Source organism: Dermacentor andersoni, chromosome 9, assembly GCF_023375885.2.
Source record: "Dermacentor andersoni chromosome 9, qqDerAnde1_hic_scaffold, whole genome shotgun sequence".
NCBI classification, from domain to species: Eukaryota; Metazoa; Arthropoda; class Arachnida; order Ixodida; family Ixodidae; genus Dermacentor; species Dermacentor andersoni.
Window position 1 is genome coordinate 21,663,539 of NC_092822.1, and position 72,089 is coordinate 21,735,627.

A 72,089-nucleotide genomic window follows, 5' to 3' on the forward strand; every position below is an offset into this window, starting at 1 on the left:
CTATTTATAGCGAAAAGAAATAAACTAAAATAAAGATGAAATCAGCGCAATCGTATCAATGCCCCGTGGGCCGCTACGCCGTGTCCACACGTGTACAACGCCCTGTTCGTGGAAGTCATGCGAATTGAGAGCTGCAATTCTGCAATCTACAAAATCCTTCGAATCGTAACCATGTATCTGGCTCCTGTAGATTCTTCCAACCTTCCTCCGTCCCCATCGATCATCGGCTCAGAAGGCAGTGACGAGCGGCTTTGACTCAAGTACTGTCCGTGCATCTCTCTCTCTCTCTCTCTCTCTCTCTCTCTCTCTCTCTCCCCCTTCTCCTTTCGCCCAGCGTAGGGTAGCCAACCAGACTTTTGACTGGTTAACTTCCTTGCCTTCCTTGTATCCCGCTCTCTCTCTCTCTTCCACAAACACATTTTGTTTTATGGCTGCAAGCCTGACCGTGTAACCATGCAAACGTGAACGAGGGACAAGAGATAAAATAATCATCGGTCCTACGGCCGTAAATTGTTTAACACTGTGGCACGGGGGGGGGGGGGGGGGGGGGAGCAGTGAGGTCTGCTGTCAACATGGCGCAGGCCGGGCCCGCTGCGCACGGCGCTCTGAACGTGGTGAAGTCGGTCGTAAACACGGCAGCCATAAAGCAAGCGGCTGGCGCCTTCCGCGCGTTCCACTGTACTGCACGCTTTTAAATGGGTACTCCCGCGAAAGTACGCGAGGCGTGCATGTCACGATCGCCTATCGCCGCGATGCGACACCCGATATGTCTCGCGAAGCACTGTCTCCTCCTCCTCCTCCTCCTCCCCACCACCACTGGCCGCGCGTCGAAATTCGCGCGCTTCTCATCAGTATTCAGTGCCTTGCGGCAACAAGTCGAAGAGAAATGCTGCCGATGCGTGAAATTGACCATGTTTTCTGCGCTTCCTGTTTTACGCCCCGGGGGAGGGGGGTCTCGTGTCTGTAAATAAACGCGTTTCGCGGCCTGTCGTTGCCGCCGCGATGCCTCATGCATCCCGAAACGCGTAGAGCCGGCGCTATCTGCAAAACCTAAACGAGGTTGTTGGGAAGGGCGGTCGGTAGGGGGCACTTCATTTCTTGCTCGTTTCGGCATGTGTAGATCGATTCGTCGGTCCCTTCGAAACGGCGTTATGGCGGCGGCTAACGGGACACTTAACGAGAAATAACTAGGGAAACGCGAATATTCGAAATATCGAATACCGTTTGAGTATTATTTGCTATTCGATTCGATCCGTGAATGCGCTATTAGAAATTGTCGAATATTCGTTCCTCTTTCGAATATAAGGGATGACGACACTTATGGGAGACTCGAGGGAGAGAGACCGATGTAAATGAGGACAGTTCCCATGGCAGCAGAACCATGGTTGTCGCGCTGACGCACGGATACTTGAGTGATTGCGCGGGGCAAGTAAATTCCGTTTCCACTCGTTCGATCGTGCCTTGCTCCTGGACAGCCTGTATGAGAATTTTTTGCTGCGATTGAGGCGAAGGAATTTATTGTATGACCCGTCGCACCATATTCGCATCCTGTTTAAAACAGCGTGCCGTCTGTGTGTCTGTGTGTGTGTGGGGGGGGGGGGGTGCGATATCTCACTCCGTTAAAGAAATCAACCCTCTACACGCATCTGACGACGTGCTGTTTGATTTTTTCCGTTATAGTGGCATTGTCATCGCGCGCTAAATAACGCAAAAGAACATTTGTTGTCTTTGATTAACATGTACCCAACCTGACAGGATGTGCAGTTATTAGCAGTATTAACATTGCGTACGTGTCAAATAACGTGAATGAGTTCTCCTCTTAAATATAACGGGTGCTCGCAAACTATATGTATTTCACTGTGATTAGATATGGGAAATATATTCGATATTCGGAGGTCATTTTTCGCGAATATTCCCATTCGATTCGATTTCGAAGTTCCACACTTATAATACCCAAAGAATTAATAAATCGGCTTATACGGGCCAAAATATTTTTCCCACACTCTGATTTCACTTGTTTGCCGGGAGCGAAAAAATGGAGGTTATTACTAGGTAAAACGAGTGCGCGCAGTCTTCCTTGAATGTTGCGCCATTCTCGTCGCCAATACGTCATTGTGACGGCACGGATACTTGCGTTTTCTTTTTGTTTTTGCTTCCTTTTTTGTGTTTGGCACTTTAATAGCACAAAAGAGTTATCGAAACATGCTAGTTTGATACTTCGGTTAATTTATAATGTAATGAAGGGAGCCTTACCTTTCTATATATATGTTGATGCAAAAAAAGTAAAGACGGTTGACCACACTGCCATATGAAATTCCCGCGCGATGTCGCGGTGACGTCATCACATTTTGAAAGCCTCTGCTTGGTCCGTAATTAATTGTTTATTGATAAATGAAGGCCGCCACCGCGAACCTACTTGCACGGTAGGAATTTAAAAAAACATACATAACACGCTGTAGGCGTCCCAGTAAATGTGCACACGATAGTCATTTAACTGCTACGAGCGAATATTTGCGCGCGTAATCAACTGCATGAAGCCCAATGTATCGTTCTTGTAAGTTTGTACCTGAAAATTCGGACTTATACACGATGAAACTTAACGCGAATGCCTCAGTAACGTACTTGCCTCAGAATGGTACTCATACACTGGAGCGACATTTTAGTTCTGGATACTACCGCTAATTGATTATGAAGTGAATAATTACTCATTGAGTTTTTGCTCAAATTTGAGTCAAGACCAAATGGTGTTTATAATATTTCTTAGTTCTTTTTTTTTTGTGATTGTACTCCTCGTGGCCAGAAATAATGATGAACGAATTCTATGACGTAATACTTCTGCGAAAACCCGCAAGGTGGAGAGAAGTAATTAATAAGGGGAAGTGAGACGTCCACCCAAGCGTAACCAAGTGCTACAAAGGAAACCTTTTGGGTTTCCTTTGTAGCACTTGGCGACGCTTGGGTGGACGTCTCATTTCCTCTTATTAACAAATTCTGTAATTTTCCTTCATATGCCGTAGTGTCTGGCGCGTCAGGGTTAAGCAAATTTTTGCGCCATCTATGTTGTTTACTACATTCAATGCCACCACGATCCCAGATTTCGTTTTCCACCGTGTTTCCGTTTCTTGATCACGGGACGACGACAGGCACGGCGTACACTTGTTCGTGCGCTACCTCTCTGCAGCCTTACTTATTTTACTTCGACGGTAATTAGAAGCTCGAATCTGTCCTGCAGTGAATGAGTTCCTGATACGGTGCGATCATTCTTGATACGATAATCGCTGATACTATACGCTTCCGCTTACGTAATTAATTAATTAATTCATTCATTCATTCAAATAACTTCAGTGCCCTGCGATTTGGTGGGGTGGGCCTGGACCCCGCCTAGGTTTCGGCCAAGGGTTGTTGACCCTTGGCGGCTTCCTCGGCTCGCTGGACGGCCCAGAGTTGGTGCTGCAGGTCCGAGCTGAGCAGCGCAGGCTCCCAGCGCGCGCGAATGCTGTCGCTTGTTTGAGGTTGCATCACCGTGTTCACGCGTGCCGCTGAGAATGAGCACTTTCGATCTCGAACTACCACAGCTTGCGATATTCGTACGCCTATCCTAACGAATCACGTCACGTTTGCATACGAGATGCGATGCCCTTGAAACTTGATTCGATGCGATTGTGCCGCACTCGTGTAAACGCAACTGGTCGAAACTGAGTTTTCGATGTCCGTCCTTTCCATTACGCTGTTGTCGTCAGGTCACCCTCGCATCCCCAGCCTCGCTAAAAAGCGATGACAAAGAAAATTGTGCAGATACCGTCGACGATGATTGTTAGTGTAGACGGACGGACGAAACGAAACGAAACGAAACGATTCGATTCGATTCGATTCCGATCGCCAACCAACCACGAAAACGGGCCCAAGGAGGCAAGGAGCGCTGTTCGCTTTAAAACTTTATCTATATACATTTCTCACTGAGAGAGAGAGAGAGAGAGAGAGAGAGAGAGAGAGAGAGAGAGGAGGAGGAAATGCAGGGAGGTTAGCCAGTGTAAGTACAGACTTGCTGCCCTGTGCTGGGGAAAGGGCTGATGGGAATAAAAGGCGAAAGAAGAAGAAAAAAATGGAGACAAATTCGCACAAAGCGTATTGCGCGAGTATTTGGGAGGCCACGGAAGACGAGACTGGCTGTATACGGAGACGACGTTGTGCTCGTCGCGATATGGAGAAGACTTACTCAAAAAGGAGAAGCTTCTTGTGAGCGTTTCCGCTGCGAAGGCCTGTATATATTCCTCCGTGTGTTCTTTTTTTGTTGTAATGAGGAGCAAACACTAGACGACTTGTCATGCCGCCGTTTCACTTTATTGAGAAAATAACTTTTTTGAAATTAATTCCATTACGCAAAATTGGCCTGGAGCTGACAATTCCCGTTATCCTTTCCTTTGGATCGTCGACTCTCGGGTATGCAATCACAGGGTGGCTTGCGCCACCGTCCACGACTTTATTAGTGATTCCATGACGGTTGCTCAAATAAATCTGCTTCCCCTATCATTATTATATTTAGCACATTTTGAATTCAGGCTCCGTCATTCATTCCTTTTTTTTTCAATTGCGACACTGGATTGATCCTTTATCGCGAATTTCCAAATAGAATTTAATTTCTCTGTTCCTTAACTTGATGCACCTGAGTCTTGGCCAATTTGGTTTTAAGACACGCGTTAATTAAGAGAGAGAAAAGAACGGGCCCGTTGCTTGGCACAGTGAGTTTGAAGTCGTAGGAATCGCTGAAGCATACCTTTCCGTTTTCCTTTCTTCATTTAATTTTAATTTTTCACTTGAGGAAAGCGAGAAGCCCCCGCTTCGTTAATACGATTTTATTTTCAGTTTATGTGTTTATGTCCTTGGCTGTCGTAGAAAGAACTTCTCACGCTTGTGCGCAGTATGACGGCAAGAGGGTGATAGACGATGGGGAAATACCGAAAGCGTCTGTGCAGCAATTTTCGTGCGCAGGAATTGATCGTGTCATTTGAGCGACAGCGACCCTATAGGTACTGGTGTCATGCTACTGGTGTCATGCTGACAGCAGTCCTCGCCGCTTTGCCCTTGAACTTTGGCTCAAGTGAGCAATATTGAAGGTAATGCGGATGACAGTAAGGAAATTCTAGATTTTGCGTATACGCACAGTTAGGGGACGCAAGCCACCGGGCTTACAAAAAAGAACGCGAAAAGTTACGGGAAAGATCCCCAAAGCTCTACAAAAGAACGCAAAGCCGGGCGTGGCGTTTTGCGTGCGCAGAGGTCCGCTTCGAGTACCCATCCTCGTTTGCGTGCGCAAAATCTAAACCTCCCTAACTGCGCTCTGACGTGCGTCCTGCGGGACCTTTATTAAGGTTTGACTCATCCAGTCCCTAATACCTTTTGTCGATTTTCCCAGTGAATTTTAAGAGGACGTCGCGGTGGCACGCGTCTCCCTAAACCCACCATTATTGAAGCGTTTCGTTCTAACCCCCCCCCCCCCCCCCCCCGCCTTTTATACATCTTGAGGGCTAAGTGAGTTGATCGTGTTACACACAAACTAAGCTTATCACCACATAAAGTTTGTTGCTGGCGGGTGAGTTGGTTGGATACTATAGGAGTTCCCGCTTTTTTTTTTCTTCTTTCTGCTCCCTTCGTTTTAAGTATTTCGTTCCTTGTCGCGTTAACATGTATTCCTTGTTATCGTGTATAATTGTCCTTCAGCCCTCTAAGGATTATTACTACCGGCGTCCTCCGCGCGCAGCTGCTGTGTGCGGAAACTCGTCGTGAAATATATAGGGCATCGTGATATGGCTCGGCCTTGCAATGTCCGCTCTTGCAATGTCACGGGGATATATGCGAGTACGTGTCACCGCACACCGTGCAAGCCACTGTCTCCCTGGAATGCAAGAAAGAAGACGTGGGACTTCTCTCGGTGCAGACCCCCCTTAGGATTCGTATACCACTGCACACTTGCGAGTGGCGGCTATTCCCGAATGCTTTCCGTAGATAGGTAATCGGAGGTGCTGCTTTGTTCTGCCGCCGCGAAGGTTACCCGTTCTGATAGTCGACTAGGCTTATCAGCTGTTGACGGCTTGCCGCTAGCTTCTTGCGTTGTTGTGGCCTTTCAGGCAGTGGGCCGGTTATTGCTGTGTGTTCTAAACACCACTAACGGTGTCCCGTGTAATGGACGATACGGCACGCAGCTGACGTTAGGCGTACAGATTGCGTTGAACTGCTGACCTTGCATGCGTCGTGCAGACTTTCTTCCTTCCTTTTTTTTTCTTTACACCTGGCGCATCACTAACGAAGTGTACTACATGCCGACCGTGGTCTTCGAAGCTGTCACAGTTTACAACGCTCTGCGCCTGATTCCTTCGTTTTAGGAGTCGCAACACTGTTTTTTGACCGTTGCGAACCCGCGAAGGACGTGCCACAATTTTGGCAAGTACTGTTTTTCACCGTACGCCTATTTTTCTGAACAGCGCGGTAATGGACATGTAGACAGCGCCTCAAACAAGAACTCCGCTTACTTGACCCACATCATACTTTCTTCACTTGCCAAAGTGTTAATTAGGCCCATGAACATCAAAAGTAATGCGTCACAAAGCAACGAAAGGGGAAAATTGGCATCCGCCTGAATGCAGAGCGAAGTATACAAAGGAAACCTAGACCAGCACGAATTTTTCCTCAACTACGAGGCTTTCTTTCTGGGAAACCCGCACGGGTTTCCTTTGTAGCCACGTGAACGCTACTCCACCTTGCGGGAATCCTCAGAATTGGTTTCCCATCAGATAGTAATGAAATGCAGTCCGACGCGCTGTTTTGAAGACGCTGGCGCATGCGACGAATATTGACTGGACAGCACACCGAGTGTAATTGTGAGTGTCTCATTCGTGCCTGTGAAACAAACTTGCGTGAACCTCAGACATCCACGGACATTGTGTCAACGGAAACGTTACATTTAGGAAACGTTTAGGAAACGTTTTAAGGTAACGTTACAAAAAATAAATCGTTTTAGGATAACGTTACGGAAACGTTCCGTCAACAGACCTTTACATTTAGTTTCGATACATGTTCTTCAGTTTTATTTAAGTATTACATTAAGTAAGAATTTATACATTCTTCTATCTTACATTATTAACCAAGTGAAGAGGGCTAGTGCATCGTCAGAAAGTGGCGACAACTCGATCGCCTATTTCCATTTCAATAATAAGAAGCAATATTAAAGTAATTTCAAGTATTGGTGCCTTACGTTAATTCTACTCGTGTTTTTTCCTTGAAGTGTGACTTTGTGGCATTTTATTGCTTCAGTTTTTCCTCTTCCATGTTTTGATCTTTCTAGTGCCTAATGTTGAAGAGCCCTGCATTGGGACGTATCTTTTGTACCAGGCATCAGAAGGCTGCTTATTCTTTTTTCGTGCCTTTGATTTTCTATACCCCCTCACACAATGTCCCCATAGGGCCTGTAAGGTATTTCAAATAAAATAGATAGATAGATAGATAGATGGATGGATAGATAGATGGATGGATAGATAGATGGATGGATAGATAGATGGATAGATGGATAGATGGATAGATGGATGGATGGATAGATAGATGGATAGATGGATATATAGATGGATAGATAGATAGATAGATAGATAGATAGATAGATAGATAGATAGATAGATAGATAGATAGATAGATAGATAGATAGATAGATAGATAGATAGATAGATAGATAGATAGATAGATAGATAGATAGATAGATAGATAATGAAAATACCAATAATAACAATAAAGTAAGAGACGTGGTCGTGTCACGCAGGGTGTTTTGCAGTTGGGCACTCCATGGGAACGCGAAAGCGACACCTGTAAAGTCGCTGCTGCAGCAGGGCCGCATCGAGGTGCGGTTCTCACGCCGCCATAGGTGTGAAGCGATATGTACTCCGCGGCCTTTCAGTCTTTACGTCGAGGCGCTGCTGTGAAATACGTGCTCCTGGCAGCCGCCGTCGATTCCAGTCACGTTTGCCGGGGCGCCGCTCTATGCGGGCACGTAATGTCGAGCGCAACCAGCCCTCCTTCCCTTCGATGACTCCCGCTTTCCCACGGGAAGTCTGCTCGTGGGTGCTGCGGTTGCTGCCGCCACCGCTGCTGTGGTGGTGGTGGTGGTGGTCGTCGTCGTTGTCATCGTCATCTGAACAAAATAACAAGAACAACGACAGCGTTCATTTGAAGGATTCTTTAATCACCGTTCTGGTGTCTCCTCCCTTCTCACCTTCTTCGCTGTCTCCAAATGATCCAAGCAACAATCTCTTAAGGTACAGTCGCGGTCTTCACTTTTGCTCCAGACATATATCGCTGACACTTGACAGTGACAAGGCGTCATAACCGCCGAGGCATTGCCGTCAGTTTCATTACAATGACCTCGCGCAAATTGCCCCCGCGGTGTGATATAGCGACCGAGATATTCGCCCTGCACGACGACTTGGGGTCGGATATCTATATTCGGCACGTCCTCTCGACACACCTGTTCGCTCTCTCGTTCGTCAGTATAATCTCTTTTCCCAAAAATTTCATCAACAGAAAGGGGGATGTCGTTGCCTGGCGAAGTCGACAGCTGGTGTTGTGGATCCCTGACCCCCCCCCCCCTCCTCCTCCCGCCACTTTGATTAACTTCGACTAATTACTAGGATTATATCCTGTGCGTTTCCCTTTCTATATATCCCGCCGCCTTCGCAGCGCCATAGCTCCGAGCGAGCTAGCTACAACGCAAACACCTTCAGTGCGGCGGACGAAGCCAAGATTGATGGTAAACAGACGCGAGAAACCCGCGATAATATGAGCCCGGCGGCAGCTAAACTGGTTGAACCTCACGTGATCAGCATAAGTATAAGCTATGGCGCACACCTACAGCTTAAGCAACGGCCGGGCTTCGATCTTCGCAGCTCCCTTAATCGTAATACGACTGATTCAATAGTTGCCTGCAGCGTCGCCGAGCCCGCAGTCGCTATGCAAATACAGGGTATACGCGCACACCCGCGGACGTAAATCAAATGAAAATATACCGGTGCATGCATACGCCACTCAAAGCGCGCAGTCTGGTTGTTGACTTAGCGGGCGGCAGCGCTATAGCGCCTCGGGCGTGTCTGCTTCTCCCGTCTCCAACCGTGACAGCTGAACAAATACCGAGGACTGCCGTTTTCCGAGAACTCTTAATCTCTCTGTGTAAGCCGTTATTTCTGCGCCGAGAAAGGGGGCGAGCAAAGCTGCACGAGCTGTACGTGCTGAACTGGGACAGCCGCAGCGTCCCACTCCGTGAGAACTCTTAATCTCTCTGTGTAAGCCGTTATTTCTGCGCCGAGAAAGGGGGCGAGCAAAGCTGCACGAGCTGTACGTGCTGAACTGGGACAGCCGCAGCGTCCCACTCCGTGACTGTACAGGGCGCGGTCCAAACCACGACCTACTGAACTGGTCCAAACATCCCGCTTTCACGAATGCGGGATGCGGCGCGGGAACTACGGATAGCTGACGTCAGAGATGGCAGAGCGAGAGAGAGAGAGCTCTTTAGTGAAAATGCGGAGTGTTTAGCCAGCGTATTTTCGTCTCTGCTATTCTGCAGGGAATGGGACGAAAAAGAACTGCCCTAGGAGGTGGACAGAAGAAAAGGGAAAGAAAAAAATAATGCAGGTCGTGTGATTTTATCAGCAGTAGCGTAAGTTTCCGACGCGATGAAGGCAGACGGTAAATGCAAAAGAAAATGAAATCACAGTCTTGATGAGACGACGTGCGTCAGTCATAGTGTAGGCAGCAAACCAATTGATTCAGTATATATATATATATATATATATATATATATATATATATATATATATATATATATATAAACAAGAAGACGGCAAGAGTGAGCGCCTGTTTCAGTGGACTGTGTTATGCACAGTTTCCTACAAAGATTACTAGAGATAACTTTGGGGCTGCGATCGTTTCGCTACCAGGAGAATGATGGGTAGCCTTGCATAGATTTGTCTGATCTTCGTTCTTGTGGCGCCATCTTTTACGCTTGCGCCTTTCTAAATTTACAAGCGTTGATAGTTCTCTGAACACCGCAAATCACTGCATACGCCCAATCATTGCGAATTAGTGCGTTCGCAGCGCAACGTACATTTCTTTAAAGACTATTAAATTGTAAAGTCATAAAGCCCGTCGAAGCCAGGCTGCCAGAAGGACAAACTTTAGGCAAATGCGTGTACCGCATAGCGTTCCCATGCCCATAGTACCACCACGCTTGCAGCTTCCGAATAGTGCCAGTGTTTCCTTTATGGCTTTTTAAAGCTAAGCTTTCTTTGCCTCTTCCCCCTACTTTCGCGCGCTGCTGCTGTGATGGCCTTATTACCGCGTGTGCATGCCGCTGGCTTTCTTGCAACACCACCGCATGGCGCTCGCCTGGTCTTTACTGGTAATACTAAAGGGGAAGAGAAATGCAGCCATAATGAAGCACAGAGCGCTATATACGGGGATAGAATAGGTACGAGGTGCTCCGGGGTATGTGGAAAGGTGCAATGGCATGGCATGGCAAGAACTTTATTTTAGTCCAGAGAAACTAGGGTCCGAGGGCACAAGCCCCTAGGCTAAGTCGGTGGCTCCGCCCACGTAGGCACCGGTAGGCCAAAGGCTTTCCCGATGTCGTGAGCTCTCCGGACGGCCAGGAGTTGATCTTGGAGGACTTCGCTGGATATGCGCCGACTCCAGTCCTCCTCACTGTTGAGATCCGAAGCCCTTTGGTTGGGGCACAGCCAGAACATATGATCAAATAGACACGAAGTGTGTCCACAACTTTTACATTCCGCGGGAAAATCCCGGTCAATTTTGTTAAGCACAAAAGGTGTGGGATAAGATTTAGTTTGAATCATTCTTAATGTGACTGCCTGAGCTCGGTTGAGCTTCTGATGGGGGGGAGGAAAAAACCTCCTGCCTTCCCTATAGTGTGAGGTGATCTCGTGAAAAGTAGTAAGTGGGTCTTTGTAGGAGCCGCAGTCATCCTGGAGCAGTTCCTGATCTGATGCGCGGCATGTGAGATCTCGCACAGCAGAGTGAGCTTGCTCGTTAGGGTTGCAGCCACTGGGGCTGACCGAGTGGCCCTGATGAGCCGGAAACCAGACTAGGTGTGAGCTATCCAGTTGGTCGTAATTATGAGTATTAATACTGTGTATAAGTAGCTTGTGTGCTTCCACTGAGATGAAGCCGGCTGAGTAATTCCTAATAGCTGTACGGGAATCAGAGAAAATCGTGGAGCCTCTCCTCATTGTAATTGCAAGTGCTATGCTTGCTTCTTCGGCGGCATGAATGGAGGTCGTTCTTAGTGACGCCGCGTTTATTAATTTACCGCTCTCATCGACCACGGCAATAGCGTAGCGGTTGCCCGATCCATAACTAGTTGCATCGACAAAAAGAGCTGTGCTGTGTTGTTGGTGCAGTTTACCCAGAATGCATTTGGCCCTGGCGTCCCTTCTGCCCTTGTTGTACACAGGATGAATATTTCTAGGTATGGGGTCTACAACTAATTGTGTCTCCACCTCCTTGGGTATTTTGAACTTAGAGACGTCTCCTCCTCGAGGCAGTATTCCGACTTCATCTAGAATTTTACACCCTGGCTTAGTGTTGGAGAGTCTTGCAATTTGTGACATCGAATGTGCCTCAATGAGCTCATCTATAGTGTTATGAAGTCCTAACTTGTTGAGGAGTTCGGTACTCGTTCCGTGCGGGAGTCCCAGAGCCCTTTTGAGTCCGGAGCGTATAAGTGCGTTTAGCTTAGCCTTCTCTCCCTTCCCCCAGTACAGGTATGATGCAATGTACGTCACATGACTGATGAAAAATGCATGATATGCTCTGATGAGATTGTCCTCCTTGAGGCCTGCATTTCGGTTTGAGACCCTGCCCAGGAGCTTTAAGGTACTGTTGGCCTGACCTGTGAGACGGTTTAGGGCCGTAGCGTTACAGCTCCTTGCGTCAATGAGAAGACCCAGAATTTTTATTTGCTCTACTCTGGGTATGACCCGTCCTGTGTTGTCTGTGATTTTTATTGGCAATGGTTGCAGGATTTACTTTTGGAAATGCGGTTGTTTGCTTTAAATCAGGGGTACAATCAGGGCTCGATGGGAACCAAAGTGGGACGTCTCGCATTGGGCGCTCACGGGAAGACTACAAATGAAGCTGTGCAGGGTGATATAGGCTGGACTAGTTTTGAAGTCAGGAAAGTTTGCAGTAAAATTGAGTATGAAGAACGGCTGAGGAATATGGAGGAAAGTAAATGGGCTGGGAGAGTGTTCAGGTATCTGTACAGGCAAAACATTGATTCACAGTGGAGGCAAAGAACTAGGAAGCTTACCAGCAAGTATGCGGCCTGTGGGGTGGGCAACACAGCAACAAAGAAGGTCAAGCGGAAAGTCAGAGAGGCTGAAATAATGTCATGAGTGGCGGCAATGGAAAAGAAACCTGCCATGAGTAACTACTTAAGAGGAAAAAACGAAATCAGGAAAGAAACAATTTACGATAACTCAAGGTTAAGCTCATTACTTTTCGAAGCGAGATCGGGATGCCTTAGAAGACGCACCTATAAAGCGAGATATAAGAAGGAAGAAGAAGCATGTGCTTGCTGCGGTAAATCTAGGGAAACTATGGAGCATGCTTTATTAGAATGTGAAGGCGTCCGCCCAGCGGTCGATTTAGGCACCACTGGCCTCCTCGAAGACCTTGGGTTCAGCGAGAGCAGTAGAAAAAGTAAACATGTCCGCAATAGACATTAGTAAGAGGCGATTGGAAGATTAGTGGAAGAAAAGTAGGGAAACGACAAAAAAACTGAGACGTACAAAGGCAAAGTTCGTATAATAGGGGGTCAGAAAATTTGGTTGTGGGAGTTCATAGTGTCTTTTTCTTTCTTTTTTTCTTTTCTAACCTAGGTAGGACATTAGTCAGTATAATAACAAGAGCTTGGTGGCGAAACCCACCGCCTAGTTCCAAAGGGGACGCTCATAACATCCATCCATCCATTCATCCATGCTCGCGCGCGCCGCTGGGTTTCTTGCAACACCACCAGATGCCGCTCGCCGCCGCGGCAGCGTTTCACAGCTTGTGCGAATGGCACGTGCTGTGCTTGCTTTGCAACGTGACAAAAAGTAGCAGTTTCGCCAGAAAGGCAAAAACGTCGAATGCGATAGCAAACTAGCAGAGAGCCACACGAAGTAAAGATAGCACTTTTGTCGGCCGTATCAAGTTGCAAGCATTCACTTGCTCACTAAAGCATGGTGTCAGCGTGCACAGTATGCTGACATATAAGCACATCATATAAACATCATCATTTAAACACATCGCACTCGATGACCGCGAACGCTCGCTTTCGATACGCTGGCGTGAGCAAGCGTGGCAGCCGCAGCGAGCGAAGCGGCATTCGTGCCGTCTATCGCTTCAACGCAAGCAGAGCGCCGTAAACACAAATCACGCACAAAGCTATGAGCCGTCCACGCACCTAGACTCTGCCCCCCCTCCGCCCCCCCCCCCCCACACACATCGTTCTCAACATATGGCTTGTGCAGTCGCCACATGCGAAGTTGCAGCCGGAGTGGAAGCACGAGGTCGCGGGGTCGAATTCCGGCCATGGCGGCCGCATTGCGATGGGGGCGAAATGCAAAAGCACCTGTGTACTCAGAGTTAGGTTCACGTTAAAGAACACCAGGTGGTCAAATGCAGAAAGACGTTGGAGTTCCAGTTTCTTTTTTGCCTCAATGCTCAGAACGACGTTTTGTTAAGTGGAACGAAAGTGCATTAGGGGGGGGGGGGGGGGGGGTGCACCGGAAATTTGACGACGCATATCGCGTAAATGGTGTAATCCATAATACAGTTATTTTCTATTGGATGTACCTTGCAGCCTCACCCGCTAGATTATATTAGTTAAAAAACTTAATTAGTGAATTTTGTTAAGTATTAGATAGTGCAGTTAAAGTTTTGTCCACGTAAACAATGTCCGCCTCGTCGAGTAGAGCAGATCAAGGACTAGAATTGTTCTATCTGCCATAGCCAATTCTTACAAAAATTTGAGTGTTCGCTGAAACACCCTATATGGGGCAGGAACTTCGAGGTTAACAATGAACCTCGAGAACAATTTAACAACTATACAAGGAGTGAAAGAACGAAACAAATGTTTGGCCTAATTTTAAGAAACAGGAAAATATCGGTGTGGATCATAGAGCAAACGGGGATAGCCAATATTCTAGTTTGCATTAATAGAAACAAAATGAAGCTGGGCAGGCCATGTAATGCGTAGTACAGATAACCGGTGAACCATTAGAGTAGCAGAATGGGTGCCAAGGGGGACGTGCAGACGAGGAAGGCACAAAATTAGGTGGGGTAGTGAAATTGGCAAATTTTCAGGCGCAAGTTGGAATCAGCTAGCGCAAAACAGGGATAATTGGAGATCACCGGGAGAGGCCTTCGTCCTGCAGGGGACATAAAGATAGGCTGATGATGATGATTACTAAGTTAATGATGATGGTAGCCTCCTTACTATAATTAGCTTTGCACATTACTGTGCGAGAAAAGAGCCTTTTTTGGTGGTGTACGTTGTAGGTGCCCTGACCTATTTTTGAAGTTGCATAATCTCGTCACGTGCTTTCCTAACGTAAAAAAAATCACATTTATCAAGTATGAAGGTTGGAAAACAAAAATGTTGAAGAGCTATTATAAGAGTTCGAGAATTATGATTGCATATTATAATTATTTGAGGAATTATTAGGATTTGATACTATTAAGTTCGTCACGCAATGTCGGACCTGGCGTACGTCATCGAGCCTATATAATGACACAGCAAAATTTGCTGACTTTGTTTAGTCAGAAGAAAGTATGTATGACGGTGTAAGTAATCGAAATGAAGCGTAGTGTTGCGATTGTTTCTTCAGCCTGAATGCGCTCGCGTTTGCCAGCCGCAGCAAGCGAAGGAACGGGGCGAGACGGTGTAGTGTGACGTCATGACCCCTCCGGTCTCCATTGCACCTAAACTGAAGCTGGTTAATATATAAGCAAGTACCATAGTAAATTTAGGGCGCTCAGTCTGGCGCTGGCCAGCATTTTTTCTAAGGTTTAGAGCATTCCGACCTTCACTTATACCGTAACAAAGGAAAGTAAGTCGAAACTCAAATATCAGTGCTCCTTTGAAGATTTTCAGTAGTATTCTGACGCTGATCGGACTAAAAAATCGCCTCTTATTATCGAAGAGGAGGCGTGACTACATAACCAGGCTATCATGCTATGAGCGGTTTCACTCGCGCGATAACAGCAGCGAGAGAGCGACCCCAAGGAAATTCTGGTAACGGGCCTCATCAGTATGGTGCGGTGGAAAAAAAAAATGTGTTTTTAGGTTCTTCCACTGTGCAGAAAGTCTACATTTAAGTTTTGAGATAAAAGACATGCGCATTGCGCCATAATAATAACACGTAAACTTTCTCGCTTAACTTGCGGTAATGTTAACTTGTAAAATTGTCATTATGTGCAGAGGAACAGTGTTGAAAATATGCGCGCTTGGGTTTTAATGCACTGCTCCTACTCGATATCATGTCGGCATAGCGGACAATGCATCTCTTGCTCGCTACGTTTAGTGGTCTACGTCGGTGAGCAAAACCGGAAGTAGTTCAGGGCATATATGTTCGTAAACAGTGAAAGGAATGCTGCGTAGAAGCTTGCGTTGTCGTGGCGGACTCAAACCGCCCCTAATTCGCATAATGTGCGAGGCACGGGATAGACAAGGTAAATGGGGATACCTGACAGGCACGTGGGCGTAGAAATATAGAGACCACGTCAAGAAGGCCCTATACAGTCTCGTCCTCCCGAGAAAATAAAGGATTGTTGACGTTGGTGGGCGGGATAAAAATAGGTCGCTCGAGCACGGCCCATGCGATCGGGAGAAGCGGGTGACGTCGACACCCAACGAAGAAAGCAAACATTTTTATGTCGCGTGTCTCGGCGCGCATCTCAATCAAGCTAAGTAGTTCTGCTATATATATATATATATATAGGACTCGTCAATATATGGCCCGTCAAGCTACATGTTATTGTGCTTTGCCTGGTCTACGAGTTGAGTTGAGTGGTTGTAGGCTACTGGTGGGATTAGCCTTGCAGTTGCTGCCGGCAGTTGCTGCACCGTAGCGACACTTAAAATAAATGAATCACATAAATCACACACAGACCTCACAATTACAAATAGTCACTCCTAAGGTCACCATGTGGAGGCGAAATCCGTGTCCTGCAGCTAATTTAAAAGAAGGCGAGAAACCTCCTTCCTACACAACTGGTTCCCGCGCGGGAAAAACAATGTCCTGAAGAGAACTGTGAGGAACTCCTTTCTTCTTGAGGGACCCGAATAAACACTCCTTTATGCGTTATACAGAGTACAGCACGTAAGGTAATGTTCTATGTCACCGCACACACCACATGTTGACCATAATGGAGACAACACCAGGCCAGTCTACGAGGCGTCCGTCCAGCTATGCGTAGTACATTCATTATTTTGGGGACAACACGCCGATATACATCCCCCGGAGCAGAAAACGGAGATTATTACGTGCGAGTTAAGGCGGTCGAGCGTGCGTAAAAAACAAGTCAGGGTTTACAAGTATACAGCACACAAGATATAGCTGTCGGCCTCGTGTCATCGTTTCTGGGTTAACTACAATTGATTTTTCTATAACTGTTTACGAGCGGCTCTTTGCTCGTTTGCCGAATCGGCAAAGAAACGCTAGTCCGTTTTTTGTGCCCTGCTTTCCGTGGCGCTCGCAGTGTGCTTTTTTTTTTTTGAGACACATAGAGTAGCAGTATACGATCGAATTCGTATGTGCTTTGCGAGTATCACATGCCTCGTGACCTTTGCAGGCGTGATCGGACACGGCTATACGCCGCGTATATGGCTAGTTATCGCCAATACAAAATAGTGGCCTTTTTCTAGTATTAAACAGATAAGATCGATCGTCATTGTACCCAGCTTGCAACGCACGGGAAGACGCAGCCCACTTAACCTGCTCTTGCAGCTCACTTGCATTACAAATAAAGGCCCAAATGTCCGCACCGAATATACTGGGTGACCATTTTGAAGTTTCATGGAATTACAGAAAAAATCGCCTGTTGCAGATCACACAATTCTTGTCCTTGAGCTGGATACTTCGGAGAGACGGGCATAAGTTGCAGGAGAAATCCAAACACATATTCGACTAATTAACGAAAATCCACTGATTAAGTTTTTAGATAATTACCTTATTGTACATATTGCAATTTACACATTCTAGCCGGCCAGTTTGCAAGGCGTATCCACTTGCAATGACTTTCCAGAAGGACGCCAGTTTCGAGATGCGTGCCATCAAACTTGCCCTAAAAATGCGCTGTTCCACTTACTTTTTAAACAAAACGCTCTGTTATGCATCGAAGCACAACAGCGACTGGAACGCCCATGTATTTCGTTCCACAGTTTGGGGAATAATCTCTCGAAACTGGCCTCATCCTGGAAATTCTTTTGAAGTGAGCCTTGCAAGCTGACCTGCTATACAGTTCGTAAATTGCAATATGTGCCATAAAGTAATTAATTAGCAAGGTAATTAGTGGATTCTCGTTAATTAGCTGAATGTGCGTTTCACTTTCTCGTACGAGTAATGTCCGCCTCCTCGAATCATCCAGCTCACGGACAAGAATTATGTTAGCTGCAACAGGCGATTCATTAAAAAAAGTCCACAAAACTTATAAATCTTCACCCTCTATACCGAAGGCTGCGATGCCTTGATTCACGACGCATAGTTGGCCCGTGCACGGAATAGCGCTGCGCGTGCTTCTGGCGCAACGAAGGCACTTTTAACGTTCCTCAAAAACACGGGTCTCAGATGAGGTATACACTTTCATCGCGTGGCTTGACGTGGTGTGTTCCGTGCACGCTGCCTCTGTGACGTGCACTGTGCGTATCATTTTATTTCTCATCCTACCCAAGTGGAGTATAGCATGCTGTAGCCCAGTCGCAATGCAAATCACCAGTCACTCTAAGAAAAAAAAAGGACTAAAATGGGTAGGGAGGTTAGTCCTTTTGGGGACTAACTGAGTTGCCACAACCGTTACTCCTTTTGGGGACTAACTGACATGGGATGAACTGTTACTCTCCATGCGCTTACTCCTTCGAGGGCTAACAGTTGCCCTTTTCCGACGCTCCTCAAGGAAGTAACAGTAATTCTTTCCAATGAAGATTAGTCCTTTTGGGGACTAACTGAGTTGCCACAACCATTACTCCTTTTGGGGACTAACTGACATAGGATGAACTGTTACTCCCCATGCGCTTACTCCTTCGAGGACTAACAGTTGCCCTTTTCCGATGCTCCTCAAGGGTGTAACGGTAATTCTTTCCGATGCTCCGCAAAGATGGAATTAATGAAATTGGGCATTTATACCCTAATAAAAAAGTTACTGAGCTGAAAAAAAAAGAAACGTGCCACTCTAACCACTTCACCACGGCGGTCGGTTGACAGGACTACATATTGAGACAAGGTTAAGCACCGGAACGCAAGTGCGGCAATATAAAAGTGACTCGGTATTTTGTGCATGCTGTGCAGTGACAGTCTAACGTTGAGTGTACTTGCAACCATAAGCGACTGCGAAAAGAAATAAGCCCGAGTATTCTTAGGGTGATTAGCCACTGCGCGATGTATACGTGTCGCGTGCTCAAACGGGGCACCCAAGACGACAGAGAAGGCGAATTTCACTGTCGCTTAGCGTGTCCCGTTTGAGCTACACATCGCTTCAGTTAAGTTCGTAACCTCCTTAGAACGGAAGGAAGTTAGGTACTATTGACCAAGAAAATCTAGCCGTCTATCCATGACTTGCGTGTCTAATGTGTATCGCTCACTTATGGTGCGCGCACGAAGGGCATGGCTCTTCACATTCCAGCTTTTAAGTATCACGCAATTTTCTCACGAAGAGGCAATGTGCTACTTTGCATGTAGTTCAATAGACAGTGCACGAACTTCGAATTATTCGCGATTGATAGACAACACCGTTTTCGCCGCATCGCTCCATGACACGGACGAAAACAGCGAAGTGCATGGGGAGTAACTGTTGTCGTTCGTCCTCCCGTTGCTCTCTATCAGACAGGGGACTAAACACTTACTCTCCGAAATTTGCACACGGCACGCACATTCATGCAGTTAGTCCTTTGAGGGACGAAAGCGCCCTTTTTAGGACTATAACGGCCCAGTTGCTCCCGTTTTCCCCGGGATTTTTCTTAGAGTGTGTTTATTAAAGAGATACCCCCCTCCCCCCTCTCAATCTCTCTCATCTTCTGAAAAAGCTGATAAGCGTCGTCCGAGCACGAGGTTATCCTAGTAACGCTATAGTCAAACAACAGACACCCTATTGGGGTCTGTTTGTTGGCTGTGCTTATTGTGACGAAGGCTCGCCGACAACCCGATCATATATATACGTACGGCCGCTTCCGGGTTCTCGTGCAGGTTTGTGTTGCAGGATCACGCGGTCATCGTTCACCGCTTCCGAAGCCGTACAAATTACTATAGCATACTTCGAAAACCTCGAGCCGGTGGAATGTGACGCGAGAAGCCAAAATTGCGGATTACTGAAAGAAAGAAAAGAAGAAAAAAATAACGCGCAATGACGTTGTCGTTTCCAAGCGAGAATTCGGGACTACGACGCAGGTGGCGTGAAGCCTGCAAAAAAAGAAAAGAAAAACAGGGTTAAGTGCCAGAGAGCAACAAAAATATAGTGTCCCTGTCTCCGTTCCTTTGATCGCTGCGGCTGTGACACATGAGCACAGTCCGACGAAACGCACGCAGCACTTCTCGTTTTTTTTTTTTTTTTTTCAATTTGCAACGTCATCATACATACCCTTATTGCTACATGCCGTCGGGAAAGTTTGTTCTGTGTCATGACGCTACGGTGATGTCAATGATGCCAGAGCCGGTATTTAGAGACAATTTCATTACCGCCGCTTGTGGCCATGGGAGTGGCGTTCACGAACGCTTACTCCTGTCGTATGGATTTTGGCCGATAGCCCGACGTGCGACTGCGGTAGGTGCGAGGAAACCATCGAGCACCTATTGTGTGCCTGCCCTCGCTACGACGTACAGCGCCTCTCTCTCTCTCTCAGGACAACTTTAAACCGACTGGACTCGAGACCGTTCTCTGAGTCAAATTTACTGGGACCGTGGCCACATCCGTCACTGGCACAAAAAAGCGATTCGTGCACTAGTACTCTACCTGAAGTGCACCGGTTTAAGAGACCCCTTATATATTGTCCCTGTGCATCCCCCCACGTGCACTCAGTGCTTGCTCTATGCCTTTTCTCCTCTTTGTATTGCCCCTTTCCCATACCCCCAGTGTAGGGTAGCAAACTGTACGCTTGTCTGGTTGGCCTCCCTCCCTCTCTCTCTGTCTCTCTCTCTCTCTCTCTCATTACCAAAGGTAAATGTCAGTGTTTCACGATGGACCTACTTGCTAAGTGTGATTCTTTCCACGTGCGAGAGGCGGCGCTGTAGAATTTCCACAGTTTCGAAACCATGTGTCACTATACTCGTTTAAACCAGTTCCACTTGCAGTCAACTTTATATCCGCGATGAATATTTTACGAAATTGCCTCATTTTGAAAAAAAAAAAAGAAAAGGTTGAAAGCAATGTGCACTGTAATGAACGAGAGGCATTTCAAGTATAGCCCGCTGCCGTATATATAGCTCAGTGGCTATGGCTTTACGCTGCCGATCGAGGCCGAGGTCGCGGGTGCGATCACCGCCGCGGCGGCTGCACTCCGATGGGGGCGGAACGCATAAACGCTCGTATATCCTGCAATGGGCCCAGGTTTAAAGAATCCTGGGTGGTCGAAATTAATTCGGAATCCCCTATACTGCGACACGCCTCTACACAACGAGATAGTGGTATTGGCACGTAAAAAAAAAGACAAAAAAAAAGCCACCCGGCCAGAATTTCATTTCAGCACGAAGATATAGAGGAGCAGCCGGAGCACAGTTACCATTCTGCATTTAAACACATCAAGGACAAAGCGAGAAACCATTCGATATGCAAAAAGAGGTGGGGCGTGCAGACAGGACACAAGAGCAGAGGAGTGGACAACACGATGGATCGCCTTCTAATCTTTCCCTACATTGCCAAGATTGTAACTGCACACCAGAGTTAGATGAATGCGCGATATTGTACAGGCATAATAATGAAGATAAGCGTCTTACGGTAGAGTGGTATATATATAATGGTGGAAGTGCGTGCGTGAGTCAGCCTTCGATTACTTTACATAAGGAAGAGATTAAGTTCCTTAACAGTTATCTCTCACGTAGACCGGCACATGTACCCGACTGACACGTGACATTCCTGAGCTTGCGCAGATGAGGTTTGTGTCTTCTTTCTTTTTTCGCCTCAGTGCTCCCTTCAGTAACGTCGCTCGTGTTGTCCACTTCTCTACTCTTGTGTCCTGTCTGCACGCCTCACCTCTCTTTTGCATAATGAATCCTTATCAACGAGCTCGGCTTTCTGTCGTTCTAAACCATTCGAGTTGTCATCATCATCAACATGGCTACGCCCACTACAGGGCAAAGGCCTCTCCCATACTTCTCCGACTACCCTGGTCATGTGCTAATTGTGGCCGTGTTGTCCCTGCAAACTTCTTAATCTCATCCGTCCACCTAACTTTCTGCCGCCCCCTGCTACTCTTGGAATCCATTCCGTAACCCTTAATGACCATCGGCTATCTTCCCTCCTCATTACATGCCCTGCCCCTGCCCATTTCTTTTTCCTGCTTTCAACTAAGATGTCATTAACTCGCGTTTGTTCCCTCACCCAATCTGCTCGCTTCTTATCCCCTTAACGTTACACCCATCATTCTTCTTTCCATAGCTTGTCGCGTCGTCCTCAATTTCAGCAGAACCCTTTTCGTAAGCCTCCAGGTTTCTGCCCCGTAGGTGAGTACTGGTAAGACACAGCTGCTATACACTTTTCTCTGGAGGGATAATGTCAACCTGCTGTTCATGATCGCACAATGCCTGCCAAACGCGTTCGAGTTGTAAACGAGCATAATTCTGGCCGGGAATCGCCAGCTTCGAAGCCCTTCGTCGTTTGTCCCGTCTCTTGCGCAACCCCGCATGTGCACGTCCTTATATGGCCATCCTCCGGGCCCGTCAACGATATTGCCCCTTACGTATTCCATGCCGGAAAACAAGCGCATTCGAAAGACAACACGTACGCCTGCGTGTGTGTGCGTGTGCGCGCGTGAGAGATAGTGCGCGCCTATCGTAGTGAAAGCCGGAAGCTTTCGGTCGTAGCTATGTATGTGCGCACAACCCCATCGGTGTGATCTTTCCTGCAACCGTACAGCGTGCGTCGCGAAATAATTGCGCGAGAGTCTTTTCAAACTAATGCGTTCGCGTACAAGGACAAAGAATGAACGCTGGTATATAGTATAATGCGGGGAATGTCTACTCTGTCTACATTTGCAATGCAGATAGCTTCGGTGTTGCACACGCTTGGGGAATAGAGAGAGACAAAGTTTCACAACGACGGCGAAGCGCAAATTGACGTGACGCATGATGTGCGCCGCTCTTTTCAGCTGTGTTGAGATATCAGCGGAGTACAGGGCGCGTCTGGTTATGGCGTCAATGGCTGTAGGCAGGCGAACAGAGAAGACCAAAACGACCACAAACGATAGGCTATTAATTACGCTATAAGTCATGAATAGATCAGCTGTACACACACACACACACCCACACAGACAGACACAGATATATATATATATATATGCAGCCCTCGAAGAAGCTCGGGCCAGCAACCGAACTTGTTGGGCAATAAAGCCGAAAGGGAAGGTTTAGCTCGGGTGCTCCTATCCAAGTACGTGTAAAAGCAGAATTCATTTTTCTCGGCAACCACTGCACCAAATTTGGCGCGGTTTGTTGCGTTCAAAAGAAAAACTTATCATCTAGCGACTGTTGGTTTCAAATTCTTGATCTAGGTCGTCAATCTTTTATTAATAATTGGCAAAAATCGAAAATATTCAGAAAATGAAACTCAAGTTTACAACTAACTCGGCAAGGAAAAATGATCTCGCAATTCTGTGAATTGCATCTTATAGTACATCTAAAGCGGACAAAATTGAAATGTTACACGTGAATCCCCCCAAAAAATATTAATATGGAAATACAGCTTTTGCAGAACCCTTGTACACAACGTAACGAATTCACGTAAGACATAAAATGACATATCGAATTTGTCCACATTGAATGATCTAATGGGTGCCGTTTAGAGAACCACGATATCTACTGATGCAGAGCTATCAATTTGTAAACTTTGTACTTCTATTTCTTTCTAACTTCCGGATTTATGAAAGTTCTTTTAACAAGTTTCAGTCCCTAAATCGAAATTCCGCTTCCAACAGTCAGTAGAACTTTCTCTCTCAAATGCAACAAATTTCATTAAAATCGGTCCCGGGTTTATCTAAGAGAAACGTTCTTGCGTTTTATATGTATTTGAATAGGCCGCGTCGGAGTTGGGCTCGAGCTAAAGCTTCCTCGCGATGGTTTGTTTCTGATCGCTTTAAATACATATCGCACATTTCAAAATCCAGTCAATTCACTTCAATTCACTACACGCACACGCACGCACACGCGCACGCACGCACGCACGCACACGCGCACGCACGCACACACACACGCACGCACACACACACACTTAGCGAGAGGTGCGATCGCTTTGCTCGAGTAGCCTTAAATTTGAAATGCCGGTGGCGGCGTATCCTTGAGAATTCCGCACCATAGACCAGTGACGTCATAGATCGTGGCAACACCTGGGCGAGGCCTGCTAGTTGCTTGTTAATGAAAAAAATTGATTACCTTGCAGATGAGGAACGAATCGACACGCAGTTGATTTAATTACTTTTGCAGGTTATTTCTTGCAAGCCAACAGGCAAACTTCAGAGCGTGACGTCACAAAAATGTGGCAGCACTGCTGTCGTATCCCGTGATGATCAAATAAAAACAAAATTTCGTGAAGCCCAACTTGCGTAATTTTCTTGGAAGGCAAGAGAATAGGCGCGGCCTAGCTTTAGAAAGTGAAATTTCAAAACGTTGGTTGAAACGAGAAACGGCGAAGAGAAGTGTCACAGTGATATGGTCTGCTAGCTGTTCTTCACTTGTAACTGTACTGATTTCTTTATAAACATGTTGCTTGTCCATATCCTGGCTTGTATATGTACAGTGTGTACCTTCAGAGAACTTGCACGTATACCACTTAAAGTAGTGCCGACATATTTTTTTTTTAATTTACAGAAATTATGCCAAACGCATCCCGTACATGAAACTTATGATACAGTGCAAGAGAACTGTTCGTTCACTATTCAAGGGGCCCGGGCGTAGTCAAGCTGCAATTGGCAGCTTTTATGGCGATAGCAGTTATATGGACACTCTAGGAGCATTTTTGCCGTCGCCGTGATGTCCCGCACGAAGTGGCCAAGGGCGATAGCTAAGCAATAATTAACGCCGTCGCTGCGCGCCCTACACTGTATGTGCGAGTGAAAGCGCGCGAGAGGAACCGCCGATCGCGGTTCAATAGAGAGTGTTAGAATAGGGGCCCCAAACTTTGCGGTTGTTAGCGTTGGGGCACGCAGGAGTGAAGAGTTTTAGAATAGGGTTTTACGTTTGCGGATAGCGTCTTGCGCTGACAGCGCCACCACGGCGTCAAAGAAAAGCTATTAGAAATAATTAAATAAAATATACCATTTTATGATAGGAATAGTAATTTTGACTCGCGTGTATTCGCGTTTAATTACAAATTATAGGTTATTCTGTAAGCAGCAAACAATTAGTTACGCTTAGTTTTGAGCAAACCAACTTTGTGCGCCTTCACCAGCCAAGCTTAGCCGTGTTAGGCCTACGCGAGCCATAAAATCCACAGTCGAACTCGGAATGAGCGGCGTCTAATGAATCAATCTTCATAACACACGCTAGTTGAGAGAAAGCGATAACCGCAGTCACTTCTAGCTTGCGAACTTCACGCGTTACCACGAATCGAACCCAGTTTAGTGTTAGGTTAAAGCCGTGGCTTCGATGGGTGCCGCCATGTTTGCTGACGCAAAGCTTTTGGGGCCGCTATTCGGGCTCCCACTAAATCGGTGAAATAGCGTCCCCAACGCAAACCCCAAATGCAGTTTGCGGCTCGCACATGCGCATTGGCTTCGACGCTATTTCTTTGGAGCCCCAAAGCGTTTGGGGCACCTGTTCTAAGACTATTTAATCTCGCCCACGTGAAAAGGAGGGGAGCGGTGGTGGAAGCGCGTGAAGCACGCCGTCTTTCGTCGCGCACGAGGCATCCAACATTGCGAGGCGCCAGGGGAGGGGAGGAATGGGTTGGAGGCGGGAACGGCGCTCTACTCCGGCTGTAACTGCGTATGCATGTGGCGGTCGCGCGATCCTATTTTCAGAGCGATCTGCGTTGGGGGCAGAGTCTTGGTTCGTACCTTTGTAAAATATGGGGTTTTACGTGCCAAAACCACTTTCTGATTATGAGGCACGCCGTAGTGGAGGACTCCGGAAATTTCGACCACCTGGGGTTCTTTAACGTGCACCTAAATCTAAGTACACGGGTCTTTTCGCATTTCGCCCCCATCGAAATGCGGCCGCCGTGGCCGGGATTCGATCCCGCGACCTCGTGCTCAGCAGCCGAACACACGGAGCAAGAAACATTTAGGAGTGGAAACTCCGCTCCGTTGAGAGCGCGCCGAAGCCGCCTGCCCGGGCGCTGCATTTCTTTTTTTCGCTGCGGCTTCTACGACGCGCCGCATGGCGCCGCCACTGTATACGGACGGCCCCGTCGGCGCATACAATTGTGACCTTATCTGGTCGCCCGCGCTCGCTCGCGCTGACGGGAGTTTCATCTCCTAAATGTCTTACTCCGTGGCCTAACACCATAGCCACTGAGCAACCACGGCGGGTGGTTCGTACCTTTGTGCGTGCTGTGTGTTCTCGGCGCTCAGCTTGCGTTGAAGCGAAGATTGCACGAAGGTCACTGCTCATTGCTGCTGCCGCGCTTGCCCACGCTAGCGTTTCGACAGCGAGTGTCCGTGGTCATCGAGTGGGATATGTTCATGCTTGCTGTGCGAGCTTGCTTGTTAACTTAGTTTGCAAGCGAAAGTTCACATGTTTAATACGGCCGATAAAAGTGCTATCCTTACTTGGTATGGCTGTCTGATAATTTGCTATCAGACTCGCTGCTGCTGTTGCGCTGAGCAAGCGCAACAGCAGCAGCGAGCAAAGTGACCTTCGTGCTGCCTGTCGCTTCAACACAAACAGCGTCGAGAAAACAGCACTGAGCCGTCTGCCGATCGCTATCGAGATACGGCGCGTGCGACCGCGCGCCGCCGCGCTAAGTATGCACTTGCTGGCGTACTAGAAGCCGCCCCCACCTTCGCCCCCGCGCTGCCTCCCAAGTTGCCTCTTTCGGGCGCGAGATTGAGCCGCGATCGTCAGTTGCCCTCTCGCCCGGTCGCGAAATACGTTGTTGCTGCCGGAGCCCAACGGCGCCTCCCCCTTTCCTCCCTCCCATCCCCCCACGGCCTCTCGCGCGACGGAATACGGCGCGTTTGCTCGCCGCCTACCTCCCTCGCGCGCAGCAGATTGAGCCGCGATCGTGAGTTGCCCTTGCGCCCGGTCGCGAAATACGCTGTTGCTGCTGGAGCCCAACGCCGCCTCCCCCTTTTCTCCCTCCCATCCCCCATGGCCTCTCGCGCGACAGAAGACGGCGCGTTTGCTCTCCGCCTACTTCCCTCGCGCGCAGCAGATTGAGCCGCGATCGTCGGCTCCGCTGACGTGCCTTTACTCGCACATACAGCATAGGGGGCGCGGCGACGGTGTTATCACTAAGGTCCGTCTATAATTTTCAAGGTAGCGACATCTGCCGCGCGCGCCACCTAGGAAGTTCCTGTAGCAGACGGCGCCCACGCTAAACCGCGGCGCCGCGGCATTCGTGAGGTGAAAAAATATTCGCATACGCGCGGAAATAAAACCTACTGGTGCCTGACTGTGGCGAAAAACGAAAGGACCCGAACTGCTAAATTTAGTCCTTGAATTTCAAATGAGCGCTCCAAGAAAATAGCTCAAGAGAGCGTAATGAGGGCTTGATCGCCTCGATTCCGCATGTTTACATTTCGTTCGTTTGCGCTCAATCACCTCGCGAGCCTTGGTGATTGCTTGCGCTTAATCCCGTATGCCCTGTGAAATCTTTTGCATGTAAGTGTGCTGCGTACACATAGCGGTTGCATTGAACGAAGAAGTGTAAAAATAAAGGCTGACAGTCGCTTGCACCGAAAAACTTTCGACATAACGTCGCTCAAACGTGCGATTCTCAAAGCGCGCGACCCTCACGGCAACTAAACAACATCCTGTGTGTGTGTGGAAACGAGTGCGCCAACAGTCTTCTTGCCGCTGAGTGTGTCTGTCGTGTAGCGATTACACGACGACTGCTGTGTCTTGTGGTTCAATGCTACGAGCCAGTGCAACTGTCGTGACATGATGAAGAGGCGGTATGGATCGTGTCAGCGTGTCTCCTCGATCGTGTTCGGGCTGCCAGCGCGATCTGATCTCGCGGCACACCAATATCAAGCGTAGTGTGTGCGCGTGTGTGATCGAATGCGGTTGACTGTTCTCGTGAACCGTGCGACGTCGCCGCGTAAACTCGAATCATGACGCGCATTGTTGTGTTTATCCCTTTTCGCCTCCGTGCACCGCTAAAGCCCCGTAAGAATTAGAGGGCCCTTATACGAAACGCACGCGGATTAGCCCAGCTATTACTGCGCTGTGTTTTGCTGGTAATCCGTGAAACGCTTGTGCAGTTGCGCGTGTCATTTGCGCGTGTCATTTGCGCGTGTCATCTGCGTGTCATTTGCAGTTGTGTGTTTTTCATCAGTAAGATGGCATTGCCGATTACTGAAACATCTTCGAGTGTAAGGGAAACTTGGAAGGAACGAGCTCGCAGCTGTATGTAATGTACTTTGATATACTGTATTACGCTTTATTATTTGACGGCCAGTAGCTGTGGCTATGCGGTATTCGTATTTAAAGAGAGAGTAATGCAGGCACTTAGCAATATATTTATTCACATATGCAATGCACAAAATACGATTAGGATATTGGAAATTACTTTTTGGACATGTTGTAAAGCGCAGTTAACAACGCGCGCACAAACACAGGAAAGTGTAAAAGTAGAATTCGCTGTTGAATTTTATTTTTTATCGCACGTAACGCAATGCGGATATTTGTCAGCGAGTTAATGCGTTTCTGCCCCACTATTTACTTGCATGCTAGGTCATACTGCACTTGCTAAGTCAACGGGCTCGTAATGCACTAAAATCAGTAATCTCCACAAACTTCAGCCGTCAACATTCATGCGCGCGAATGAAATAATACTGCAGCTCTGCACACACAGGTGTATACTTTCTCTCGCACCTTCGTATCGCTCTACGGTGTACTTTCCTCGCATAGTCGTGCAGTTACCGACGGTTCAGTCGTTCCGTCCATTTCTATGCAACCAGAATTACCTTCTGGTTAGGTTTTGTTTGCTGCGCGGGATGCAAAATAACTTCTTGTCCTCCGTCTGATCTCGGCACCCATCCGCACAGCAACAAGGCATTTCGGTCCTTCGCATCCTAGGTCATACCGATCTATTCAGCGGGCTCACAGCGAACTAAAATAAATAATCTCCACAAACTTCGGCCCTCAACATTCATGCAAGCGAGTGAAATACTACCACCGCTCCACACACGCACGTGTATACTTTCTATCGCACCTTTGTATCGTTGTATGTTACTTGCCTCGCATAGTCGTGCTGTTACCGACGATTCAAAGTCCGTCCGTGCAATTCTGTGTAACCATACTTTCGTCTGGTTAGGTTCTGGTTGCCGCGCGCGATGCAAAACAACTTCTTGCCATCCTTCGTCCGGTTTTGGCACTCAACCGCACAGCAACAAGGCATTTCGGCCCTCCCGGAACGAAATTATCGCAGCGATGTGCATGGCACAACAGGCGAAACACGCGCACTTCGCCCGGCGCGCAGGAACTTTCATGGCGGCAAAGGGGCGGAGCAAGGTCACGTGTCACCGATCAGCCTATCGCAGGCGTTGTCGGCTGGATCAAAGCCTGTCGGTACTTTTAAATGATTGAGGGACTTTAGTTATCACCCTTGGACTTCATACGGAACATCACGGCGACGGCGATGACGACGGCAAAAAATGCGCCTGGAGTGTCCAAAGAATTGCTATCGCAATAAAAAAATTCACAGACGATTACGATACTCCATAATGCGAAATTTGAGCGCAGCACTATACGTGGTTTAATTTCGCGATATATTGGCTGGCGCGGACAATCAATCTGTCTTGTGCGGCATGTTGCAAACGGAGCGAAGTGTGGTGCGACTTCCCCGCTAATCTGTAGATCGCGAGAGCCAGTGCGTGAGCGACGCGTGAGCGCGATTCACAGCAGCCGCCGCAGACAGACCTCCGCTAATGCAGCGCTTTGTTTCCATATATGGTGTAAGGCCGCATTGATTGTTTGGGTACTTCCTAAGTGTCGCGAGTCACCCAGGTGATTTGTGTATAGATAGGGGGTGCACTTTCCTCCACGTCCGAGGGGCAACAGTTTGCGTTTTATGAGGAGTCAGAAGGCCTGCGTAGTGTCGGGTGACGAGTCACGGCGCGGGCCATGGGGGCGCGGTGCGGATTCGGGGAAGGCGGTATTGTGCGCACTGGGTTGCCATTCCGCCGACGGTCATAATAGGTCCACACAGACAAACCTCGAATGGAACTGCTGTACGCGGTGTGTGGCGCCAGCTCCCGAGTCCTTGGCTGGCTGGAGACGCCGCCGAGGTTTAGAAGGGCCTAGCAATATTGACCATTTGATGCATGTACGGAGCGGGGGTCTACTCCCCTACGCGACCGGGAGGCAACCGTCATGCTTTGTTGCTGAGTGCTGAGAAAAGCCCGCGTGGTGTCGAGTGACGACTTACAGTCCGCGCTGTAGAGATGCAGTGCGCATGTGAGAAAGCGCATTCGCTGAACGGTGTCTTGTAGACACGCATTCGGAGAATGTCGTCTTGTAGACAATAAGTTCGGATGCCATGGACGGTCATAATTCTCCCACGCGGACAAAGTTTGAGTGGAGCTGCGGTACGCTGTGTTGAAGGCCCGGCTTCTGAGACATTTGCGGGGTAGAGACGCCGTAGAGGTTTGAGACGGCCTAGCAATAAATTGTGCGGGCCTGGCGTGTTTTGCTGAGGCCGTCATGAGAGGGGCCCATCCTTTTGGTTTGTGGCTTAAACTTCTAACTCTCATGGCAACTGCATCTGTGGGACGGGCCAACGGCCCCACCGCCCTTTGTCTATTTGAGCTATAGTAATCGGGACGATATGCTGTCCTTCAGACTGGGCTGAAATCAGGATTGCCGATAGATCAGCGAGGCTCCGTACCATGTACCTTAAAACTGGTCTGGGCTCCAACAGCCATTGACAGAGTGGAAGAGTGTGAATTATTTTCTCAAGTGTTCAAGTTGTAATGCATTTGTTAGATCTACCACGTATATAGAAAAGTTTACCTATAAATATTTCTTGTACATCTGATCTCCATCGCTTCCTGTCTGCATTCGATCAACAACTGCCGATCATCGTCCGAGAAGCTTCATGTTCCAACGGAGAAGCAAGGACAACAGACGAACGAAACTTTACTAATGGTATCGGTGGTGGCGCCGTCATCAGCAAACAGACGACGGCGCGCTACTCTGGCGCCATCTCGTAGCCATCGTCGCCGCACTACGCTTTTCTTCTCGCCCTTCCGCCTCACCCCGCTGGGCTCTGCGTTCGCTTTCACCTTCGCTGTGCTCGTTCGCTCGGTTACGTCCACGCTGACGCTTGCCGCAGGAACGGGCACCTGAGTTGCGCTTCAAAACGCTGTTGCATACGGGCACAGACGCAGTCAGTGTCTCACACCATGCATGTAGGAGTCTCACCTAGCTTCTTATACGGCGATGTCTTGTTTACGTGGCTAGCAAGGCGCTTGCAAGGCCAGCGACTGAATATGTCGTGATTAGAAAGATGGATAACAATGCGATCGGCGCCAGCACACGTTTTTCGCCTCTTTCAATTCTCCCAACTGGAAACTAGCGCTTGCTGCGTGCATATATTGTTCTGTCCTATTCGTTGAACGGCTTTCAACTCTCTCGCTCTCTTCCTATTTTACTGCTGCAAAGCTTTCCTTTCGCTATCACAGGTTCTAAGGCCAGTTTCTTTTGTTACCTGCTTCAAGAATTCCACGTTGCGGTGGAGCAAAGAGAAATGTCATCAGTAACAATGCTTGTATATGTATCGCTGCGGGTGTTTGTCGGCTTGCCAGCAGTGTGTCTTAAGCATATACGCTCAAGAAAAGAAGCGCTACGAATGACGAAGTGAAGCGATGTTTACGCTGCTACAGCCGCCTTGGTGAACTAAAGTTCACAGCGGAGTTCATTGAAAGGTCTCGCCAGTTAATCTTAGGTGGCTTAAGAGACCTGACATTTTGTAAAGTTCGTCGAGCTTCATCTTATGTACGGAGCAAGAACATACGGACGGAAACGAAGACGACAGGACAGGTGCTGATTCGCAAATGAGAAGTTTATTGAAGTGAACATATATTTTACACACGATCACGCCACATGCACCCCGAGTACATTATACAAGAACATGCGAAGTATTGTAATCCAGTTGCAAAAGTGGTTCAGGACCGGGCTCCTGAACCACTTTTTATCGAAGTCGAGAAATGCATTTGACGTTAAAACGGACTATTTCAAATATACTTTGCCGCAAAAAGTACTTCAGCGTGTTCAGCAGAGGCGGAGTTATCAGCAATCGGAGATCGCCTGTAATTCCCTTCGCGGCGCTTCCGGTCCTTTTTCAGTGCCTTGCACTGCGTAGGCTACGATGGAGCGGGGCGGGTGGCCACAACGCCCCGCCTACTGAGCAATCAACCATAGCGCAGTTCAAATTTAATTTTGGATGTTCACATTGACGCCACTACCAATTTTGGCGCTCTACGACGTACGCGAGCAGCTCGGAGGCTATCCCTCAGCTTATTGTTGAGTTGACTGTGTATCATGCCTCTGCTGTGCTGAAGTGCACTATAGATAGCTACGCGCGGCTATATCTGACGCCGATCGAGTGACAGGAGCAGCCGAGTTCCTTTCGCACTTATCTCTGCGATAATCACACAATCTCCGTGGTCCGGGACAAACTTCAGTGTCATCATCATCTTAAGCCTGGTTACACCCACTGGAGGGCAAAGGCTTCTCCCACACTTCTCCAACTACCCGGTCATGTGCTAACTGTGGCCATGTTGTCCCTGCAAACTTCTTAATCTCATCCGCCCACCTAACTTTCTGCCGCCCCCTGCTATGCTTCCCTTCTCTTGGAATCCTGTCCTTCAGTGTATCTTCAGAACTTCAGTGCATCTCACGCCAACCTGGGTCACTGAGCATGTGCCACTCAGTGTGCGGCAAGTGAAGGAACAATTCTCGGTGTGCACAGGCACCGGCGCGCCACGCTTTTAGTCTCGGAGGCCACGCGCGGACTTCTCGGCAGTGACGCTAGACGGCGCAGCGTGTCAAGAAAGACCAGGGTGACAGTTTACCCGCCAGATCGTCATCACTATCACCAGGCGCGCGATAGAGGAGTCCGGCTGCAGCGTGACGCGTTTCTCAGCGTTCGCACACTCCAGCGCGCCGTGCATTTCGGAGGCCACCCTCGCGGCAATATGGCGCCGAGTGTTCTACGGGAAGCGCGAAAGAGAAGTCCTGCTGCAGTCACACGCCTCATACATAACTCGTTTCGACGGTGGCGATACGCTGTGTCGTTACATACCGATTCAATGCGAACGCATTGCCGTCGGCGCTCATCGTGGGATCGGTTCTACCTCAATTGTTTCTCCGTCGAACAGCTTGGCTAAAGTTTGCGGGGACACCCTATATATACATTGCCGCATACTCACTGACCCAAGCTATTCCGATGGTTGGTTTCGAACCCTGTTCCAACTCAGCAGAACAGCCCGACGCGCGCTGTTCATTCGACCACGAACTACCCAGTGACCCAGGTATCCGGGAAAACGGTTCGATGCAAACATGCATAGATATAAGATACGTAGATAGATACCATGCGCACCTGAATAGTGCGTGAACCAATGTAAGATTGCCAACGCGTTAAAGCTACACTGATGCTCTGCAATGTTGGGATCTGACGCGGAGCAAGGTAGCAGCAGTAATGAATGGGCCTTTTATCAAAACGTTTGCTTCGAGTTGCACAACATATGTAGCCAAAAATGGGATTCGCTATTTACTCAGAATGTTCAGAATGTAGCACCGCATATAGCTACCATGCCGACGTAAGACGTGGTATTCGAACTCGAAAGCAGTCAGTCATCAATGACGACAAGGCACCTTGACCACCTGTACGCAGAAAAGAAAAAAAAAAGTAAGAAAAGAACTGCGAGTGAATGAATGACTGGTTCTAACAATAAAAAAGGGGCATTTCTGTGATTTAAATCAAGAGCGTGGTGAAAAGCGAGTCACGAAAAAACCAATACCTGGCCGCAACTGAACTTTCCCAAAATCGGAAGAAACAAGAGGAGAAAGAGTGTCCATTGGTCATTCTGGGTAATGTCACGAGGACATGCTCATTTGTCAAGAACCAATCGATGTGTAAGTACCCTGTGTGCGCTTTTGCTCCCTTTGCAACGCTATGAACCTTCGAGAGAGACACAAAGGGGTGCTGCCATCTTTAGGAAAATCGCGACATCATAATGGCCTCTGAGATTATACGTGACCTATTTCCATTCAGGTTCTCGGGGGATGGAGGTTGATGCGCCGCGCGAACGAAAGGCGACAGCGCAGTAGTAGGCAACGGCATGAAGTTTAGCAGCGGGAATTAAACTAAAAACCGATATTAATGTAGTAAGGTGCTTAGAGTGCCGAGTTTGTGTTCGTACAGCTGACGGATCAAGGGATACACAAAAGAGCCAAACATTGTTGCGCCTTTTCTTTCCATCTGGGATGCAACTGTAGTAGTCGCACGAAGTATCCGCGGTAACTGAAATTTAGATTCGGGAACAGACGCTTTGCTCGAGTACAATTTCGTATTTCCTCGGATTTCATGCTGCGACAGCTCTTGTGGTTCGTGCTATGGTCAATGTATTTCGCAAAACATTTGGACGGACATCCTGAAAGTTGAGGTAGCCTAGGACTTCTGCAAAACGTATATGACCTAGCTGTTGCTCGACTTTAGTTTCCTAATTCCAGAATTAAATTACTCAAAAAGTTACTAAAAAAAAAAACGTCTTTATTTCTGCGTTTAATAGCCGAAGCCTTGCGGCAGAAAAGGGGTGCTCTATGGGGGAGGGGGACCGGTGCTCTCTTCTTCCTCGAGGTGGAGTGGTCCCGAGGTCGGCTCTGCAAAGAGGCAGCCAGGCCCTTCCTTTTCCCTGATGAAGTCCAGAAAAGCACGCCAAAGCTGGAGTGAGACCTTGGGCCCGATGTGCGATGGCGGGTCGAGCCACTCCTGGGCAGGGTGCCAGGTTCTTTCCCGCCCAGGGAGTGTAGTGTCCTTTCACGGACCGTGTCAAAGGCAGAGCAGCTCCACAGAAGATGTTCGGCCGTACCTCTGGCCGGGCATGCTGGGCACATAGAGCTCGGGTATGAGTGCGGGTTGATGAGGTGCAGCCTTGCTGGTGACAGAAGCTGGCCGGTCTGGGCACGACGAAGAAGAACCGCCTCTATCCTGCGAAATGTGCTCGGTGGGCGGCGATATAGTTTCTCAGGGTTGGCCAAATGCTGGAGAACGTTGTGGGACATGGCACCGCGCACAGTGTTACTCAAAAAGTTATTTAGTGAATCGTTTTCGTTAGCTACTTGGACAGTGCGATTTTTCATGCATGTCCGCCTCTTCGGTTAATGCACTTGAACAGGCCGAATTGCGCTTATTCTCCATGTTATGTTTAAAAAGAACTTGTAAAGACATGGTCTGTGAGCTAATGTGCGTGGTGAAGTTATAAGCGGTTGTCGGTGGTAATTCCACGGAGCCGACTATTTGCCGTACTTGCCTGCTCTGTAAATGCGTCTCTCCTTTCGCAAAGAGAGCTGTATCCAAGGAAAATGCAGCTTCACTCTTCTGGGCCAGTGGCGGTTGACCTCACTGCAGGTTCTGCTTGCACGCTGCTGTGTCTAGTTTCAATATGAGAAACTTGTGTCGATGCATCACACTGCAACACCACAAAAAGGAACAAGCTACATGGGCCCTTGAATGAACGGTTCTCTGTGTGAGTCATCTGAAACAGTCAGATTAACAGACATTATTGTCACATCTTATTATTGTGTTGTTATGATCAAACAGACCAAAAATATAAGCGTTGTAAGTTGTATGGGACAGTATACAAGTCATGGACAAAAACCTCTGAACCTATATCTGCATCAGTAGGAACTAGTTCGGTGCAGAAAAATATATATTGTAGAACAGAAAATAGCAACAACACGTAATCAGCACAACAGTTCATGTTAGCCAAGATTCACGTTCAAGATTTCTAGATGCGCCTGTTTGGAACACAAACCGACTGTGTACTGTGTAAAAGTACGGGCGTCTTACCACGGACGCAAACTTGTTGCATTCTTCCGACGCGGACGTGTCCCGTGCCGAGTCAGGACTGAAGGAAACGGTGGCTTCCAAGTTTGACGTTTCGTGGCGTTCTTCCAGGGCCGCTGTGTCGTGCTCTGAATTCAAGGAGACGACAGTTTGACACGTTGGAGCAGTGACTGGTCGCAGCGCGCTCCGTCGCTGAACCCTAGAAGAGAACAAGACAGAAAGCATGAGCGTTACTGCGTGATAAGGTGCCCGAATGCACCACAGAGGCAAAACTACGAAGTTTCACTTTCAAGGTTCCACGAAGTTTGTTTCCAAACTTGTACTCGGAAAACTTCTCTTACGTAGTGTTGCCCATGATTGGTCGCAGGCGCTGCGATTTCGCCTTTATCATGCAGATTATCACGCGTTACACTATTATTATTATTATTATTATTATTATTATCACGTTACACTAGTAAAAGTCGGCACGAAACTATCCTCTGCTTACCTTTCAAATCTTCCAAGTTTCGTCTGGGACAAAACGGCATCACTCTTTCTGTAGCAAGGTGGGAATATAGTTGGAATGTACGCTCGGTGCTCAGCGAGGTTGCTTCTCTCATTTCCCACGAAGTGAGCGCTGCATATTCGCGTTTCATTCATTTTCGGTTGCCACAGCTCTCCCTCTGGGCTGCTAGAGAGCAAGAAAATTTATGTCCGAATACATAAGGCGCACAGACTCGCATTATAAAGGCAAAAGGCGCAGCCCATCAGAAACAGGTCAAAAGAACGCAGACGACACACACGTTTGGCTCTTTGGTGTGTGTCGTCTGTGTTGCTTTGCCCTGTTTCTGATGCGCGACGCCTTTTCCTCCATCATGATATATCAAGAAGCCCAACGTGCAACATAATACCGGCATTAATCGATAGACATGTTTACTTTGCTCGGCGGACAGCTGCGATCCACCTTTGTCTTCTTTCAGTCTCGTACGATTTCCAAGGAAAACGGTAGAATTTGATCGGCGGCAGTTTTCCAGCAGTGTTGCTGTAGCTGTCGCGACAGCCATAAACGCAGCACAACGGCGCCATGCTTCCCTACGTTGTCAACGCGTGCACTTCGCATTTGCCGCCAACCTATAATCGCCGTCACCTGCGACAGAGGGCGCTACATGCGCGGCTTTAAGCAGCATGGCACGAGCCCTTATCATGCACGTTCGTATTTAGCCTCTTCACTTACAGCACTAGGAATCGACATTTACAGGGAAGTACGAGTATGGGCATATAAATCGTATTATAGTTTGTTTTTCCGTCTTTCGTAAGCGTAAGTTTGCTTCTTATCAGGGCGTAACCATGCCGCAATCAAACGATGAAACTTCAGAAGCCTGCCGCCCTCTATCGACAAAAGATCCAAGGATTTGGTAGCCTCCGAGACCGCAGTAGGCGTTGAGCCACGCAAGAAGGCATCGCAGTGGTTCTCCAGGCTCTTACGCTCACAACGCTCACAGCTATGCTCACGTTCTTAAATCTCCGAGACTCACAGTCCACTGCTCAATCGGAGACAATGTTTGGTTCCGGTAACGTCGGCTGAAGGCGTCAGTTTCGTTCTCGCAGCGCCATCCAAAGTGCAAATATCACCGGTAGATGGGGCTGCAACTCCAAGCGCGCCTCATATAGGCCTTTCTTTTTCCTCTCGCGGAAGTTTCAAATGATGGAAGCCGTACGCTGAGCGCGCGCCAGAGGTTTAACCTGTTTCGCAAGTTCACAATGTGTGTTCTGATTTAATCGCGAGGAACTTACGTAAACGTTCGACCGACTGTTAAACCAGGACGTCGGAGAGACTTCGCGCCACACTTGTACTATTTTTTTAATATTTATGTTTCAACTTTCTCGTTTTCACCTATCCGAAAATGACTTTTGTTGAACACCTCTCCGGTGCGTTACGAAACCGAGTTGGCCGTGGAGAAACAGGCGTAGGCTTAAATAGGCTTGGATTTATTTAGACATAGATGGACTTGACATACAGGCATAAGCAGGTAAATACTGTTCGGTGTTAATGCACCGGTAAACGTTTTGTCCATCGGAGGAAACTAGCCAAGGACGTGACAGCACGGATACCGGCCTTGCTGTCATGGCTGCAGCATTGGAATGATCAATGCCGATCATTAACACTAACATAACTATTTATTTATTTATTTATTTATTTATTTATTCTATCTTAACTTCAAGGCATATGCAAATATACATGACGGGGCAGAAGTTACAAGGGGTTACAGGGGGCAGTATTGGAAGTATCAGTACCCATGATCATCTCTAATAAAGCAATTTATTTATCTTAATTTATCTCATCCTCAAAACATCCACAGATATATATAGATGGTGGGCGAAAGAGCACTTGCAAGAAAATACAGTTTGCTGTATGTAAAACAATGATCTGCACTATTGCAGAAATATACACACATTTGTAAACAACCACATATATAAGCTCAATACATATCGATATGTTAATCAAAAAGCAAGGGACAACCGTCATAAAACGTTAAATAATTTGTTTACCGCTTTAAAATGAGAACAGCATCTGTGAAACTCACGGAACATGGCGGCAAGCTGTTCCAGTCTTTTGTGGTTTGTAGGAAACTTAATCAAATGAAGTATATCGGCGTGATGAGTGTAGAATGCTAATTATGTCATCAGAGGGAGTCAAATGTTCAGGTCAAATCTGTGAAGACAGAATGTTTCGCGTGGTAAAAAACAAAATACAAAAACAAACTAAATAAGTCCCGCTTTAAGGACTCCTCGGACTACAAGGTATTTAGCGGCGGGACAATGATGTTACTGCTCTTGAATACCCGATTTTTGCGGACACCAGAAAGAAACGCATACTAAGCCGTTTCAGTCTGATGAAGTACTATTTCAAAACTTTATTTGCTATAATCTTGCGACTATAGACTCACTACAAGAAGAGAAAGGAAAGGAAGCTAGAAGTTTCATTTACGAATTTCGTGTCGACAGCCCAGCGCCGGTACATCACTGTGACGTCACAGAATACGAGGTATATTGGGCCGGTGTGACTGAGCAAATGTTCTTGAAACTTATGTTCAGGTTTTTGCTCGTCTAGAATACAATGGAATCGTTATTTATACACAAATAAAAACTTACCTAGGCCCCGAACAGAACAATTGCCGTCACGTCAATATCGATGACGTCAGGGCAAGTCTGTGCGGGAACTCGAATGCGGCGTTGCCACTTGTCTCTCGTATTTTGCGCATTGTCTCGCTTGCCAAGACTCTTCTGGCATTAAGAGTGCCTTTTACGTATTGTGCAAGGATAATACAGCTCAAATATTTTGTTTTCTCTTTAGTTTAGTCGCGCTGAATTGATAAATTACACATATAAAGATACCTGAAGTGTCAATCCTACCGTGAACGAAGGAATGGTATAAGACAGAACAGACTCAAAAACTAAGAACGAGTGGTAAGGCTACGTGAAAGTTCCCCGCACGAGATTCCCGTGGCAATGTCATCCGCGATCGCATGGCGCACGCTGGTGTAATCTCGGATGCTACGCCCTGGCATGTTAAATTTTTTACAGACAATAGTCAGGGCTAGTTAACTTTTTTTACCGTTAAAAATACGGATTGTATTGCGTTCCTAAGGAACTAAAGACTCAATCTAGCAACGTTTCGTAACATTTGCCGCGCGCGCGCGCGCGCACACACACGCACACACACACGCACACACACACGCGCACACACACGCGCACACACACACGCGCACACACACACGCGCACACACACACACACACACACACGCGCACACACACACACACACACACACACACACACACACACACACACACACACACACACACACTCACACTCACACGCACACACTCACACTCACACTCACACGCACGCACACACGCACGCACACACGCACGCACACACGCACGCACACACGCACGCGCACGCGCACGCACACACGCACGCGCACGCGCACAGACACAGACACGCACACAGGCACAGACACGCACACAGGCACAGACACGCACACAGGCACAGACGCACACAGGCACAGACACGCACACAGACACAGACACGCACACAGACACAGACACGCACACAGACACAGACACGCGCACAGACACAGACACGCGCACAGACACAGACACGCGCACAGACACAGACAGGCGCACAGACACAGACACGCACACAGACACAGACACGCGCACAGACACAGACACGCGCACAGACACAGACACGCACACAGACACAGACACGCACACAGACACACACACACGCACACACACAGACACACACACACACAGGACCAGATACGCGAAAATAGTTTGAAATCCGGGATGATCACAGCGACGTAAAGGGGCAGGGGCTTAGGTAACTAATTGAAAAAGGCAAAGTGGCCCTTACATGATTATTAGTCAACCTATTCGGCCCATTTCATTATAAACACAACCTTCAATAAAATATCTCATCAGTCAGAGCACGTAAACATAGGAACAGTTCTTTTGCCGCTTTCTTTTTTTCTGTATCCTTTATATCGCCACTCATCGGCATCGAGATATCTTCAGTAAAGAGGCGCGTGGACAAACAACCAGACCTACGCATGGCTGCGGAATGGGAAAGAGGAGCACGGACAAGCAATTTCATCTGTTCATCGGTTCGAATTCGCTAACAAAGAATCATATCCTCTCAAAATTGTCAAAATTTCTAGTTATCCATTCGTTCCTATTCACTATCATTATCATTCGTTCCTATAAGTATCAATGCGTTGAAACTCCCGAATCCTGGTCCATCTCCCACCGTGGGTACGTGCCTCGTCTTGAAGGCCTATAAGCACATTGTTATCATGATCATTAAGTAGGTATAGGCCATTAACTACGTACGGGCTGGCGGACGGACGGACGGACGGACAGATAGATAGATAGATAGATAGATAGATAGATAGATAGATAGATAGATAGATAGATAGATAGATAGATAGATAGATATGCTCGGTGGTTTGGTGGAAAAACGGTGGATTGAATGGATAGATTCATCTGTTTCACGCGCGGGAGCCTTGTGGACATCGGGTTTTGACGTCCGTCGTTTGGGCAGTGCGTCTAGGTATGTGCTCGCACACGTAGATTCCCACGTGTGCACAGACGCGCACACGCGCTCAAACACACGGTCACGCCGAGCCGCACACCCGCACATGCGCAGTTACACCCGCCGACGCACACGCATGCAGACGCGCGCATCTTAAGCGAGTTTTTCTGTCCCCGCCATGATGCGGCGCAGATATCCAGCCGGGGCAGCTGGCGCCGAATAACACGTACCGCTTTATTTTTTCCCACGTGCAGTTGATGGCCGACGACGAGGGCGAAATCATTAGGGCCGCGCACAGTGGCCCCTGCATGGGATAGGTGCAGTGTGTGTTTAGGCAGTAGCTGGCGCGTCGCTGTGAGTTTCCGCGCGCATCCGCAAAGCAAACCGTGAGCACTTGCGCGCACATAGAGGTGCTGGGGGGCGAATCACCTCGGGCGAATGAAGGGAGAGGGGCCACGCGATGAAAGGATGCCTCCGACGCTGACCGAAGAAAGAGGGAGGCAGGACAGTGCGGAGAAGGGAGATGACGCCGTCTTGGGTACCTAGAGTACCAAACGGAGGATCGAGTGAGAAATAAAGAAATAAACTATAATTTCAGAAGGAAATGAACAGTGGGAAAGAGGAAAGAAGAAGAAAGAAAGAGCGGAAGAAAAAGACGAATCTCTCGTCAGGATGCATACCCGAACGCCAAAATACGGCAACGGAGAGGAGCGAAAATGGGAGGGGCAAAAAAAAAAGGAGACCACTGGGCGCACCATCTCCTAGTCCCTTTGCCAGCCTCGAAGTTGAGCTCCCGATAGCAAAGCACCCACGTACGAGCCGGCTGGCGCTGTGGCAGCGGAGGTGGGGGGCACCCCTCCGTTGTCTGCGCCGTCCCCATCAGCGGGAGAAGAAAGGGGGCGGTCGGCCCACCGCGTATCAACCGCGCGCGCGCAGCGTTTCGTATAGCGTCTAGCGTATATATGCTGTGCGCTCTTCTTCCTCTCGGTCGAGTTTCGGCGCTCGTTGTGCGAAGCTAAGTGCTGGGTCGCGGCGGCGTCGACGGCGGGAGGGCGCGTAAACGACCGCAAGGGCCGATCGTCAGCTTCAAGAGGGGCGTAAAATGACGCAGCACAAATGGTGCCCCCCCCCCCCTCCTCCCCCTCTCCTTCCTCCCTCCGTTCGCCTCGTTTGGACAAGCGCGCGGTATACTCTCCCAAGTCTCGTCGTCGCGCGGGCGTCGTTCGATGATGGCTTGGCGCGTCGCTCAGGTGCCTTGATGCCAGCGGCAGCTATATAGGCCCCGGTCTTTCGGTACGGCGGTGGGCCTCCGCACCGCCTCGCGATATGCCGTATCGACCGCGGCGCTTGAGGAAACGAAGCTGCGGGACCGGGGCGGCTCGGCTCAGGCGGCTCGACTGATAAGTGTAGAAGTGTCATTCAAGATACAAAAAATTGTTCTCCAGTTCCGGCAGCGTTTTCTCTACTTCCTTTTTAAATAAAAAGATGTCGATCCATAAATATTTTCATAAACAATGGTTAAGTTTGTTCATTTTCGCTTTTCCTTCCTGTTTGGCTGTTGCCTTGGCTTAATTTCTCAACTCCTTGCGACTCTTGTTTCCAGTTGCCAATTTTGCACGAAAAGTGCTGTACAATTGGGAAAACCACAGGAGGTAACGGGTGACACATAGTGCTTATTGGTTTAAGGGTTATCGCAAGGTTTGATGATGGACGCGGTTCCGCATTATTTTAATTTGCACTTTATTTAACCCATATCGTGGGTATATGGTTCCGACGATCTGCCAGCATTGCGGCGAGCCGCCACTCGAGCAAATAATAAAGCAAAAGGAAAAGTGAAACTCAACTGGCGTATTCTCCGGCTGCAAATCGTTCCTCAAGCATGCAGACCAGCTGAATACGAACCGAATCTCTTTCCTGGTCCCTGAATCAGTCTATACAAAGAAGATTGAACTAACGAAGCAACAGCCATGCGCGTGACTGTTGAATAGATGGTGACAACTGAACGCATCTCGAGTTAATCGAGCGGGCACCGAATCGATGAGAAAACTGGCCTTAACACCCCAGGAGATGCCGATAAATACCGTCATCCAAAATGAGTGACAAGGGAAGCAAAATGTTCACCACCGAAAAGCTGTCAAGTCTCAACATTGATTTGGCGGCGCTTTAGGAATGTGTGTGATGATTTTATGGCGTGGGCGGGGAGGGGGGTGGGGTATGCCGCTTAACTTCGAGGGGGGGGGGGGGGGCGGGCCCCCCCTTGGGTACGTCCCTGGTGCCTGCAGTGTACGGCCTCGGCGTTTCTTGTGAGAACCCTGTCTGGGTAATGTTGTTCGAGCTTTAGTGAAGAGTGCTTTTGAGCTGTTGGGCTCTTGAAGTATTGGATACTCCAGGTTTAAAGATACATACATACATACATACATACATACATACATACATACATACATACATACATACATACATACATACATACATACATACATACATACATACATACATACATACATACATACATACATACATGCATACATACACGTAATTTAAGTGGCGAACTCGGCGAGTTGGGGCGCATTCACTGTTAGGAAAGGCGCAAACTGACAAAGACGACAGAACAACACAGGATAGGGGTTGCCCAATAATGAAGTTTATGTATGTCTAGTTATTCTGGCTGTGTGTGTGTGTGTGTGTGTGTGTGTGTGTGTGTGTGTGTGTGTGTGTGTGTGTGTGCGTGTGCGTGTGTGTGTGTGTGTGTGAGAGTGAGAGAGAGATCGATGCCACTAAGTTCTTTAGACCCCTGCTTCGCGTAAACAAACAATCGAAAAATTATCACCTTGCAATGATTTCTTTATGTTCCCTGGTTTCTCGCCACCGATACTCCGGCCGTCTCGCGGAGTGCGCGAAGGAGACATTGCATAAATAAGGCCGTTGCATTTGTTGGTGTAATCATTAGGCGTCTAGGTGCATTGCTGGCTCGATACTCCATAAGCGCACACTTCCCTTGGCACTGCTGACTCCGGTGCGCTTGCGGGAATTCGAGTTCCATTGCTCTGAAAAGGCCTTCCGTGATGATGATGATTATACCCTGATGATGATAATGATGAGAGTGATGATCGCCCGTCATGATAATGATCATAATGAGCAGTTGGGAGATTCTTTATTGAAACGCTCTCACATTTACATGGCCAGTTATTGATGTAGATGGATTACGCCGGATATTTCTTGGAACAAATTTGAATAAATAAAATCAGTATAATCAACTCTGAAATAAGGCAGGAATTTCGGAACGTGATAATGCGGAAGAGATGAATTTGATGAATAAGAGATGGGGCGATGGATATCCGAGTGCTTATTCCGAATGTAGTGTGATTTATTTTTTATTTGGTATGTGTGTGATAGAATATCGAAGCGGCAGGAAGGTTAGCCAGGACTGGGTCCGGTTGGTTACCCTGCACTGGGGAAAGGAGTGGAAAAGATTAAGTGAAAGATCGTAATCAACGACTAAGTGACGACGTCCCGCTTATGGCACCCCTGTAGCTTTCACTGTTATGCAATAGATTGTGGCGAGATTTCAGTGGCGCTGGTTAACTGATCACTAATATTAAATGTAACATCGCAATGAGAAATAAACAAGAAACAGGCACCAAACGTCCCGCTATTTTTCTGGGTAGAAAGGACCCAATACGCTTAAGATTTCGCGGAATTAGTGACATCTTATCGAAGCCATTGACGCTACAAATCTAAAGAGTTTATTCTTGAGAATAATAATATACATGATTATGAAAGTTAGGCGCTCAACTATAAAAGGATAATTCCACCTTTATTTTAGTTATTAATGGACCACCTTTTCTCTCAAGAACAAATGCACGGAAAGGTCAGAAAGCTCAATTTTACGAGTTCGTCTAGAATTTCTACGGCCCATCCTGACTGTATGCTCAGGCTCTTTGTCATCCGTCAGTTTACGCGAATCCATTTTAAGTCCTTATTTGAAATCATCCCGAGTCCATCCTGACTTTATGCAAAGTCAGTGTACTTGAATCTGGTCAGTAAATTTACCTGATTTCAACGTGAGTCTGCCTGGTTCTCTACCCGACCCTATTCCGAGTTTACCGGTTTCTGTAATGACTCTGTGTTGCGCCTCCAGTTGAGTCCATCCTGAGTCTATCCTGAGTTTACCCCTCCTGAGTCTCCAGCTGAGTACATCCTAAGTACATCCAGAGTGTGCCTGAGTTGGTCGCGTTTGGTGAGACCCTACGTTCTACCCTTAGTCTCCACCACAGTCCACCCTGAGTTTACCTAAGTCCGTAACTCAGTCCACACCTTATTTACCTGAGCCCGTCCTAGATCACTACAGGAGCCTCTACCTGAGTCCATCATTGGTTTACCCGAGTCCATCCTGAGTTTACCTGAGTGCCAATCTGAGCCCACACTTAGACTACTCCGAGTTTAGTCCTAAGTATGCTGGTGGGCCTATCCTTCGTCCATCTGAAGTTCATTCTGAGTAATGCTGTGTTTACCAGAGTGCGTCCTGAGTCCAACCTCAGTTTAGCCGAGTCTGTCCTGTGCTCTCCACCCGAGTATATCCTTATCAATCCCGAGTCGCAGCGCCAGCCATTATTTACCCAAGTCCATCCTGAGTTTACCTGAGTCTCTAGGCCCACCCTTAGTCTATCCAAAGTTTACCTACGTCCATCCTAAGTCGGCAGCTGATTCGTCTAAACTAAGTTCATTCTGAGTTGTCCCGAGTTCATCCGAATGCATCCTGTGTGCATTCTAAGTTCAGCGATGTATCTTCCTGTGACCTCAAGATGAGTCTATCCTTAGTCGATCCTGAGTCACAGCGCCATCCTTGATTTACCCAAGTCCACCCTTGGTCTACCCGAGTCTCACGAGCCCGCCCTCAGCCCTTCCTGGATTTACCCGTGTCCGTGCTAAGTCTGCAGCTGAGTCCATCTTGTGTCTACCCGAGACTCCCCCGAGCCTTCACCCGAGTCCAGGCTTAGTCCATCCCCAGCGGCAGCGTTTCCCTTTAGTGCCTTCTTCAGATTCTGCAGTCTATTCCAAAGACGTAGGATTGCACTCCCCGACCGCGAAATGCGCACGGAGCCCACTCCGCATTTACGGCATGGTTGAGGGGGGTGGGGGGACGACTAAAGGAGGAGAAGGAGCAGGAGGGGGGAGGTGCGGCGTCGAAGGGCAGTTCCGTCTGCGTTTACCCACGGCGGCACCCGCGCGAAAGGAAAGCCGGCGAAACGGAGTTTCTGCGAGCGCCGGTAGCAGCGGCGGCGGCGTTGGGAGAGCCCTCTCGCCCCTTTCGCAAATCGCGGAAAGTGGATTTTTACGGGCGCGCGCCCTCCCGTCGCCTTGCTTTCCTCCGGCGGTCCATCGTCGCCGCCGCCGCCGCAGCCACCGCGTATGCGGACGGCACAGTCAACAACCGCGGGCGGCAGCGCTCGGCGATGAGCAGCAGTGCCCGTCGGTGGCAGCGAGTCTCTCTCTCTCTCTCCCTTGCCCTGCCCTGCGTACTGTTTCTGCGCACCGCGTTTGCGTGTTTACGCTCGAGCCGCTGCCCGTGTTGGCTCGCGTACAGGCAGCGGCAGAAGGTGAGCAAGACCGAACGTTTATGCGAGGCAGAGGTGTTGTCGAATTCTTTCGCATTTTTGTGCTTCATTAGTGGTGCAAGATGAGTTCCGAGATCCGCATTAGCGAATCAGTGGCTACCATATGGCGTTCCTCTGCTGAGCTGGATGGAGGCCGTGGATTTTCAATTACCCGGCCGCGGCGGCCTCATCCTGATGGAGCTGGAATCCAAGAACGTTCGCGCACATATATTTATTTACAATTTACCCAGTCCCAGGTGGTCGATATCAATCTGGATCTCGTCTCTACGGCGTTTCTCAAAGCTCGTGTGTTGCTATGAGACGTAAGGCATAATCGATCAATTACTCAATCAATCAGTCAGTCAGCCAATCAATCTTATTCTGATTTCACATTCACTTTCTTCGCCGAATCATCAAGCCGCTAATACGAAACTATAACTCCGGCAGTCCTGTCCGTACTAACGTCACAAATAGATTTATTTGTCTGGTGTGGTGTTTTGCGCCAAGCGCGAACTGGTGACCGTCATAGCAGTATTACCGTGCGCGATAAGTCACGCCTTGTTTTATCTTGTATCAGTCTTTTTAAAGGTCCTTATCTATCTAAAATTTAAAGGTCGGTGGCTCGATTCCGGGTTCCGGCACCAGTCGTGGAATCCGTTAGTCCCTAAAGGACACGCAGACTCCCATAATTAGAAAAAACAACAACCATTAGTCCAGATACCTTTATTAGCGACTTACAAGAGCTAGTGCACCTAGTCCTCATTGTCGAGACAGCATAAATATGTACGGGTGCCGTACGTGCCCGTTTTTCACCGACGCAGATTTAGTACGGTACAAGGATCATACGTGACGACGCGAACAGCAGTCGCAAATAACACGTCTCTGGCCCTAATTCATTAGGTGCCTCTGTCAAGGCCTTCTTCAGCCTCGCCTTCTCCTAGGCATATGCGACCTTCTGCCAGGCACTCAGCGATGTCATGCAGCACTGAACAAAACAGGAATGTATTAAGCTGGCTGCTTGCGCCATGTGGCATCTGCTGCGGAAGGAAGTCCGTTCGTGGTCGACAGGCGTCATTGGTCGCACGGGTTTTCCGTGGTCTGGTCCTCGATCCTGCACGCTGTCCGTGCCACGGCTTCGCGACGCTCAAGATCTTGGCTGAAGGAAGTCATGAAGTCTGGCTTGAAGAAGTCATGAACCTTGGCGGACTTGTCTACGTGGTACTTGTCTATGGCAGTTGACAGTATCCGAGTAAGCCCTGCCTCGAGCAGTGTTTTGCTAGACGGTCTCGAGACAGTGTGCAAAGAAGAATTTCTCGAAGCGTCGAGCATTATACGTGCTAGGCTTTGTTCCAAGCGTTTGCAGACTTCTGACGTGATCTTGCGTCTCATCATCGAACTTACTAAACCATGTGGGTTCGGATGAGGACGAAAGAGATTCCACATCGATGAACGCTCTTAAATGGTCTTGTATAAGGATCGACAGGTCATCAAATTCTTTGCGCAGAATCTCAATTGCGTCACTGTGGCGCCCATCGCTTGCCCTCAGTCCGGACACTGCAGACGCCGCTTGTCCACTAGGGAGGCTCGTCTGGTAATGGTACATTTTAGCGCACATTAGCTCGCGGTTCGTGTGGACAGCAGATTCCGATTGTCTCCAAAATTTAAGGAAGTCTCCACCACAAAAAGTTGCTCATGATAGCAGCTTTTTTTTGTGGGCACCTCTGCCCTTGTATATCTTTCAAATATATAAAGATTGCATTGAATTGAAATTGAATCTAGCTCTGTCAAAGTTCACGATTATAGGCTTATATAGGCAACTTCGTTCGTCGGCAAGACGTCGCGCCAGCGGCGGGTGACGCTTCTGGAAAAAAAGTTCGCTGCGCCTCGCCGTTTGGCTGCTCTCTGGATCAGCAAGGGAAGCTGTCCCATGACTTGGACCACCTTGTTGCTGAATACATCGACGCGTCGGGGACCTCTTGTTCAACAAGGTGGTCGGATGTGTCTGCGCAGAGCTCGTCGTATAGTTTCTGGATTGGCTGAACAAAAAGAGGGCGCTTGATCATCTCCAAGGAAACCGCGCCCAGTCTAACCCCGAGATCAAAATTCCGGCTTCGTCCAGTAGGGGGCGTTCAGCTTCGCTCGTTTTTTTTTTTTAATTGTTTAACCTAGGTAGGACATTAGGCAAGAGCTTGGTGGCGCAACCCACCGTCCCGTTCCCAAGGGGACGCTCATAACATCCATCCATACATGCATTCATCATCATCATCATCATCATCATCATCATCATCATCAGCCTGGTTACGCCCGCTGCAGGGCAAAGGCCTCTCCCATACTTCTCCAACTACCCCGGTCATGTACTAATTGTGGCCATGTTGACCCTCCAAACTTCCTAATCTCATCTGCCCACCTAACTTTCTGTCGCCCCCTGCTACGCTTCCCTTGCCTCGGAATCCAGGCCGTAACCCTTAATGACCATCGGTTATCTTCCCTCCTCATTACATGGCCTGCCCATGCCCATTTCTTTTTCTTGATTTCAACTAAGATGTCATTAACGCGCGTTTGTTCCCTCACCCAATCTGCTCTTTTCTTATCCCTTAACGTTCATCCTTCATCCAGCGTTTTCCTGTGCAGTGATTTCCTTCCCAGGGAGGTCGTCTTCTGTAGAGAGGTTCGCGTCTGCTGGAACCGTCGGAATACTCGTATTGGTCCTGGCTGTCGTCGTAACCCGAGTTTCGCCTCACAAAGTTCGTTATGGAAGTTATTTTACCTCTCTATTGAGGTTTTACAATCTTCGGTTGACCTTTTGGTTGATATTCAGTTGAACCTTCCGTGTATCGATAGTTCGATAGTTCGCGCTGTAAAGCGGCAAACGCGGTACAAACGTCGGAGCGAGACGAGAACCGAACACTGCTGTATCGAGAGCTCGCGCACGCGTGGATATATGCGGAACTGGTTGGGAAACATGATGACCCCGTGATGGGAAAGCGATCGGCGCGGATTCCGGTGGCCCGCTTCGTCTCCGACATGTTTCTCTTTTTCTCCTCCCCCTTTCTCGTCCCTCTCCTCGCCCTCCGCGGTGGCTGCTGCATGCAGCGCGCGGCGTGCACTTGAAAAACGCTTATTGCTCGTCGTGAGCCCTAAACGATCTTGTCTGCGATGCGAACCGCCGCCGCCGACTGCTCATTTCTTGCTATCTGGCTTATTTTTATTCTTGTTCCGCCTCCGCTTCTTACGAAGACGGAGGCAGAGAAGAGTGCTGCGCGAATACGAAGAAGACGAAGTAAGAGAGACTGCGCGCGCGAGCGGTTCTGCGCTGATTCGGCGTGCTTTCCGCAAAAGACCATTGCGTGCTCTGAGGTAGTCCCTCCCCCACCTCGGCCGTTCCGACGACGGTCGGGTGTGTGTAGGTCTCTCTCTCTCTCTTTATTCCTCGGCTAATTGACGGTTCTGTCCTGCGCATCGCGGTCGTGCGCTTTGCGGGCTGATGCGATGTCCTGTCGACGCCGTCGTTGCCGCCGTTAGGCTTAGCGCGTACTGGCGTGTAGAAGCGGAAGTGCGCGCGCGGACTGCAGGAGCGGGGGAAAAGCGCGAGGCGGCCTTCTCTCACGCCGAAAATCCGGGACTGTTTGCACGTGGCGTGGAACGCTATAATGTGAAACTGAAGCACACTTTTTTGTTGTTGTTTAAAGGCGGTTATTCTTGTTGTAGCGGCATGCACTGACATTTGAAAAGAAAGAACAGAGTCCCGCGGGTATATAACAACCATATGAAGCCACAATGCGTAGGAGGTGGCACAGAAGAAAGTTGGGCTAGCTGATAGGTATATTCCAGAATAGAGACAGATTTAATTGGCGCTAGAAAGACGTGGGACAGGAGCGAGAAGCTCACAAAGGACACGAAGCGCCTATGTCTCGTGTGCTTCTCGTCCTATGCACGTCTTTTTAGAGCCAGTGATATATGTCTCAGTTCTGCATGGCGTATTATATGAGACGGGGACTGAGTGAGGACCACAAGGCCACTCACAAGGTCCTGCATACTGTTAGTTATCAGCTCGCTCAAGAAGCAGCATGTGAAACCGACACACTTGAAGCAAAGGAAAGCGCAGAGAAAATTGAGTTTTTTTTTTGAAGGAAATGTACAGCAATTTATAGCGAAAAGCGAAATGAAAGTATAAGAAAATGCGTCTTGCCGCCCGTTGAAAGGATGCTTGCACCTTCATATTCACGGATAACGATGACTAACGCTTCTATAGCTAGGCCTAATAGATTTAGTGCACATAAAACGAAAGTGGACAGAGAGCAGCCGCTGCCGTAACTCAATTGCTCGAGCACCTTAGCAGAGGCCTATCACATTCGGCGAAGTGGTTCATTAGTGACACATTTGTTCATCTAAAAAAATGAATTTGATTTGAATAGAAGACACTTTGACACATGTGTTGACGATCCACCGTACGCATGTTAGCACGGCAAATTTGCATATAGTTGAGTGTCTTCCTGAATAAAAAAAAACTAGTTGTAAGCGAGCACTCGATGGACTGCCGAGCTCTTCGTTTTAGTCCTGCTCCATGCTCGGCTTTTTGTATTCGTGTTTGAGCATCGCACACTTGGTGCGCGGTGGTTGCTGGTTCGACATGCGCCATGTTTCCAAAGAACTGGGCTTACACCCTGGGCGTGCTTCATACGTTGAGACTTCGCGTGTAGCTGCGTTCTAAACGAACCAAATACTCAACATGGCGTGTTGCGAAAGCTTTTCCTACGCGAGCCAAATATCAAGAAGTATACTCGTGACGTCATGGACACTGACGTTGCGGTGCTGAAGTTTCGTGACGAGGCCATATAGCGAAGTTTGGCTTTCATTCTTTTCCAGAAATATTCTGCTTTTTCCAGCCAAATTAATGAGAACATGAACCTACGACAAAATTCGCCGACGATTACGACTCCCGAATGCGAAATTTGAGCTCAGTTCTATACGTGTTTTATTTCGCCATATATTAATTTAGGCATCACACCGATCACCGCACCGGCTGGCAGAGCCGTGACGCGTGGCGGTATATATATATATATATATATATATATATATATATATATATATATATATATATATATATATATATATATATATATATCGACCGGCCAGACAGTTGTCGATCCCCGGAAACTGCAGCTTATGCAACCATAATAATTACTAGTAACGCTTACGGTGAACGCTTTGCGCGAAGGCGAGCTTTCTGGTGCTTTGTTTTTTCTCCCACACGGCCGGTGCCGCGGACGTGAGCGCCATCTGGTAGTGCTTCCAAGGTGGCTTCCTCTGCTTTCCTGCTCATACTTCCGCTGCACCGTCCTCCTCCGCTTTCCTCATCGCGCTCTCTTCGCTATCGCTATCTTTCATTCGCCGCTGCGCTCCGCGTTCGCTCTCTCATCCTTCGCTGTGCTCGTTCGCTCGGTTACGCCGAGGGACTACGCCGAGACACGCCGACGCTCAACGCAGGGACGGACGCCCAAGAGCTGCGCTATAATAATACCAGTTTAAGTTGATTTAGTGCTTTTAAATTCGTCCCGTTTGCAAGTGCGAAGGACTGAAAGCAGTTGCGGTTCGGCAGTGGCTTAGCTCGGCTATGCCAAGGCATACGTAGCGAAAGCTAAGGCATAGCATGGTTAGCCTTGGTTAATCTTGATTGCAAGTCCAGGTTAGTCTGGTTTTCTAGCTATGTTGTGGCGTTGAGCCAGTCGTTCGGCGCGCCGTTCGTCTGTTTCCTGGGCGATTCGTTTCCTCTTCATCTCGTTCCGATGTCGATTCCAGGCCTCCTCCTGCTTATCAGAATTGTCGCCGTCCATACCGCCGCCTCAACTGTGGTTGCGGCGCACGCGAGCTCTCCTTTTCAATCCTCCGACATGTTATCAGGCATGCGACGCAGCTGGCGAAGCGAGTGGAGGCGAGCGCAACGACGAGGAACGCGGTGTGACGTCATGTGCTTCCTCGGAGCACGGCCACGGCGAAATCGCAAGATTGCGGCCAGTAAAGCTTTCGCTTTAAAATGCTGTTTTGCATGCTGGTTGTATGGAGAAGTTATAAGCCAACTGTACCCGACAGAATAGAGTTCTGAGGGTCGCGAAGTTGTCGGGTGTACGCAACCGAGGAGACGACCCGGAATGCCATATTGCGGACGCTGTCAATATCGGCCCCGCTGTCAAATTACGCCACGTTGACGTTTCGAACCAATGAGAGATTGCTTATATATTCGCACCGTGAGCCAGAGCTTTCAAAGATGACCGAATATGATAATGTGCATAATAGCTCCTTCGGATGGGTACTCGACGATGAAATGTGGCAGTTTCTTGCTTTTTCTTTTTTCGGGACATATGTGTTCTTTACATTGCGCTCCACATGGGTCAGCTGTGCATGCTTCGGGCCCAGTAGGGTGTCGCGGAGCAGTGGAGACGCGTCTCTGATGTATGCATATGTGTAAATCACTTTTTCTTCCTTTCTGGTTCCACAGTAAATGTTCTTTTTTTCTTCCATGTTTAACCACAAGGCATGACACACAGGGTCCCTGCCGAGGGGAGTGGAGCGACCCGGCGCGCAGCTCGAAAGAGGGGGAGGAGGTTAGGCAAGAGCCGTTTTAGCAGCCGCAGAACAAGTATTGACGCGTTGTTACCGCCAATTTATTCCATTGTAACACATCCATTCGAATGTTATACGGAACGTCATCTCCATGACAATGGGCGGAGCACACGCAGAGATGCCATGGTCCTTCTGGAACGTGCTCTGAAGCACCCCTCCCTCTCTTTCTTTTTCTTGAGCCCTCGCTAAGCGCGCTTCTCCACGACGAGCTACTTACTCTGCGAGCAGTAGTACAACATCAGCGCCAAGTCGCTCGGTCGACGGCGTCGACGTGCGAGTCACGCAACGCGCGCGGCGGCAAATGCTACACGCTCGTTATACGCTCTATACAAGCGGACGGGGCAATGCCTGCAACACGCGCAGCAGCAGCAGCAGCCTGAGAACGCCGAGCCCGTTCGGCGCGTCCGCGTACAGCTGTACAGCATGCACACGGGGGATGTCCCCATCTCGGAACCATTCCGCCGATCGGAGAAGCAACTCGAGGCATTGCGCGCCTACGGAAGGTGCGCGTATACAGGGAAAGGGCAGGGAGAATAAAGTTTCGGAAGGCCCGGCCTTTCCTTTCTTTCTTTCTTTCTTGTTACCTCAGCCTTTGGTGCTTGCCCTTCCTAAGGGCTGCTTACACGTCTCGCCTCCGTACCATTCCGAACGGGTAACGCGAGACATTCGCCCCGTAAAGAAGGAAGAAGCGGCGGGAGCAGATGAAGTTTGGAAGGGGGAGTCGATCTCTGCTTCTTTGTTTCTTCCGCTCCTTCCTTCATCGGCCCCGGCGTTTGCTTCACCGTCGGGGTTATAAGGCCTCCGCCATGCAGCCTATAGCAGAAGGCAGCAACGCCGCGGCGCACAGCAGCAGAAGCGGCGGCGTTGTGCATCGCGTCATCATCAGGGCCGAGCGAACGGCACGATCCCACCAGAGGATCGAGACTCAATCCGGTTTAGATTCCCATGGCGCCGACGGTGCGCGAGGCTCTGTAGCTAGCTGCCTCCGGGAGTGCGCACACACACACACGCACGCACGCGCGCACACAAACACATCAGCGGAGGCCGCGGCGTATACGCACTCGCGGGGCCAGCACCCGGGCACACCATTACGGTTTCGCCTTCGCCCGTGCAGGCTGGGCCAGATATCTGGCGCCGCCGAAGCAGGACGCGAGCGGCCGGTGTGTGTGTGTGCGTCCCGAGCGCGTGCTTGCAAGCTCGGACGAGGAATCCCGCGGAAATGTGGGAGTCGCAGCAGATGAGGCAGGGCCGGCGGAGACGATCAGCGCGCGACTTCTGTGCGCGGAAGGGCATCGGACGCTCTATTTGCAGCTCTGTACTTCGAAACAGTTTGATGCGGTAGCTTGTCGAGGCCTATATGGAACGTGCGCGCGTGCAGGCGCGCACACACACGTACACGACCACCACACAAGCCTGTACTCTCTCTCTCTCTCTCTCTCTCTCACACACACACACACACACACACACACACACACACACACACACACACACACACACACACACACACACACACACACACACACACACACACACACACACACACACACACACACACACGCACACACACACATACACTAATGCGCCACTCTGACGCGCGCGCGCGCAAACACACACACACACACACACACACACACACACACACACACACACACACACACTAATGCGCCACTCTGACGCGCGCGCGCGCTAACACACACTCATAGACACAGACGCAAACACGCACGAACAGACACTCATAGACACAGACGCAAACACGCACGAACAGACACGCACACACACACGTAGGCCCAGCATGATAATGAAGAGTCACCACCCGTGGAGGACTGAGTGGGCCGTTCGTACATATATGTACTACCAGCGCTGACCCTAACATGCGCGACCGCGATGAAAGGCAAATTCGCGCGGAGAGGCAAAACTGCGCGCGCCAGTTGGCGCGTGAACGAGTCCGCACCGCGCGCGCGCGGCCGCGCCTCTCCGGAGCGGCGCACCGACTGCGAGCGGGGCGACGCGTGGCGCCGCGTTGTGCGTGCACGCGCGCGCACATGCTCGTCGATGCAGCGCGGCTCACGCAGCCGCCGCCGCCTCGTGGACCGATTTGTGCGCCAACAAATCTCCCCTCTGCACGCACGCCTCGCACGTACGCGTGCGCTGGCGTCCGTGCGTGCACGTGCATGTGTATGCGCCGTGCGCCCCCTCTAGCGGCACACTCGGACATCGCGTCGAAGTTCTACGGGGCGAGACGAGCGTGCACGTCGGCGAGCATCGGAGTCTACGAATGATTTGGAGGCAGTTTGCTTTGTCGGCAGGGAAAGAAAGGAATAAGTGAACGAAAAAAAAAAAAAAAGTAAGTAAGAGGGCTGAATATAAGGCGCATATCGGAATCTATGCGAAACAAAACTGTTCAGTACACGCTGCGCGAGCGAGTAAATGCAATGCGTACGACTGCGTTCATCTTCGTCCTACATATGCAACGATATGCAACCTCTTGCGTTGTTTTATGTTTACGCACTGCGCTGATCACAACTTCCATATACGCAATGTTTATGTTCGCGCACTACTAGCGTTACCCGCCGTGGTTGCTCAGTGGCTATGGTGTTGCGCTGCTGCTGAGCACGAGGTCGCGGGATCGAATCCCGGCCACGGCGGCCGCATTTCGATAGGGGCAAAATGCGAAAACACCCGTGTGCTTAGATTTAGGTGCACGTTCAAGAACCCCAGGTGGTCGAAATTTCCGGAGTCCTCCATGGACTACGGCGTGCCTCATAATCAGAAAGTGGTTTTGGCACGTAAAACCCCATAATTTCACTACTAGCGTTCGCAAGATTTGCCGAAATGCAAACTGCAAAACAGGAAAATTCGCCAGTTTGAGTCGTCGACGCGGCGATGTCAGGAGCACTGCGGCGATGTACGCTGCCTTAGGGAGGGGGGGGGGTGAAGACGAAAGCATGTTGATGAAATGTGTGTATATGCATAGAGAAGCTTACGACGCATGTATAAAAGGCCGGTAGATCACACGCCCTGTGGGAACCGATGTTATGCGAAGCAGTGTGCGGGGAGCCTACCAAGTTAACGAAACGACCATGAGAGCACCAAGACGTAGGCGGCTGTTTCATGACCTACATGACACGCACGTCGTGACATTCATGTCATGACCTACCATTTATGTTAGTCACACACTCTCGTCACACTATGCCAATTTTGGTACATAAGTTAACGAAACTATCATGAGAGCACCAACACGTAGGCGGCTAGATAGATACTGTCAAAGTGGCAAATGTTCGCCAGGAAATGCTTCGCATTTAATACATGTAGAGGTGCTATACAATTTGGGCCATAGTTAGACACACCCATTCTAAAGGACTGAGCAAGAACGGGCACAAACCCAGTAGTGACCCTAAAATGGGGTAGCCCAAATATGAGGAACTTATGAAAATAAATGAAGCCGTTGAATATCACGCTCTGTTACATTAAGAGGACTTTGTACTTTAATATACCTGCGAGCCGAGATATTAGAGAGTTTTAGAATAGGGGCCCCAAACGTTTTGGGGCCCCAAAGAAATAGCGTCGAAGCCACTGCGCATGCGCGAGACGCAAACTGCGTTTGGGTTTTGCGTTGGGAACGCTATTTCACCGATTTAGCGGGAGCTCAAATAGCGTTCCCAAAAGCTTTGCGTCAACAAACATGGCGGCACCCATCGAAGCGACGGCTCTAACCTAGCACCAAACTGGGTTCGATTCGCGGTAATGCGTGAAGTTCGCAAGCTAGGAGAAGTGACTGCAGTTATCGCTTTCTCTCAACTAGCGTGTGTTATGAAGATTGATTCATTAGACGCCGCTGATTCCGAATTCGAGTGTGGATTTTATGGCTCGTATGCCTAACACGGCTAAGCTTGGCTGGTGAAGGCACGTGAAGTTGGTTTTGTTGCTCCAAACTAAGCACAACTAATTGTTTGCTGCTTGGAGAATAACCTCTAAATTGTAATTAAACGCAAATACACGCAAGTCAAAATTACTATTCATATCATAAGATGGTATATTTTATTTAATTATTTTTAATCGTTTTTCTTAGACGCCGTAGTGGCTTTGTCAGCGCAAGACGCTATCTGCAAGCGCAAAGCCCTATTCTAAAGCTCTTCACTCCTGCGTGCCCCAACGCTAACACCTGCAAAGCTCTTTGGGGCCGCAAAATATTGGGGCCCCTATTCTAAAACTCTCTATTATATGCATACGTTTTATGTCGCGATCTAATGCTTTATTACGTAGAAATACAGATCGCGCTCACTAGTACTTTGTCGGTCGAAATACCGGTCTTACACTTGGATCTCGGTGAACGGTGAAAAAAAAGGGGATCCCAGTCTGCTGGAATATTCATCCGCAGTCAAACCACTATGGCGGCCCTCTGTTCGTGCGCTCCACTTTCGGACGCCAAACGCGATTCACAGCACATCAGACTCGATTTCCGAAACCCAAAATCCGTATACGCGCGTGCTATACGCGCATCAATGCGGTGTCTTCCGCCAAACACACACACACCACACAAACACACGGCCACACGTTCACGGCGCACGCGCAACAAATTGTTTTCTAAACGCCGTGTCATTGGATTAGGCGCGGCCGATGTCAAAGGTGCGAAGAACAGAAACACACGCTTTCGCGCGCACAGACGCACGCGAGGATGCAAGTCCCGTTATATACACACCACATGTGCCGCGACGCCCCCCCACGTACACACAGACACCGCACGCTACCGGCGAAGCCACAGACACAGGTGTCACTCATAGCCGAGTCGTGCGTCCCAATTATGGAAATGATGCTCGGCCTGTGTCAACAGCCTGTTTCGCTGGGCCTGCAGCGCCTGTGTGATCCCAGATGTTGCACGCTACGCAGATACGGCTGCGTTTCCTTTGCCTTCATTCGTTTATTTTATTTATGGGAGCGCGCGCAGTAGCTTGGCGAGCTATACGCAACAGGCGTGTTGCGCGACGGTATCTCGCTCTGGCTGTCGCCCCCCCCCCCCCCCCCCCACTCCCCCAGCCCCTCAACCTTTCACGTTTACTAGTTGACAAATTCGCTTTCCGCAGCTGTCGCGCGCCCGCGTTTCGGCGTAACCGCGCGCGAACTTACGTGCAGCGTTGTCGAAGGTGCGAGCGCTCGGATATAGTGCGCTTCTGTTACCACGTGTGACAAGATCGTATAGGTTAAATAATTTTATTGTGCGTGCGTGTGTGTGCTTCGTTCTTATTCTTTTCCCCCATGTGTCTGCTAGTCAGTGCAGTGTATACATACATGCATGCGCACATCGGCACCTTAATCTTTGGCGTAAGATACCTATGTCGTATGGCTGTTCAGGCCGTGTCCTCAATTGCAAAAAGAGAAGAAAAGGTCTTACAAGTGAGCAAACAAACACTTTGCTTTGGGGTCGTTGCTCTATGCTTGCAACAACCAATGAATAAATATTCGGGGGGAAGGAGTATTGTAACGGGAATACAGTAACAGTCGAAGGTTGCACGAAATATAGCATCTAAGGAAAGAGTGGCCGTACTGTGTAGCAGTTATTTAATGCCAATAGCTTTGTTGGGTAACTACACCCAGTTTACGACATACATACATACATACATACATACATACATACATACATACATACATACATACATACATACATACATACATACATACATACAATGTGGTACGACCGTATCTAACCTCTTTTGCGTCGCTCTTGACTGTAAGAAAAACACAAGAGTCCTTCAATATATCTCCGGTGTTGGCCGGAATTGAAACCTCGTCACACGTCTTCCTCAAGCACAGCAGCACGACATTTCAGCACTGCGCCACAAGTGCGCGCAGTCAGCGGGGGAACAATTGGCGTTCGCGCGCTCTATTGCACCTCGCATCTCTGAGGCCACGCGCGGGCTTCGCGGAAACACCGATAGATGGTGCAGTGCGTCCAAGAGAAGCGCGAGAGATGGAGCCCGACTGCAGCGCACAGGCCTCATGCGTGCCAGAGCCCGACGTGCGACTCCTGCATGTGCGAGGAAACCATCCAGCACCCATTGTGTACCTGCCCTCGCTACGACGTACAGCGCCTCTCTATGCGAACAACTTTAAACCAACTGGACTCGAGACCGTTCTCCGAGTCAAAGATACTCGGACTGGGGCCACATCCGTCACTGGCACAAAAAAAAAATGCGATTCGTGCACTAGTACACTACTTGAAGTGCGTCGGCTTAAGAGACCGTTTACACTGTCTGTCCCTGTGCATCCTCCTACACGCACTCCGTGCTTACGCTCTCCCTATTTTCCTCTTTCTATATCCCTTTCCCCCACCCCCAGTCTAAGGTAGCCAACAGGGTGCTCGTATGGTTGACCTCCCTGCCTTTCCTCTCCTTACTCTCCCTCTCTCTCTCTTTGGTTGCGGCAAAGCGATGCGTCGCTACATTGCGTTAATGCTACTTGCATTAACGTCGGCATTTTATCGTGACATGGGTGCTGCCGGACTTTTTTTTTTTAATTTCTCGTGTTCTCTGTTCTTCGTCATCAGCCAGCACGTAGCCGCGCTGACGCTATCGCTTGAATGGGTTGCACTGCTGGACGGGTGATATGAAATGAATATATAGTGGTAAAAAAAATTCATTGCAAGATACGAACCCGAGAGTACTTTTACTGAGTCCCATAGTCTCAGGAGTACGTATGTCCCTGAATTTCCTCGGTTTAAGAAAAGCAGGAGGCAGCCAAACGAGCGTTCGGTTTTCAACCCCGTCTAGTGGAAGAAGGGCTATCGCACATTAAAATAGAGACGAAGGAGATTGTTTCTGTATGATGAACAACCGGGGGCACCGTGAGGCAGCTCCAGACAACTGTGGTATCAAGCATGTGCAACTTCATCCTGTGATGGTGGCTAAGTTTATATACCCTTGTCCCGTGGTTAAACTTCTGTGGAGAGGGGGGTGGGGCGGGAGACAAAACGGTACACCAACGCACGGTTAAAAGAGCTGAGTGCGTCCGCGAAAAAAAAAAAAATGCAGCTTCCACCAATCTCGCCCTGCAATGTTTCCGAACTCTGTAGTGCATTGAACATACATTAAAGAGAAAATGAGACGTCCACTCAATCGTAGCAATTGCTACACAGAAAACCCATACGGGATGGGATCCTCGATGGAAAAGCCTCGCAGCTTAAATTAAAAAAAAAAAAAATTCTTTTTTTTTTTTCTTCAACTGCGAGGCTTTTCTTTCGAGGAATCCGCATGGGCTTTCTTTGTATCAATTTCTACGATTAGGTTCTTCACCTGCGAGGGTTGATTGGGTGGATGTCTCAGTTTCCCTTTATTAATTACTGCTCTCCACCTTGCAGGTTTCCATAGAACTATTACGTCATACGCACGTTCGATTCACCGTCAATAATTAATATGCATGCACTATTTTATCTCTCTACCTATTAGGATACTAGGATAAAGTGACAAATTAATATGAAAGGGTAAACTGAATAAATAAATAAAATCACCCGCCGTGATTGCTTAGTGGCTATGGCGTTGGGCTGCTGAGCACGAGGTCGCGGGATCGAATCCCGGCCACGGCGGCCGCATTTCGATGGAGGCGAAACGCGAAAACGCCCGCGGTACTTAGATTTCGGTGGACTTTAAAGTTCCCCGGGTGGTCTAAATTGCCGGGGTCCCCCAACTATACGGCGTGCCTCATAATCATAAAGTTGTTTTGGCACGTAAAACCCCGTAATTTAATTTTTTTAGATGAATAAATTATGTTCCTGGTTGTTATTCTGTTGGACACTGAAATCGCTGCTGCACTCAACTGCGCGACAACAGCGATAGCTGCGCGTGCACCCCCCCCCCCCCCCTCGCTGGCCCCTCGGTGTTGCAAAAGCCGCGGCAGCTGCATGCGACCTGTCGACGCTCGCGCGAGCACCGAGTGACGCGGCTCTGATTGACGCGCGGAGACGGCACGCATCACGGCCGGTCACGTGTATCTTTCGTGTAGCAATAAGCAGGCAGGCAACGATTCATGTCCGATTCCCCCGTAACGGGTTGATGCCGTAGGCACCAAACTAAAGCAAGCCAAACTGCAGCCGGAAGGGGCAGCACGCCTGCTTACTTTCCGGGGAGCAAGAGGAGGAGGAGAAGGAGGTAAACACAGAAGTGGAAGCTGTAAGACAAAGGGAATGAAAGACGGAAATAAAGAAAGAACAACACGATATATAACGAGGACTAAAGTAAAGCAATGGCGAAGATTGGAGTGCGGCAGTTAGGAATAGAAAATATCGCTGCATGTCGGGCTATTAAAAGAATGTTTAAGAAAATAGAAGCGTAAGAAGGCGCGCAAGAAGACATGTATATAGAAGTAACACATGTGCATATAAGCGACGAACACTGGGAGGGATCACTCCCTCCCCTCGTTTCTCGGTTAAGGATGCCGGCCCGGAGGGAGGGGCGAAATCCCCCGGGGCCGGCACCCTTAAATAGGCCCAGTTACCCCCTGCAATCCCCTGTATGACGCGTAGTAGGAGGGTTCACGACGCTTTCCCTGGTATGTCATTATTAAATACCCTACATATAGCCATCAGCAAGTCTTTGTGACGTTTGCAAGAACCTATTTAAAAAAAAAAACGTCACAGCCCTTTTGCATTGTTTGTTTGCACTGGATCACTACCGCCATTTAATTTAACAATTCGCAAGAGCAGCGAGACCGATACCCAAATCTCCCTTCAGCCGCTTATTAGCTCCCATAAGTTAACGTCGGTTTCGCCAAGCTTAACTACTTTGCTTAACTTCAGCTCTTCCCAAGAAATGGCGCATCGGCGGCGGTGACGTGACTCCGGGAGGCAAAAGCGCGATAGCCAGCATGTGAAGGCCGTTCTGTCAGCCTTACGCTACCAACTTGACGTGAAATTTATGCGTACCCCCAGCCCCCTCCCTCCTTCTCCGCGAAAAAAAGGTGTTGCTACGCCTCTGCCGCTGGCCCCTGCACAGGTATAGTCTCTAACTGTGCGCCTACCAGTGCATGATACTAACGGTTGATTCGTATGTGCATGAAAACGCGGTTGCATACGGGCGCGTCCAGTGTTCCACGACCGTGGTATACCCTGCCGTCAGTTCCTGTACATATAAACTGTTCGTCGCATAACAGCTATATAAAAATGGGCCGATGGCCACGAAGCGAAAAATGTACCATGTACACGTCGTGGCGCCGTTTCGGGTACGCTAACGAGATGACATGGATCGTTAGCGCCCTTATCACTCTGCAGAACGGAGCTCCAAGAGATAAAGGAAATAAGAGCGTAGGAGGGGGAGGGGCTGGTTGGTGGGGGGGATGTCGGGAGGTTAGTGTCCGTGGGTCGCACGTGCGAGGTGGCGGCCACGCAAGCGGAAACGAAGCCGCACGTGCTAGCTGCTGCTGCTAAGCCGGTGTCAGCTATGGCGGCGGTGTTGAGCAGTGTCGCGATAGCATCGGTCAACAGCAGCGTACCGACGACGACTGCGGACACACAAGTCAAACACTGCTGCTGCGCTCGCCCGCCGATGAGGCGGGCACGCGGGTTCCGCGCTCATCGGCCGAGTCGACGAATGCGGAAGGCATGCGGAGACTCGTCGCGGAAAAGTACTGTTTCTTTGTTTCAGGACAGTAAATGTGTGTGTTTGCGTGCGTGTGTGCGTGCTCCCGCAGTTGCAAGTAAACGTGTGTAAAACCGAGTACGTTAACTAAAGATATAAAATTCGGGGGTTTTGCGGGCTATATAACCAAGATATACCACAGTGTGCTGTTCCATCTTATACAGGGTGTTTCAACGAAAACTTCCAGAATTTCTTTTAATTATCTGTGGGAGATAGCACAAGTCTAGTCCACGAGCTGGTCTACTCGAAGAGGCGGACATTATTTGCACGCGCGCACGCGCGCGCACACACGCACGCGCACACGCACGCGCACACGCACACGCACACGCACACGCACACACACACACACACACACACACTCAAAGAATTAAATGCGTAATCGACTAATTAATAAAAAATCACTAATGAAGTCTTTTTCACTAATTACACTGTGACGCATTGCAATTTACAAATCCTAGCGAGTGAGGCTGTAAGATATATCCACTTGAAAAGAATTGGGCGTAGGACGTACCACTTACGAGATATACCCCGTAACACTTGAGGTGAAAATCCACCGTCGTTACACTTACCTTCTTAACGAAACGTCGTTTGATGCACTGAAGCACGAAAGTAACCGGAACGCCAATGCACTTCTCCGCTAAGTTCGGCAGTTAATATTTCGAAACTGCAGGTGTCAACCTGGGAATTCGTTCCGAGTGAGATCCGCCTTGCGAACTCTGGCGCTAGAAATTGTAAATTGCAGTTTGTGTCATAATACAATTAGTTAACAACTTAATTAGTGAACTCTGTTAATTAGTCGACTGTGCATTTCAACATTTTTTTGTGCAAGTAATGTCCGCCTCTTCGAGTAGACCAGCTCGGGGACTAGAATTGTGCAGTCTGCCACAGGCAATTTTTTTTTTTTTTAATTTGAAGACTCTTTGGAATATCCGGCATGATTATTCGAACGTCGTATAGTGGGAAACTCCAGGTCAATTTTTTGAACGTGCACCTGGCGTTCCCAAGCGGGCATCTAATGCTCAGTACACTAGTGGCTCTCTCTCTCTCTCTCTCTCTTTTTTTTTGCGTTTCGTCTCTGTCGAAATGCGTCCGGTCAGGACTCGAACCCGCGACCTTGTGCTTCATAGCCCCGCGCCATAACCGTTGTAAACCGCCGCGTTGTGTTCTCAAACGTCAACGGCGTTTGTAACAAACGTGCAGACTATATATATATATATATATATATATATATATATATATATATATATATATATATATATATATATATATATATATATATATATATACCACATAACTAGACCGTGCTGTGGCGCCACGGACGGTGGCACAGTGGCTATGTGTGCTTTACTGCTGCGCGCGAGGTCTTGAGTTCCACCCCCTGTGTTGCTTTGGGATGTCAAATCCTCCAGATGTGCACGTTTTTTTTTTTTTTTTCACCTGTCTAGATCGATTGGGACCTCGGGCGAAACGTAGGTACCGAGCAAATAAAAATAAAATAAATAAAATTGGTAAACTTCGCTTTTGACTTCGTTTCCCTCCATTTCGCTCGAAGAACTCTGCGATCGACGAAGCCAGGTTGCACGCGAAACGGTGTTAAATGTCACTCGGCGCTTCGTTCCCTTCGTTTCGTGGATGTCGTTCGAAGAGCTTTGCAATCTACGCAACCAAATGTGAAATATAGTGTTCCACTTCGCCGTGCTTCTCTGGACACGTTCGCGTTCAGCCGTATTTGCGTATTCTACAATGGCGGCGCATATTGAGCCAATCTGAGAGGCCGCGGATATGGGCTATAGTTTCTCACTATAACACCTAGAGGGAAATCTGGCGCCACCGTCTATGGGAGTTTCTTAAGGGGGCACCGTGCCGTCATGGGAATGACGGTATATGTGTCTGCGAGCCTCGTGTTGGCTAGTGTTGTAAGAGGCTTCGTCTAAAACGTGGATATGGCTGCACAAATAACGCGTTCTGAAAGTAAAACCTTCATAAAATGTTTCCATTCACGCGTATTACATGTTTACTCGCCTACAATGCATGATCAAGCGAAGGAAAGCAAGAACAGACGACAAACTGTTTCAAAGCGAGCGCGAACCTTGTCGTCTGTCCTCCAACTTTAGCGGCCCGCTGATACGTTTTACGTAACATATAATCGTACACGCAATAACAAGTTCTCATAGTTAAACAAAACATGTTTTGGCGTAATAATAAAGCTAAAACAGCTTTTGACGTGCTGTTGTAGTAGAGAATGAATCATTGCGTCAGACGGAACGATGCTTGCCAGACAGGTGTCCTGGCTCTCCGAGAGCGATGCCAATCCGAAGTCACAATATACCGGGGTTCCCATGCACACCACAGCGCAGCAGCGCCAGATTTCCAATCTAGGTAGCGAGAGAGAGAGAGAGGAAAGGGGAAAGGCAGGGAGGTTAACCAGAGGGGAAGATCCGGTTTGCTACCCTACGCTGCGGAAAGAGGGGAGGGGGAGGTAAAGTGATAACAAAGTAGAGATAAAGAAAGAAAGGAGCACAGATATACAATCACAGTTGGTCACTGTCGCCGCACATTGTCACCGCACAGCACAGTAGCACTTGCAGCACTATGAACATCTGTTCATGCTACAGCCGCTTGTCCAATTCTGTAGCCCTTAAATACTGCAACAGTGCCCTCGTCGCCCTCTGCTGCGATGGCTGATGGCGGCATTTTAATATAACTTCCCCTGTTAGAGGTCTTCGGTCAAAGCGCCCTATCGCGTTTGCGAGCGATCGTCTCTGTAAATTATAGCGAGGACAGTCACAGAGAAGGTGCTGAAGAGTCTCCTCGTTACCACAGTTATCACATGAGGCGTCGTCTTCGAGGTTGTTCTTGGCTGACGAGACGAAGTGCAGCCCGAAGAGCTGCAAGTTCCGCAGCCATCGGTGTCGTTGGGTGACATGTCTTTAAACTGATGGTGGTGGCTTTCGCTGGGAAAACCGCGGCTCCAGAGGAACACTGGAGAGTTGCCGATCCATCAGTATAAATATATGTACGTGGTCGGCGTACCTCTCGTGCAAAAGGAGCAGAGTTTGTTGTTTAAGAGCAGGTGATGACAGCTCAGATTTTTTTTCTGATTCCTGGTATGGTGAGGTGCACTGCAGGTCGAGCCAAACACCATGGAGGCCAATCGAGGTAATTTAGTGAGACACTCTATGGGCAGGCCCGTGGGATCAATCGGACCTGACAAGATGGCGAACTTTAACAACGCACCGGAGTTTGACGGTGTCCCGGATAAATGCACCCCCCCCAGACCCCCCCGGGGAGAGCGGTATATATGTAGCGAATCTTCCCGCTCGATCCTATGCGCCACTGTTATCGTCCCCCCATTCGCGGCCGGCGGATCCCGGTCGTCGAAAAACGCGGTTGGAGTGCCCTTCTGACCACCGACGAAGTGCGAAAAAGGAATTGCATCGGAATGGAGTCGTCGCACGCTAGTATCCCGGTCCAGAACACCGCCCTTGGTTCGCTCCCCGCATTTCGCGTTAAGAATTAATGGTATTATCTCACGGTATCGCGCACGAAGAACGAACGACGCAGGTATACAGTTTACAAAACCTACAGTGTCAATCACCGCGAATAATTACCAACCCGCCCAGCTTTCGCTTGTTCGCTGTTGAGAAATTTCGCGAACTACTCCGTCCGCGGAGTGGTCACCGCCTCGACACCGGAAGCGCTGCGTCATGCGCCCGCTCGGTACTCGCGCTCGATCGTCGAGAGAAAGACGACCCGTGTGCGAGGCCGAGAGATGGAGCCGTCGGCGGGCGTTGCCGGCTCACGCTCGCAGAAAGAAAGCAAGAAAGAAAGAAAGAAAGAAAGACGAGAAAAGTCAGATGAGTAGAAGGTGTCGGCCCGTTCTGGCCGGCAAGAAGCGAGCGGGCTGCTGCGATACGGCGCGGCCGCGGGATTGCGCGATATCGCGCACCACGCACGTCACGACTGCTCTGCGGCGCTGCCGCCTTGCCAAGCCTGACGTGCCTGCTCCGAGAAACCGTCATCTTCTTCAGTGGCGGCGGAAGAGGAGTTGCCGGACCAGACGGGAAGAAGCACAGTCATGCCCGCCCGCCGCTTCACTGTGGCTCAAGTGAATGTGAACGTATTGAACACGAGTGAAAGACGCTGGTGCGAGCGCAAACGCGCGGAAAGGCTGAATGGCGCAACGATAAAAGTGTCGGAGACGGGAAGCGGCGGTAGCAGACGCGGTAACGTACGCACACACCGCAGAATGAGGGGGGAAATGCCTCAGTTCTGATTATCGTAACCGCCACTCGCGCTTCGCCACGCGCTCAATGAAAACGAGCGAATTGGAAGAAAGGAAACGAAGAAACCGATACGTGCGTGTAAGTGGCACGTGAATAAGAGAGAAGAAAAGATCGCATTACGAAAGAAAACAGGCGAACAGAACGGTGACGAGCAACTGCCGCGCGCTGGAGGCTGGGCTGTTTCTCTCCGCGAAATCTCTCTCGCTAACGATCTCTCTCCCTCGCTCCACTCACCCACCTTCAGCGGCATCCGAACTTCTCCTCCGCCCTCCCCCTTCCCAGCGCCCGTCGTCGTTTTTGAGCAACAGGCCGTAGCGTCGGTAGCGTAGCGTCCCCCGATCGACACGGCTGGACGCGTCGACAAGCCTTCCTGTCGTCGTCGTCTCCCCCACTTCAACTGACGACTCCCCGCAGAACGAACACACGCGGCGGGGGCGACCGCGACGGTGTACTCAAGCGTGATTTTGCCTAAGGCCTCCCCCCCCCCCCCCCCCTTCCCGCTAACAAACCGCAGAAGCCGGCGGCGGTTGTTGGCGGCGTCGCTTTTTCCGACGCTCCTGCTGCTGTTGCTGCTGCCACGCGCACCGACATGCCCTATGGCTCGTTTATTTTATTTCTTTTTTTTTCCCCTCTTGCCACCGCGCTTGTATCCGCGCTACATCGGTGCAGCATAGTCGATGCCAGAGCTGGCGTTTAGCGAGGGTTACGTTGTATATGTGCAATGTCACTCTCGCACGAACGGATCTCGCTGTTATGGCCAAATTGCATGCACGGGCACCATGGTTAAGCTTAACCTCACTCAATGCCTACAGAAGTCATGGTCGGGCACTGGGAAACGGCAAGCTCAATTTAGATAAATTTACCTTTGTTGGCAATAGGGTCACACTTTCTGGGTAACGCTGTTACCCAAAAAACAGATATTGATACCTAGCATAACCATTGTCAAACGGTTACAGTGTAGCTAGGCTATAAAACATAACACCGTTAACGCAACACTGTTGCCCCTGTTGTGTTCCTTTTGTTATCCTTAATAAAGCGAGCATAACAGCAACTCCTGTTCAGCTTCGTAAGAAAAGAGTATCTCGTATGAAGCACCAGGCAGACTTTCTGTGCTTACAAGTATAACCTGCATGCTTCCGTGTCATACCTCAGCAGCACTCGTTGACTTAAATTTGCACAGGGTGTTCCAGTTTAAAGTGTACTGTACATGTTTGCTTCTACGTCGTCTGCTGCCAGGTATTCCACGACCAGACGACGGTGCAAGGCGAGCGCGACATGACGTATACACTACGGTGACTACATGTCCTCCGAACGCATATACAAATGCGTCGTTAGCAAGGTCGGCTTGGACCTGCCCGCAGTTTCTTGGACCGTGGAATAAAGAAAACGTACCAACAATACCACTCGGTGCCAAAGCGCGAACTGCCGAGTTGGTGGCGGTTTTACACTACGTCATCTTTTCATCAATCAAAATCGATCGGTCAATCAGTCAGTCGTACATGCAGTTCATGTCGCGTTGTACCCGTTGACGTGCCGTATTACGTAGCGCACCAATCACTCACGCTCTCACGCGACACTGGGCCCTACGTGCGCAGGCGTATGCAAAACTTCCGCCGAAGTTTCGCACTACGTGTTTCTCTTCGCATTAGTGACCACCTCGGCACGCCTCTCAGCTTCGACAACGCTGCACGGCTCCAGTGAGACTTGACAGGAAAACGGTCGTGATGGCTTCCGCCCTCCGTGATCGTCGGAGTGCGTGCGTGCGTGCGTGTCTGTCATGCGTGCGTTGGAAGCGCACGCGGCGGCGCGCCGTATAAGCGCCAGCCCATCGATATTGACTCGACGTGGTCGTTTCGCGAGCGGAAAGGAAATACCGCCTTTCTTTTTCTTTTCTAAACTGTTCCGGTCCTGCCACTTACCGGGAAGACTGATCGAGTCGGTATGTATGTGTACGCGGTCTTGTTTGTCGATATCTGTTTCTTGCGACAGCCCGCGTTGTGGATGGGGCTTTTAGAACCGGCGGGTCAGAACGTGCTCTCATTGTCTCGTTCCGCGCGGTGTCCGCCTGGCCGCTGATGTGCGCGATTAACGAGCGACAGCGTGTATGTATACATCAGCGTTAACAACGGGATGGATGATTACCTGCTTCGTCAAAACGTGTTATTCGCGCAGCCTCGTAGTGCGCGGATTTGTTGAAATTTGGTGATTGACTGCATACATATTAACCAACCTCGCTCTCCTCTACAAGCTAAACTCAACATGCTGGATAATACGCGCTCTCGGAAGAAAAGTTCCTTGGGCTATGGCCTGTGCATTCTTGCATGCAAAAGGCCACAAAGCCCTTCTGCACTTCGGGAAGGATGCTGGATTGTCTGAACGCTTGTGACACAGTGAAGATTCTTCTGCGACTGACTGTGAATGACTGCCTATTATTTCTTTTTTTCTCTCCGTATCTATTCTTCCCTTTTTCCCTCCACAAGTGCAGGGCAGCCAACCGGACACGTCCATCGTTAACCTCCCTCATTCTCTCTCTCTCTCTCTCTCTCTCTCTCTCTCTCTCTCTCTCTCTCTCTCTCTCTCTCTCATATTTTGGGGTATCATACGTCGACGGACTCACCCGTGAGTCGACTCATTCAGGCTCAGAACCGTCCGTGAGTATACTCACGGACGGTTCTCACTCACACTCATATATGAGTGTGAGTGAGCCGTGTAGAGCTTGAGTGAGTCGAAGTCAGTCCGAGTGATGCGCAAGTCTAAGTAGAGGCGAGTCCACGTAGGTGTGAGTCGGCAAATTAGATCGAGTGTTTCTGAGCCATGTATACGTCACTTACGCGATGAAACCGCGCAAGCACGCTACGAAGACAAAGTGAGGTATGCGAAGAAGCACACAGCGCTGCAGCTAGTATAGAAACGTCTATCTTTGCTGGTAGACTTGTTTCTATACAGCTCATGCAATAGTATGGTTTTGTACCGACTGGTATATATACATAAGCTCGTCTACCGGCAAAATAAACCTTTGTCGGAAGTGTATAGCGCTGCGTGTGTCTTCTCCGTATCGCACTTTGTATAGTCCTGCGCTTTTACATTGTAAAGCGACGAACTATCTACAAGTCTTACTTTGTTATAGTCCAAGCTTGACAAGGACAACAAAAAGGCACATCTGACACACAACGGGATAAGATATGCCGTACCAACAAGCCCCTATAGTTATCCTCTCTACAAGCACAAATCGAAACACGGTTCAATATGACCGTGACACCTCTTTGCGATGAGAGTAAAGCGCGCATTAGGGAAATTAATTCCGGCGGCACCCAGCGTGCCTCGTTTATAGGGACATAGTGGCGTGTCACGTGAGGAACAGCACCATGACGTAATGGCATCGTGATATGTACGTGTAGGAGAATGGCACCACGGTGTAGTTACGGCATCACTACCTCATGACTACGCCACGACGTAGTTTCCGTTCCATCTTGAAATCGGAAGCGCGCCCGAGACTTGGCCATGGACCGCTTATGCGGTATACGTCATGATTCGAGAAATTTAGACACACGAAGGGTAATAAGTAACGCTACAGGAAACGTCTGAAGCCATAATTTCCAAGATTAGACAAATGCATGCGTGCTAGAAGACAGCTTTGTGAACGCCGTGGCAGAAGTGAGCCTGCGCCCCAAGAAACTTCCGGCCAAATGTCAGTCTACCACGCACAAAATGAGGAGAAAGAGATAGAAAGAAAGAAAGAATGTCTCCTAGTTGGTAAGTTGGTAAGAGAAATAGGCGACCTTTTATACCTTTCCAATTTCCAAATACATATAATTTCTCCTGAAACTTACGACAAAATTGCTTAGTAAAAACATGAATAGAACATGAAACACGAATAGTGAACATGAACAGAGAAAGCGCGTTGAAGACTTCCTGGCTTCTGTTCTGGCCGACTGCGGCGACTCCCCACGGTATTTATTGCCGGCGGGCCATTATTGTGTGGGTATACGACTGGAAGATTTCTAGGGTCTCTGTTTTTCGACGACAAAGCGGGCTATATAGAAGGTATCACTGGCGTCATCGATATCGCTGTAATGTTTTACAGCCAACATGGTGAGTGAGAAGCTGGGCATCGTCTCGGTCAGCGCATCTGCAGTACAGCGTAAGCTGGCAATATGACAACAATGTGGCGTGCACGACGTCGTGTGAATACTCCCTCTACCCACCATTCGCATGTGGTGTAAGCTTAACGCATACGGACAGCAGCGCCAGGGCTCCCTCTAGCTAATTCTCACGCACCGCAAACCATTTTAACACCCACAAGGGTCCTTAAGGGTGCAAATCGATCTATAACTCGCACCCCTACCCTCTTTGCGGGTCTGAGGGTGTGACTCATAAAGAGAAGGCATTCTTGGGGATGCAAATTTGTTTTGCGGATGCAGGAAACTCTCTGGTCCCGTCCCGTTCGTGCGCGTACGAGCGCACAGCACGGCACCGCACCGCCGGCTGAGCCGAGGCCAGCGCTGTTCCCCGCATGCTGCTGCATGCACGGTCCGGTCAGCTGAGGGCGGCGCGCTCTGCGGCGCGAGCTGTCACGCCGCCGCAACGCGTGCGCGCCTTCTCCTTAGCGCGATGCAAAGTACGGCGAGGGGGAGCGAGAGCAAGCAGCCCTGCTTATCGGCGACCCATCGGCGGCAGCGCGGTGCGGCACATCGGGTCAGGCGTGGCGGCGGCTAAAGGAAACGCTCGGAGCCGCTACGGGGGCGCATGATCCTCTTTTCTTTTGTTCTGCACGCGCGAGAGCGGGGGAAGGAATGACTGAGATTGAGGGGGGCGGAGGGTAGGGAGCCGCGCACGACATTGAGTTTGCTGCAAAAGACCGCTAGAGGGAACTGCGGCGCTGTGCAGGTTCAGCTGCCGTGGTAATTTGTTTTTGTTTGTTTGTTTGTTTGTTTGTTCGTTCCAAAAACTCTCAAGGCCTGGCGACGTTACATGGAGGAGTGGTCTTAATGAAATACACCATGTCCACAAAACGTCAACAAAACGCGCTGTATACGGCAGTGTTGAAGTTGGAATGTGGCATGTGAACGTCGGAGGCGGTTCCAGTCAGTGCATGGGCTGTGCGGATAAAAGAGTATCCCTTGGATGAAAGTACCCCTAGAAAACGATGGGAAGTACGAGTGCGCGTGGATATAAAGTTCGTTCTCCAGACGTGCGCAGA

At 49.2% G+C, this 72,089-nt stretch overlaps 1 long non-coding RNA gene across 1 annotated transcript; it reads right to left on the reverse strand.

Annotated features, from left to right (window-relative positions):
- Positions 1-34,393: 34,393 nt before the first annotated feature.
- LOC126527244 (uncharacterized) lies at positions 34,394-36,352 on the reverse strand. The gene is made up of 3 exons (XR_011890125.1): positions 36,176-36,352; positions 35,692-35,887; positions 34,394-35,377 (listed from the first exon to the last, which is right to left on the reverse strand). It is a non-coding gene; the product is annotated as an uncharacterized lncRNA (long non-coding RNA).
- Between the last annotated feature and the right edge of the window lie 35,737 nt (positions 36,353-72,089).